At 50.1% G+C, this 72,089-nt stretch overlaps 1 protein-coding gene across 1 annotated transcript; it reads right to left on the bottom strand.

Moving 5' to 3' along the window:
- Positions 1-22,474: 22,474 nt before the first annotated feature.
- METAP2 (methionyl aminopeptidase 2) lies at positions 22,475-71,100 on the bottom strand. Its single transcript, XM_075344815.1, has 11 exons — positions 70,908-71,100; positions 66,260-66,364; positions 63,059-63,127; positions 48,717-48,819; positions 45,641-45,802; positions 45,361-45,542; positions 45,194-45,288; positions 28,053-28,149; positions 26,773-26,876; positions 23,292-23,407; positions 22,475-23,098 (listed from the first exon to the last, which is right to left on the bottom strand). The coding sequence occupies exons 1-11, from the start codon at positions 71,062-71,064 to the stop codon at positions 22,846-22,848; spliced, it is 1,443 nt and encodes a 480-aa protein (XP_075200930.1). The 5' UTR covers positions 71,065-71,100; the 3' UTR covers positions 22,475-22,845.
- Between the last annotated feature and the right edge of the window lie 989 nt (positions 71,101-72,089).

Below are 72,089 nucleotides of genomic sequence, written 5' to 3'. Positions count from 1 at the left end.
TCTCCTTGAGACATTGAGGCAATGACGGAGCGGAGGGATTCCATCCGGAACCGCCTGGCGTTCACATGCTTGTTGAGCAGCTTTAGGTCCAGAACAGGACGGAACGAGCCGTCCTTTTTTGGAACCACGAAGAGATTGGAGTAAAAACCTTGCCCTTGTTCCTGCAGAGGAACAGGGATCACCACTCCTTCTGCTTTTAGTGAGCACACCGCCTGCAGAAGGGCATCTGCTCGGTCGGGATGTGGGGAGGTTCTGAAGAACCGAGGCGGAGGACGAGAACTGAATTCTATCCTGTACCCGTGAGACAAAATGTCTGCTACCCACCGGTCTTTGACCTGTGGCAGCCAAATGTCGCAAAAGCGGGAGAGCCTGCCACCGACCGAGGATGCGGAGGGATGAGGCCGAAAGTCATGAGGCAGCCACCTTGGAAGCGGTTCCTCCGGTTGCTTTCTTGGGGCGTGAATGAGCCCGCCAGGAATCTGAGCTCCTTTGCTCCTTCTGAGTCCCTTTGGACGAGGAGAATTGGGTCTTGCTGGAGCCTCGAAAGGACCGAAACCTCGACTGCCACTTCCTCTGTTGAGGTTTGCTTGATCTGGGCTGGGGTAAGGAGGAGTCCTTACCCTTGGATTGCTTAATGATTTCAGCCAATTGTTCACCAAACAGTCTATCTACAGATAGTGGCAAGCTGGTTAAACATTTTTTGGAAGCAGAATCCGCTTTCCATTCCTTTAACCACAAGGCTCTGCGCAAGACAACAGAGTTGGCAGACGCAATTGAGGTACGGCTTGTAGAGTCCAGGACAGCGTTGATAGCGTAAGTCGCAAACGCAGACATTTGCGAGGTTAGGGACGCTACTCGCGGCACTGCAGGACATATGATAGAGTCCACCTGTGCCAGGCCAGCTGAAATAGCTTGGAGTGCCCACACGGCCGCGAATGCTGGAGCAAACGACGCGCCGATAGCTTCATAGACAGACTTTAACCAAAGGTCCATCTGTCTGTCATTGGCATCTTTAAGAGAAGCCCCATCTTCCACTGCAACTATGGATCTAGCTGCAAGCCTGGAGATTGGGGGGTCCACCTTTGGACACTGGGTCCAGCGTTTGACCACGTCAGGGGGAAAGGGATAACGTGTATCCTTAAGACGTTTGGAGAAACGCTTATCTGGGTAGGCATGGTGTTTCTGGACTGATTCCCTGAAGTCAGCGTGGTCCAGAAAAGTACTCAGTTTTGGCTTAGGATACCTGAAATGGAACTTCTCCTGCTGTGCAGCTGCCTCCTCTGCAGAAGGGGCAGGGGGAGAAATTTCCAATAGACTATTGATGGCCCCTATAAGGTCATTTACCATGGCGTCACCATCAGGAGTATCCAGATTAAGAGCGGTTTCAGGATTAGACTCCTGATCCCCCTCCTCTGTCTCATCATGTAGAGACTCTTCTCGCTGAGACCCTGAACCGCGTGATAACGTGGAGGGTCTCTCCCAGCGAGCACGCTTAGGCTGCCTGGGACTGTCATCTGAATCAGAGCCGTCAGGCTGAGATGCCTGGGACCCCCTTGAAGCACGGATTAACTCCAACTGAGGGGGACCGGGGAACATTGCCGCAGCAGTGTCCATGGACTGAGTAACTGGCCTGGCCTGCAAGGTCTCTAGGATTTTTGTCATAGTGACAGACATCCTGTCAGCAAAAACTGCAAACTCTGTCCCCGTCACCGGGACAGGGTTCACCGGCGACTCTGCCTGGGCTACTACCACCATAGACTCCGGCTGACGAAGTGGCACAGGGACCGAACATTGCACACAATGGGGGTCATTGGAACCTGCCGGTAGATCAGCCCCACAAGCGGCACAAGCAGCGCTCACAGCCTGTGTCTTGGCACCCTTGCGTTTTGCAGATGACATGTTGTCGTCTCCTCAGAGCAATTGGGGTATACAGCCAAGAAGCGACCTTACAGTGCAAAATATATATATATATGGTACAGAGAAAAAAGTACACAAATATCACACTGTGGCACTAGTGGGGCCAGCACTTAAGTGCTGCTTACCGCCCGCTTAACGCGGGTGTGTGGTCGCCAGAAATCCCTTGTCTGGGTCTCCCAGAGCCTGTGTCCGTTCTCCAGCCAGACTGCCTGTAGGAATGGCTGCCGGCGTCCTGTGGAGAGGGGCGGGCCCTGGGCGTGTGCAGACAAAGAGCGGGAAACCTGCGTCCCACTGTGCTCAGTGAGAGGGCTGGAGCATGTAAATAAGGCTCCAGCCCTCGGCGCTGATGAATCGAACAGCGTCTCTCCCTTGCCCTGATTGACAGGGCGGGGGCGGGAACGAAGCGGAGCTAGGCCGCAGAAGCCGGGGACTAAATTTATAAGCGACGCCGTCGTAAAAGCACGGTCGTCGCTAAGTCCCCGGCGCACTACAAGTCACAGCCGCGCCGCCGCTCTAGGGGCGGCCGGCGCGGCAGTCCCCAACACATAAAGTCACTCAGAAAAACTGTAGTGACTGTAACCCCAGCGCTCAGCGCTACTGTCCCCGGCGCACTAGCACACCCAGCAAGTCTGGAGTGTGCGCGGCCTGTACATACGGGGACACAGAGTACCTTAATGTCGCAGGGCCTTGTCCCTGAACGGTACCCAGCTCCGTATCCAGCAGGTTCCATGGGTCTGTGGATGGAGCCCGGCCTCAGGGCTTGGGGGCCGGTAAGATCCCACTTCCTCAGAGCCCCTCAGGGGGATGGGGAAGGAAAACAGCATGTGGGCTCCAGCCTCCGTACCCGCAATGGGTACCTCAACCTTACAAACACCGCCGACATAAAGTGGGGTGAGAAGGGAGCATGCTGGGGGCCCTAGTATGGGCCCTCTTTTCTTCCATCCGACATAGTCAGCAGCTGCTGCTGACTAAACAGTGAAGCTATGCGTGGATGTCTGACCTCCTTCGCACAAAGCAGAAAACTGGTGAGCCAGTGATCCCACTGGGGGTGTATAGCCAGAAGGGGAGGGGCCTTACACTTTTTAGTGTAATTGCTTTGTGTGGCCTCCGGAGGCAGTGCTATACACCCAATCGTCTGGGTCTCCCAATGGAGCGCCGAAGAAATCAAGTTAACTGTGGAAAGAGAAAGACATTGATACCTTGTAAAGTTTACAGTTTTGGGGATACCCACTCTAGATATAGTGGGGTGATGTGGGAAACCAGAGCGCTCCTGTTGTGAACTAAATCCAGCCCCCCCACTCTTCTCCATCGAGTTCACAAATTAAGGATCAGGACGTACTGTGGTTAAATAGATTAATGTTTCTGCCAGGTCCGACGTAGCCCACTGGTTCCCACGACGTTACTCGATTACCTAGATCAAACGCTATGGGGCCTCAGAATGATGCTCCATAGACTTTGAGCAGCAGCCACCACCGGCTGACGCTGCGCTCTGAGAGAACCAGGACACAGGTGAATGGTGACATTAGGACCATCATTTGGTAACCATTCTGACAACTCTTGACTAGCAGAAACTGCCATTTCATTTTATGATAGGACGGGCTTATTGTAATCTGTATTCTTACTGGTAGTAGCTAGTCAAAACCAAATACTGCATATAAATCATATGGTAATGTTATTCAGCCATTGTACCTTGAGCAACAGCTCCTCTCCCACATGGTAGGATAGTCCTCACAGGCCCCCTTTATAAAGTGTTTTCCCCCACATGGCTTCCTATATACAGTATGCGCCCACACACACACCAAAGAAGGGAATTTTGTTTACTTACCGTAAATTCCTTTTCTTCTAGCTCCTATTGGGAGACCCAGACAATTGGGTGTATAGCTTCTGCCTCTGGAGGCCACACAAAGCAATTACACTTTAAAAAGTGTAACCCCTCCCCTCTGCTATACACCCTCCCGTGCATCACGGGCCCCTCAGTTTTGGTGCCAAAGCAGGAAGGAGGAAACTTATAAATTGGTCTAAGGTAAATTCAATCCGAAGGATGTTCGGAGAACTGAACCATTAACCAAAAGAACAATTGAACATGAACAACATGTGTACACAAAAGAACAACAGCCCGAAGGGAACAGGGGCGGGTGCTGGGTCTCCCAATAGGAGCTAGAAGAAGAAGGGAATTTTGTTTACTTACCGTAAATTCCTTTTCTTCTAGCTCCAATGGGAGACCCAGACAATTGGGGTGTATAGCTTCTGCCTCCGGAGGCCACACAAAGTATTACACTTAAAAGTGTAAAGCCCCTCCTCTTCTGCCTATACACCCCCCGTGCATCACGGGCTCCTCAGTTTTGGTGCAAAAGCAAGAAGGAGTAAAAGTTATAAATTGGTTTAAAGTAAATTCAATCCGAAGGAATTTCGGAGAACTGAAACCATTCAACATGAACAACATGTGTACACAAAGAACAACAGCCCGAAGGGAACAGGGGTGGGTGCTGGGTCTCCCAATTGGAGCTAGAAGAAAAGGAATTTACGGTAAGTAAACAAAATTCCCTTCTTCTTTGTCGCTCCATTGGGAGACCCAGACAATTGGGACGTCCAAAAGCAGTCCCTGGGTGGGTAAATAATACCTCGTAATAGAGCCGTACCACGGCCTTTTCCTACAGGTGGGCAACCGCCGCCTGAAGGACTTGCCTACCTAGGCTGGCATCCGCCGAAGCATAGGTATGCCCCTGATAGTGTTTCGTGAAAGTGTGCAGGCTCGACCAGGTAGCCGCCTGACACACCTGCTGAGCCGTAGCCTGGTGCCGCAAAGCCCAGGACGCACCCACGGCTCTGGTAGAATGGGCTTTCAGCCCAGAGGGAACCGGAAGCCCAGAAGATCGATAAGCTTCGAGAATTGGTTCCTTGATCCACCGAGCCAGGGTTGATTTCGAAGCCTGTGACCCTTTACGCTGGCCAGCGACAAGGACAAAGAGTGCATCCGAATGGCGCAGGGGCGCCGTACGAGAAATGTAGAGTCTGAGTGCTCTCACCAGATCTAACAAGTGCAGATCCTTTTCACACTGGTGAACTGGATGAGGACAAAAAGAGGGTAAGGAGATATCCTGATTGAGATGAAAGGGGGATACCACCTTAGGTAGAAATTCCGGAACCGGACGCAGAACCACCTTGTCCTGGTGAAACACCAGGAAAGGGGCTTTGCATGACAGCGCTGCTAGCTCAGACACTCTCCGAAGTGATGTGACTGCTACTAGGAAAACCACTTTCTGTGAAAGGCGTGAAAGAGAAATATCCTTCATTGGCTCGAAAGGTGGTTTCTGAAGAGCCATCAGTACCCTGTTCAGATCCCAGGGTTCTAACGGCCGCTTGTAAGGAGGGACTATGTGACAAACCCCCTGCAGGAACGTGCGTACCTGTGGAAGTCTGGCCAGGCGCTTCTGAAAAAACACAGAGAGCGCTGAGACTTGTCCCTTAAGAGAGCCGAGCGACAACCCTTTTTCCAATCCTGATTGAAGGAAGGAAAGAAAAGTGGGCAAGGCAAATGGCCAGGGAGAAAAACCCTGATCAGAGCACCAAGATAGGAATATCCTCCACGTCCTGTGGTAGATCTTGGCGGACGTTGGTTTCCTAGCCTGTCTCATAGTGGCAATGACCTCTTGAGATAACCCTGAAGACGCTAAGATCCAGGACTCAATGGCCACACAGTCAGGTTGAAGGCCGCAGAATTCAGATGGAAAAACGGCCCTTGAGACAGCAAGTCTGGTCGGTCTGGTAGTGGCCACGGTTGACCCACCGTGAGATGCCACAGATCTGGGTACCACGACCTCCTTGGCCAGTCTGGAGCGACGAGGATGGCGCGGCGACAGTCGGACCTGATCTTGCGTAACACTCTGGGCAACAGTGCCAGAGGAGGAAACACATAAGGGAGCTGAAACTGCGACCAATCCTGAACTAAGGCGTCTGCCGCCAGAGCTCTGTGATCTTGAGACCGTGCCATGAATGTTGGGACCTTGTTGTTGTGCCGTGACGCCATTAGGTCGACGTCCGGCATCCCCCAGCGGCAACAGATCTCCTGAAACACGTCCGGGTGAAGGGACCATTCCCCTGCGTCCATGCCCTGGCGACTGAGAAAGTCTGCTTCCCAGTTTTCTACGCCCGGGATGTGAACTGCGGATATGGTGGAGGCCGTGGCTTCCACCCACATAAGAATCCGCCGGACTTCCTGGAAGGCTTGCCGACTGCGTGTTCCCCCTTGGTGGTTGATGTATGCCACCGCTGTGGAGTTGTCCGACTGAATTCGGATTTGCTGGCCTTCCAGCCACGGCTGGAACGCCTTTAGGGCAAGATACACTGCTCTTATCTCCAGAACATTGATCTGAAGGGAGGACTCTGTCGGAGTCTAGGTTCCCTGAGCCCTGTGGTGGAGAAAAACCGCTCCCCACCCTGACAGGCTCGCGTCCGTCGTGACCACAGCCCATGATGGGGGAAGAAAGGATTTCCCCCCCGACAGAGAAGTGGGGAGAAGCCACCACTGAAGGGAAGCCTTGGCTGCCCGTGAAAGGGAGACTTTCCTGTCGAGGGACGTCGACTTCCTGTCCCATTTTCGGAGAATGTCCCATTGAAGAGGACGCAGATGAAACTGCGCAAAAGGAACTGCCTCCATTGCTGCTACCATCTTCCCTAGGAAGTGCATGAGGCGCCTCAGAGGGTGCGACTGGCCTTGAAGGAGAGATCGCACCCCTGTCTGTAGTGAACGCTGTTTGTCCAGCGGAAGCTTCACTATCGCTGGCAGAGTATGAAACTCCATGCCAAGATATGTCAGAGATTGGGCCGGTGTCAGATTTGACTTTGGAAAATTGATGATCCACCCGAAACTCTGGAGAGTCTCCAGAGCAATGTTCAGGCTGTGTTGGCATGCCACTTGAGTGGGTGCCTTGACAAGCAGATCGTCTAAGTAAGGGATCACCGAGTGTCCCTGAGAGTGTAGGACTGCTACCACTGCTGCCATGACCTTGGTGAAGACCCGTGGGGCTGTCGCCAGGCCGAAAGGTAGTGCCACGAACTGAAGATGTTCGTCTCCTATGGCGAAACGCAGGAAGCGCTGATGCTCTGGTGCAATTGGTACGTGGAGATAAGCATCTTTGATGTCGATTGATGCTAGGAAATCTCCTTGGGACATTGAGGCGATGACGGAGCGGAGCGATTCCATCCAGAACCGCCTGGTTTTTACGTGTTTGTTGAGCAGTTTTAGGTCCAGAACAGGACGGAAGGATCCGTCCTTTTTCGGTACCACGAACAAGTTGGAGTAAAAACCGTGACCCTGTTGCTGAAGAGGCACAGGGATCACCACCCCTTCCGCCTTCAGAGTGCACACCGCCTGAAGAAGAGCATCGGCTCTCTCGGGGGGCGGGGATGTTCTGAAAAAACGAGTCGGAGGACGAGAGCTGAGCTCTATCCTGTAACCGTGGGATAGAATGTCTCTCACCCATCGGTCTTTTACCTGTGGCAGCCAGGCGTCGCAAAAGCGGGAAAGCCTGCCACCGACCGAGGATGCGGTGTGAGGAGGCCGACAGTCATGAGGAGGCCGCCTTGGGAGCGGTTCCTCCTGCAGTCTTTTTAGGACGTGACTTAGACCGCCATGCATCGGAGTTCCTCTGATCTTTTTGAGGCCTTTTGGACGAGGAGAACTGAGACCTTCCCGCGGGCCGAAAGGACCGAAACCTCGATTGTACCTTCCGTGGTTGAGGTCTGTTTGGTTTGGACTGGGGTAAGGAAGAGTCCTTTCCCTTGGATTGTTTAATGATTTCATCCAATCGTTCACCAAACAGGCGGTCGCCAGAAAATGGCAAACCGGTTAAGAACTTTTTGGAAGCGGAGTCTGCCTTCCATTCACGTAACCACATGGCCCTGCGGACTGCCACCGAATTGGCGGATGCTACCGCTGTACGGCTCGTAGAGTCCAGGACCGCATTAATGGCGTAGGACGCAAACGCCGACGCCTGAGAGGTTAAGGACACCACTTGCGGAGCAGATGTACATGTGACTGCATTAATCTGCGCATGACAAGCTGAGATAGCTTGGAGTGCCCATACGGCTGAGAATGCTGGAGCAAAAGACGCGCCGATAGCTTCATAGATGGATTTCAACCAGAGCTCCATCTGTCTGTCAGTGGCATCTTTGAGTGAAGCCCCATCTTCCACTGCAACTATGGATCTAGCCGCCAGTCTGGAGACAGGAGGATCCACCTTAGGACACTGAGCCCAGCCCTTGACAACGTCAGGGGGGAAGGGATAACGTGTATCCTTAAGGCGCTTGGAAAAACGCTTATCTGGACAAGCTCGGTGTTTCTGGACTGCCTCTCTGAAGTCAGAGTGATCCAGAAACATACTCAATGGACGCTTGGGAGACCTGAAACGGAATATCTCCTGCAGAGAAGCTGACTCCTCAATTGTAGGAGCTGGTGGAGAAATATCCAACACCTGATTGATGGTTGCTATAAGGTCATTCACTATGGCGTCACCATCAGGTGTATCCAGGTTAAGCGCGGTCTCAGGATCAGAATCCTGATCTGCTACCTCCTCTTCATCATCCAGAGAGTCTTCCTGCTGAGACCCTGAACAGTGTGATGAAGTCGAGGGAATTTCCCAGCGACCCCGCTTAGGCGGCCTGGGACTGCGGTCCATGTCAGAGACCTCACCCTGGGACCCATGGGTCACCCCAGGAGCACTCTGCAGCTCCAATTGAGGGGGGCCTGGGGTCAATGATTGAACAGTGCCCGGGGCCTGAGTCACCGGTCTGGACTGTAAGGCTTCTAGTATCCTAGCAGACCATTTATCCATAGTCTCAGACAGTTTGTCAGCAAACACTGCAAACTCCGTCCCTGTCACCTGGACAGTGGTAGCAGGTGGTTCCACCTGGGCCACCAGTAGCAGAGGCTCCGGCTGAGTAAGTGCCACAGGGGCCGAGCATTGCACACAATGAGGGTCCGTGGAACCTGCCGGTAGTATAGCCGCACATGAGGTACAGGTTGCAAAGTAAGCCTGTGCTTTGGCACCCTTGCTATTTGCAGACGACATGCTGTTGTCTCCTCTGAGTACAATCCAGGAGGGTATATAGCCAAAAATCAACAGTGCGACAGTACAGTGTAAATGTATAGCATATAAGCATATATATATATATGTACACTTCTGCACTCAGTGGGGCCAGCACCTCAGGTGCTGCTTACCGACCGCTCAAAGCGGTTGTGTGATCACCAGAATCCCTGCATGGGCCTCCCAGAGCCTGTTGTCTCTCCTCTCCAGCGTTAGAAGTGCTGACAGGAATGGCTGCAGGCGTTCTGTGGAGAGGAGGGGGCCGTGGGCGTGCCCTAGAAAGTGCGGGAATCTGGAGCCCCAGTGTGCTGTATGAGTGGGGAGGAGGATACAAAGTATGCTCCAACCCTCAGCGCTGACGTCCTGTGCAGCGTCCCGCCCTTCCCCTGACTGGCAGGCCTGGGGGCGGGAATATGCGATACTAGGCCGCAAAAGCCGGGGACTAAAGTAATAAGCGCGGTCGGCGCGGTAGTCCCCGGCGCACAAACACACCCAGCGGTGCTGAAGTGTATATGGCCACCAGCGCTCCATGCGCGGTTCCCACGGGGACACAGAGTACCTCACAGCGCGGCCGGCGCAGAAGTCCCCGGCGCACTAACACACCCAGCAGTGCTGCAGTGTGTGTGGCATCAGCGCTCTATGCGCGGTCCCCACGGGGACACAGAGTACCTCACAGTAGCAGGGCCTTGTCCCTGTCAATACTCGGCTCCTGTCAGCAGATTCCCCAGGGGCTGCGGAGGGAGCACGGTCTCATGTGCCTGGAGACCGATTAGGATCCCACTTCACCCAGAGCCCTTAAGGGATGGGGAAGGAAAACAGCATGTGGGCTCCAGCCTCTGTACCCGCAATGGGTACCTCAACCTTAACAACACCGCCGACAAGAGTGGGGTGAGAAGGGAGCATGCTGGGGGCCCTGTTATGGGCCCTCTTTTCTTCCATCCGACATAGTCAGCAGCTGCTGCTGACTAAGATGTGGAGCTATGCGTGGATGTCAGCCTCCTTCGCACAAAGCATAAAAACTGAGGAGCCCGTGATGCACGGGGGGTGTATAGGCAGAAGGGGAGGGGCTTTACACTTTTAAGTGTAATACTTTGTGTGGCCTCCGGAGGCAGAAGCTATACACCCCAATTGTCTGGGTCTCCCAATGGAGCGACAAAGAAAAGGAATTTACGGTAAGTAAACAAAATTCCCTTCTTCTTTGTCGCTCCATTGGGAGACCCAGACAATTGGGATGTCCAAAAGCAATCCCTGGGTGGGTAACAGAATACCTCGATAAAAAGAGCCGGAAACCGGCCCCCTCTTACAGGTGGGCAATTGCCGCCTGAAGGACTCGCCTACCTAGGCTAGCCTCTGCCGAAGCATAGGCATGCACCTGATAGTGTTTTGTGAAGGTGTGCAGACTCGACCAGGTAGCCGCCTGACACACCTGCTGAGCCGTAGCCTGGTGCCGCAAAGCCCAGGACGCGCCTACGGCCCTGGTAGAATGGGCTTTTAGCCCTGAAGGAATCTGAAGCCCCGATGAACGGTAGGCTTCAAGAATCGGTTCCTTGATCCACCTAGCCAAGGTTGACTTGGAAGCCTGAGACCCCTTACGCTGGCCAGCGACAAGGACAAAGAGCGCATCCGAACGGCGCAGGGGCGCCGTGCGAGAAATGTAGATTCTGAGTGCTCTCACGAGGTCTAACAAGTGCAAATCCTTTTCACATTGGTGAACTGGATGAGGGCAAAAAGAAGGCAAGGAGATATCCTGATTGAGATGAAAAGGGGATACCACCTTGGGGAGAAATTCCGGGACCGGACGCAGGACCACCTTATCCTGGTGAAAGACCAGGAAGGGGACTTTGCATGACAGCGCTGCTAGCTCAGACACTCTCCTAAGTGAAGTGACTGCCACTAGGAAGGCCACTTTCTGTGAAAGGCGAGATAGAGAGATCTCCCGCATCGGCTCGAAAGGTGGCTTCTGGAGAGCCGTCAGCACCTTGTTAAGATCCCAGGGTTCTAGCGGACGCTTGTAAGGTGGGACTATGTGGCAAACTCCCTGCAGGAACGTGCGGACCTGCGAGAGTCTGGCTAGACGCTTTTGAAAAAACACTGAAAGCGCCGACACTTGTCCCTTGAGAGAGGCGAGAGACAAACCCTTGTCCAATCCTGATTGAAGAAAGGAAAGAAAAGTGGGCAATGCAAACGGCCAGGGAGCAAAACCCCTATCCGAGCACCAGGCTAAGAAGATCTTCCAAGTCCTGTGGTAGATCTTGGCGGACGTTGATTTCCTGGCCTGTCTCATGGTGGCAATGACATCTTGAGATAACCCTGATGACGCTAGGAGCCAAGACTCAATGGCCACACAGTCAGGTTGAGGGCCGCAGAATTCAGATGGAAAAATGGCCCTTGAGACAGCAAGTCTGGTCGGTCTGGGAGTGCCCACGGTTGCCCCACCGTGAGGTGCCACAGATCCGGGTACCACGACCTCCTCGGCCAGTCTGGAGCGACGAGGATGGCGCGGCTGCAGTCGGACCTGATCTTGCGTAACACTCTGGGCAGTAGTGCCAGAGGGGGAAATACATAGGGTAGTCGAAACTGCGACCAGTCCTGAACTAACGCATCTGCCGCCAGCGCCCTGTGATCCTGAGACCGTGCCATGAATGCCGGGACTTTGTTGTTGTGCAGAGACGCCATTAGATCGACGTCCGGCGTTCCCCAGCGGCAACAGATCTCTTGAAACACGTCCGGGTGAAGAGACCATTCCCCTGCGTCCATGCCCTGGCGACTGAGAGTCTGCTTCCCAGTTTTCTACGCCCGGGATGTGAACTGCGGAGATGGTGGAGGCTGTGGCTTCCGCCCACAGCAGAATCCGCCGAACTTCTTGGAATGCTTGACGACTGCGTGTGCCGCCCTGGTGGTTGATGTATGCGACCGCCGTGGCGTTGTCTGATTGTATTCGGATCTGTCTGCCCTCCAGCCACCGCTGGAACGCCTGTAGGGCTAGATACACTGCCCTTATCTCCAGAACATTGATCTGCAGGGAGGACTCCGTCGGAGTCCAGGTTCCCTGAGCCCTGTGGTGGAGGAAGACCGCTCCCCACCCTGACAGGCTCGCGTCTGTCGTGACCACAGCCCAGGATGGGGGCAGGAAGGATTTTCCCTTCGACAAAGAAGTGGGAAGAAGCCACCACTGAAGGGAGGTTTTGGCTGCTCTTGACAGGGAAACGTTCCTGTCGAGGGACGTCGACCTCTTGTCCCATTTGCGGAGAATGTCCCATTGAAGTGGACGCAGATGAAACTGCGCAAAGGGAACTGCTTCCATTGCTGCCACCATCTTCCCTAGGAAGTGCATAAGGCGTCTCAAAGAGTGTGACTGACCCCGAAGAAGAGATTGGACCCCTGTCTGTAGTGAACGCTGTTTGTCCAGCGGAAGCTTCACTATCGCTGACAGAGTATGAAACTCCATCCCGAGGTAAGTCAGGGATTGGGTCGGTGTCAATTTTGACTTTGGGAAATTGATGATCCACCCGAACCTCTGGAGAGTCTCCAGGGCAATGGTCAGGCTGTGCTGGCAAGCCACCCAGGAGGGTGCCTTGACTAGGAGATCCTCTAAATAAGGGATCACCGAGTGGCCCTGAGAGTGTAGGACCGCCACCACTGTTGCCATGATCTTGGTGAAGACCCGTGGGGCTGTCGCCAAGCCGAAAGGCAGTGCCACGAACTGAAGGTGTTCGTCCCCAATGGCGAAACGCAAGAAGCGTTGATGTTCGGGTGCGATCAGCACATGGAGAGAAGCATCCTTGATGTCTATTGATGCTAGGAAGTCTCCTTGTGACATTGAGGCGATGACCGAGCGGAGAGATTCCATCCGAAACCTTCTGGTGCTGACATGCTTGTTGAGCAGTTTGAGGTCTAGAACGGGACGGAAAGATCCGTCCTTTTTTGACACCACGAACAAGTTGGAGTAGAAGCCGTGACCATGTTCCTGAGGGGGAACGGGAATCACCACTCCTTCTGCCTTCAGAGCATTCACCGCCTGAAAAAGTGCAGCGGCTCGCTCTGGGGGCGGAGATGTTGTGAAGAAACGAGTTGGAGGACGAGAGCTGAACTCTATCCTGTAACCGTGAGACAGAATGTCTCTCACCCATCGGTCTTGGACATGTGGCCACCAGGCGTCGCAAAAGCGGGAGAGCCTGCCACCGACCGAGGATGCGGTTTGGGGAGGCCGAGAGTCATGAAGAGGCCGCCTTGGTGGCGGTGCCTCCGGCGGTCTTTTTAGGCCGTGACTTAGACCGCCATGCAGAAGGGTTCCTCTGGCCCTTCTCCGACCTGTTTGACGTGGAGGAATGTGACTTGGCCGAGGGCCGAAAGGACTGAAACCTCGATTGAAACTTTCGCTGTTGAGGTTTGTTTTGTTTAGACTGGGGTAAGGACGAGTCCTTTCCCTTGGATTGTTTAATAATTTCGTCCAATTGTTCGCCAAACAAACGGTCGCCAGAAAATGGCAAACCGGTTAAGAATTTCTTGGAGGCAGAGTCTGCCTTCCATTCACGTAGCCACATGGCTCTGCGGACTGCCACCGAATTGGCGGATTCTACCGCTGAACGGCTCACCGAGTCCAGGACGGCGTTCATGGCGTAGGACGAAAAAGCCGACGCCTGAGAAGTCAGAGACACAACCTGCGGAGTAGCGGTGCGTGTGACCGCAGTAATCTCAGACAGACGAGCTGAGATAGCTTGGAGCGCCCACACTGCCGCGAATGCCGGAGCAAAAGATGCTCCTATGGCTTCATAGATGGATTTCATCATGAGCTCTATCTGCCTGTCAGTGGCATCCTTGAGCGATGAGCCATCTGCCACTGAAACCACAGATCTGGCCGCCAGCCTAGAGACTGGAGGATCCACTTTTGGACACTGAGCCCAACCCTTCACTACTTCCGGAGGGAAGGGATAACGTGTGTCATTAAGGCGCTTAGTAAAACGCTTGTCCGGGTATGCTCTGTGCTTCTGGACAGCATCCCTGAAATTAGAGTGATCGAAAAAGGCACTCCGTGTACGTTTGGGAAACCGAAACTGGTGTTTCTCCTGCTGTGAAGCCTCCTCCTCTACAGTTGGAGTTGGAGGAGAAATTTCTAGCACCTGGTTGATGGACGCTATAAGGTCATTTACTATGGCGTCCCCTTCAGGTGTATCTAGATTGAGAGCACCGTCAGGGTCTGAGCCCTGAGCTGCGCCTTCCTCTTCATCCTCTAGAGAGTCCTCATGCTGAGACCCTGAGCAGCGTGATGAAGTGGAGGAAGGTCCCCAGCGAGCCCGCTTCACCGGTCTGGGACTGCGGTCCGAGTCGGAGTCCTCACCGTGGGACCTATGTGTCACCTCAGGAGCAGATTGCTGCGCCAACTGAGGGGGACCTGGGGACGAAGAACGCACAGTGCCCTGCATCTGTGTTGTTGGTCTGGACTGCAAGGCTTCTAGTATCTTAGCAGACCATTTGTCCATAGACTGAGCCATGGACTGTGAAAGCGACTCAGACAGTTTGTCAGCCAAAACTGCAAACTCTGTCCCTGTCACCTGGACAGTGGGAACCGGTGTCTCTACCTGAGCCGGGGGTCCCACCAGTGCCTGAGGCTCCGGCTGAGTGAGTGTCACAGGGGCCGAGCATTGCAGACAATGAGGGTAGGTGGAACCTGCAGGTAGCATAGCCGCACATGAGGTACAGGTTGCAAAATAAGCCTGTGCCTTGGTACCCTTGCTCTTTGCGGACGACATGTTGTTGTCCTCCAAGAGATAAATAAGGGATCACCGTGATCACTGAGGGATATATATAGCCCCAAGTTAACAGTACAGCCGAACCAGCAAATGTATACACAAAAGAGATTATATATATATATATATATATATATATATATATACAGTTCGGCACTCTGGGGGGTCCAGCACCGGCAGACCGGTGTGGCTTACCAACCGCTCTGTGTGGCCACCAGATTCCCTGCCCCGGGTCTCCCTCAGCTGCAGCCAGAAGTTCTCCACCGCAGAATGTGCTGAAAAAATGGCTGACGGCGTTCTCAGAGGAGGAGGGAGGCGTGGGCGTAGTCACAAAAGTGCGGGAATCTGGTGCCCCAGCGTGAGTAGTGAGGGGGGCGGAGGACAGCTCAGTGTACTCCAGCCCTCACTGTCGGCGTCATACCGACCGTCCTGCCCTTTTCCCTCACTGGCAGGCCTGAGGGCGGGAGAATACTATACTAGGCCGCAAAAGCCAGGGACTAAAGTTAAAACCGCGGCCGGCCGGCAGTGCACGGTCGGCGCGGTAGTCCCGGACCCATACCCATGCCGCAGTCGCTGCAGCGTCTGGGCCCAAGGTGCTTTATGCGCCGTCCCAACGGGGACACAGAGTACCTGTGGATGCAGGGCCATGTCCCTGACGATACTCCGTCTCCTGTCCGGCAGATTCCCCCAGGGGCTGCGGAGGGAGACCGGTCCCAGTGTCTGGATGACCGGATAGGATCCCACTTCCCCAGAGCCCCTAAGGGATGGGGAAGGAAAGCGGCATGTGGCTCCAGCCTGTGTACCCGCAATGGGTACCTCAACCTTAACAACACCGCCGACCTGAGTGGGGTGAGAAGGGAGCATGCCGGGGGCCCCATAGGGGCCCTCTTGTCTTCCATCCGATAAAGTCAGCAGCTGCTGCTGACTAAAACGTGGAGCTTGCGTGAATGTGTGCCTCCTTCAACACAAAGCAAAAAACTGAGGGGCCCGTGATGCACGGGAGGGTGTATAGCAGAGGGGAGGGGTTACACTTTTTAAAGTGTAATTGCTTTGTGTGGCCTCCAGAGGCAGAAGCTATACACCCAATTGTCTGGGTCTCCCAATGGAGCGACAAAGAAGAAGGGAATTTTGTTACTTACCGTAAATTCCTTTTCTTCTAGCTCCTATTGGGAGACCCAGACGATTGGGTGTATAGCACTGCCTCCGGAGGCCACACAAAGCATTACACTAAAAAGTGTAAGGCCCCTCCCCTTCTGGCTATACACCCCCAGTGGGATCACTGGCTCACCAGTTTTAGTGCAAAAGCAAGAAGGAGGAAAGCCAATAACTGGTTTAAACAAATTCACTCCGAAGTAACGTCGGAGAACTGAAAACCGTTCAACATGAACAACATGTGTACCCGAAAAACAACCAGAAATCCCGAAGGACAACAGGGCGGGTGCTGGGTCTCCCAATAGGAGCTAGAAGAAAAGGAATTTACGGTAAGTAACAAAATTCCCTTCTTCTTCGGCGCTCCATTGGGAGACCCAGACGATTGGGACGTCCAAAAGCTGTCCCTGGGTGGGTAAAGAAATACCTCATGTTAGAGCTGCAAAGACAGCCCTCCCCTACGGGGAGGCAACTGCCGCCTGCAGGACTCTTCTACCTAGGCTGGCGTCCGCCGAAGCATAGGTATGCACCTGATAATGTTTGGTGAAAGTGTGCAGACTCGACCAGGTAGCTGCCTGGCACACCTGTTGAGCCGTAGCCTGGTGTCGTAATGCCCAGGACGCACCCACGGCTCTGGCAGAATGGGCCTTCAGCCCTGATGGAACCGGAAGCCCAGCAGAACGGTAGGCTTCAAGAATTGGTTCTTTGATCCATCGAGCCAGGGTGGCTTTTGAAGCCTGCGACCCTTTGCGCTTACCAGCGACAAGGACAAAGAGTGCATCCGAGCGGCGCAGGGGCGCCGTGCGGGAAATGTAGATTCTGAGTGCTCTCACCAGATCCAACAAATGTAGATCCTTTTCATACCGATGAACTGCATGCGGATAAAAGGAAGGCAAGGAGATATCCTCTTTTCACCTTAATCAGGATACCACCTTAGGGAGAAACTCCTGAATGGGGCGCAGCACTACCTTGTCCTGGTGGAACACCAGGAAAGGAGCTTTGGATGACAGCGCTGCTAGTTCAGACACTCTCCGAAGAGACGTGACCGCTACCAGAAATGCCACTTTCTGTGAGAGTCGAGAAAGTGACACATCCCTCAGGGGCTCGAAAGGCGGCTTCTGGAGAGCAACAAGGACCTTGTTTAGATCCCACGGATCTAACGGCCTCCTGTACGGGGTACGATATGACACACCCCCTGCAGGAACGTGCGCACCTTAGAAAGTCGCGCTAGACGCTTTTGAAAAAACACGGATAGTGCCGAGACGTGCCCTTTAAGAGAGCCGAGCGACAAGCCCTTTTCCAACCCAGATTGCAGGAAGGAAAGAAAGACAGGTAACGCGAATGGCCAGGGGGATACTCCTTGTGCAGAGCACCAGGATAAGAATATCTTCCACGTTCTGTGGTAGATCTTAGCAGACGTGGGCTTCCTAGCCTGTCTCATGGTGGCAACGACCCCTTGGGATAATCCTGAAGACGCTAGGATCCAGGACTCAATGGCCACACAGTCAGGTTCAGGGCCGCAGAATTCCGATGGAAAAACGGCCCTTGGGACAGTAAGTCTGGTCGGTCTGGTAGTGCCCACGGTTGGCCGACCGTGAGATGCCACAGATCCGGGTACCACGACCTCCTCGGCCAGCCTGGGGCGACGAGTATGACGCGGCCGCAATCGGATCTGATCTTGCGTAACACTCTGGGCAAGAGTGCCAGAGGTGGAAACACATAAGGGAGCCGGAACTGCGACCAATCTTGCACTAAGGCGTCTGCCGCTAGAGCTCTTTGATCGCGAGACCGCGCTATGAAGGTCGGGACCTTGTTGTTGTGCCGAGACGCCATTAGGTCGACGTCCGGCACCCCCCAGCGGCGGCAGATTTCCTGAAACACGTCCGGGTGAAGGGACCATTCCCCTGCGTCCATGCCCTGGCGACTGAGGAAGTCTGCTTCCCAGTTTTCTACGCCCGGGATGTGAACTGCGGATATGGTGGATGCTCTTTCCTCCACCCACATCAGAATCCGCCTGACTTCCTGGAAGGCTTGCCGACTGCGTGTCCCTCCTTGGTGGTTGATGTATGCCACCGCTGTGGAGTTGTCCGACTGAATTCGGATCTGCTTTCCTTCCAGCCACTGCTGGAAGGCTAATAGGGCAAGATACACTGCCCTGATTTCCAGAACATTGATCTGAAGGGTGGACTCCTGCTGAGTCCACGTCCCTTGAGCCCTGTGGTGGAGAAAAACTGCTCCCCACCCTGACAGACTCGCGTCTGTCGTGACCACTGCCCAGGATGGGGGCAGGAATGATCTTCCCTGTGATAATGAGGTGGGAAGAAGCCACCATTGCAGAGAGTCCTTGGTCATCTGAGAAAGGGAGACTGTCCTGTCTAGGGAAGTTGTCTTCCCGTCCCATTGGCGGAGAATGTCCCATTGAAGTGGGCGCAGATGAAACTGCGCGAACGGGACTGCCTCCATTGCTGCCACCATCTTCCCTAGGAAGTGCATGAGGCGCCTTAAGGGGTGCGACTGACCCTGAAGGAGAGACTGCACCCCTGTCTGTAGTGACCGCTGCTTGTCCAGCGGAAGCTTCACTATCGCTGAGAGAGTATGAAACTCCATGCCAAGATACGTTAGTGATTGAGTCGGTGCCAGGTTTGACTTTGAAAAGTTGATGATCCACCCGAAAGTCTGGAGAGTCTCCAGCGCAACATTCAGGCTGTGTTGGCATGCCTCTTGAGAGGGTGCTTTGACAAGTAGATCGTCTAAGTAAGGAATCACCGAATGTCCCTGAGAATGCAAGACTGCTACCACTGCCGCCATGACCTTGGTGAAAACCCGTGGGGCTGTCGCCAGACCAAATGGCAGAGCTACGAACTGGAGATGGTCGTCTCCTATCACGAAACGTAAAAAACGTTGGTGCTCTGTAGCAATCGGCACGTGGAGATAAGCATCTTTGATGTCTATTGATGCAAGGAAATCTCCTTGAGACATTGAGGCAATGACGGAGCGGAGGGATTCCATCCGGAACCGCCTGACGTTCACATGCTTGTTGAGCAGCTTTAGGTCCAGAACAGGACGGAACGAGCCGTCCTTTTTTGGAACCACGAAGAGATTGGAGTAAAAACCTTGTCCTTGTTCCTGCAGAGGAACAGGGATCACCACTCCTTCTGCTCTTAGTGAGCACACCGCCTGCAGAAGGGCATTTGCTCGGTCGGGATGTGGGGAGGTTCTGAAGAACCGAGGCGGAGGATGAGAACTGAATTCTATCCTGTACCCGTGAGACAAAATGTCTGCTACCCACCGGTCTTTGACCTGTGGCAGCCAAATGTCGCAAAAGCGGGAGAGCCTGCCACCGACCGAGGATGCGGAGGGGAGAGGCCGAAAGTCATGAGGCAGCCGCCTTGGAAGCGGTTCCTCCGGTTGCTTTCTTGGGGCGTGAATGAGCCCGCCAGGAATCTGAGCTCCTTTGCTCCTTCTGAGTCCCTTTGGACGAGGAGAAGTGGGTCTTGCTGGAGCCTCGAAAGGACCGAAACCTCGACTGCCACTTCCTCTGTTGAGGTTTGCTCGATCTGGGCTGGGGTAAGGAGGAGTCCTTACCCTTGGACTGTTTAATGATCTCAGCCAATTGCTCACCAAACAGTCTGTCTCCAGATAGTGGCAAGCTGGTTAAACATTTCTTGGAAGCAGAATCTGCTTTCCATTCCTTTAACCACAAGGCTCTGCGCAAAACCACAGAGTTGGCAGACGCCATTGAGGTACGGCTCGTAGAGTCCAGGACAGCGTTGATAGCGTAAGTCGCAAACGCAGACATTTGCGAGGTTAGGGACGCTACTCGCGGCACTGCTGGACGTATGATAGAGTCCACCTGTGCCAGGCCAGCTGAAATAGCTTGGAGTGCCCACACGGCCGCGAATGCTGGAGCAAACGACGCGCCGATAGCTTCATAGACAGACTTTAACCAAAGGTCCATCTGTCTGTCATTGGCATCTTTAAGTGAAGCCCCATCTTCCACTGCAACTATGGATCTAGCCGCAAGCCTGGAGATTGGGGGGTCCACCTTTGGACACTGGGTCCAGCGTTTGACCACGTCAGGGGGAAAGGGATAACGTGTAACCTTAAGACGTTTGGAGAAACGCTTATCTGGATAAGCATGATGTTTCTGGACTGATTCTCTGAAGTCAGAGTGGTCCAGAAAAGTACTCAATTTACGCTTAGGATACCGGAAATGGAACTTCTCCTGCTGTGCAGCTGCCTCCTCTGCTGAAGGGGCTGGGGGAGAAATATCCAACAGTCTATTGATGGCCGCTATAAGGTCATTTACCATAGCGTCACCATCAGGGGTATCTAGATTGAGAGCGGTGTCAGGATTAGATTCCTGATCACCCACCTCTGTCTCCTCATACAGAGCCTCGTCTCGCTGAGACCCTGACCAGTGTGATGACGGCGAGGGTCTTTCCCAGCGAGCTCGCTTAGGCTGCCTGGGACTGTCATCCGAGTCAGAGTCTTCAGCCTGTGATGCCTGGGACCCCCTTGAAGTACGGATTAGTTCCAACTGAGGGGGACCGGGGAGCATAGACACAGCAGTGTCCATGGTCTGAGAAACTGGCCTGGACTGCAAGGTTTCCAGGATTTTTGTCATAGTCACAGACATCTTATCAGCAAAAACTGCAAATTCTGTCCCCGTCACCGGGGCAGGGTTCACAGGCGTCTCTGCCTGGGCCACTACTACCATAGACTCTGGCTGCCGAAGTGGCACAGGGATTGAACATTGCACACAATGGGGGTCATTGGAACCTGCCGGTAGATTAGCCCCACATGCGGCACAAGCAGTGCATACCGCCTGTGCCTTGGCACCCTTGCGTTTTGCGGATGACATGTTGTTGTCTCCTCAGAGCAATGTAGGGTATAAGCCAAGAAGCGACTGTACAGTGCAATATAAATATATATGGTACAGGGAAAAAATGCACCAAATAACACTGTGGCACTAGTGGGGCCAGCACTTATGTGCAGCTTACCGCCCGCATAAACGCGGGTGTGTGGTCGCCAGAGTCCCTTGTCTGAGTCCCCCAGAGCCTGTGTCCGTTCTCCAGCCAGACTGCATGCAGGAATGGCTGCCGGCGTCCTGTGGAGAGGGGCGGGCCCTGGGCGTGTTGAGACCAAGAGCGGGAAACTTGCGTCCCACTGTGCCCAGTGAGAGGGCTGGAGTATGTAAATAAGACTCCAGCCCTCGGCGCTGGCTATAGAACAGCGTCTCTCCCTTTCCCTGATTGACAGGGTGGGGGCGGGAACGAAGCAGAGCTAGGCCGCAAAAGCCGGGGACTAGATTTATGAGCGCTGCCGCCGTAAAAGCGCGGGCAGCGCGAGTCCCCGGCGCACTACAAGTCCCAGCGGCGCCGCCGCTCCCGGAGCGGCCGGCGCGGTAGTTCCCAAGACATAAAATCACTCAGCTAAGCTGCAGTGACTCTAACCCGAGTGCGCAGCGCTAGTGCCCCCGGCGCACTAGCACACCCAGCAAGCCTGGAGTGTGCGTGGCCTGTCTGTGCGGGGACACAGAGTACCTGAACGTTGCAGGGCCTTGTCCCTGACTGTACTCAGCTCCTCCAGCAGGGTCTCTGGGTCTGTGGATGGAGCTCGGCCTCAGGGTTTGGGGGCCGGTAAGATCCCACTTCCACAGAGCCCCTCAGGGGGATGGGGAAGGAAAGCAGCATGTGGGCTCCAGCCTCCGTACCCGCAATGGGTACCTCAACCTTAACAAACACCCGACAGAAGTGGGGTGAGAAGGGAGCATGCTGGGGGCCCTATATGGGCTCTCTTTTCTTCCATCCGATATAGTCAGCAGCTGCTGCTGACTAAACAGTGGAGCTATGCGTGGATGTCTGACCTCCTTCGCACAAAGCAGAAAACTGGTGAGCCAGTGATCCCACTGGGGGTGTATAGCCAGAAGGGGAGGGGCCTTACACTTTTTAGTGTAATGCTTTGTGTGGCCTCCGGAGGCAGTGCTATACACCCAATCGTCTGGGTCTCCCAATGGAGCGCCGAAGAAAAAACCTTGCTTCCGCTTCCCGCAGTGCTCTACTTCCATCTTTGCTTGTGAACAGATTCGATGTAGTGACGTCAGGGTCTCCTGTCTCAGTTGCACATGGTGAATGGTGAAAGAAAGCTGGCAGCCCCCTCCTCCACCATTATACTCACTGCTATCTGCATCTTCAGAATAAATTAGGGCACCAGGCGAGGGAAAGTGGCTGCATGGTGAGGTCCATAGGACACCATTTCAGCCCATTATCTGTCTCAGTCTGCAGGCCAGCCAGGACCAGAGGTGGCCCAAAGGCCATAACTTGCCCAAGTCTCAATTCGTGTATAATCATACAAACACATTTACCTTTCCAATAATTTTGGTTTTTTTTTTTTTTTTAGAAATGGCAAACAATGCATATTTTAAAACAAATGAGAGGTTTGTGTTCCGCAAATGAAGAAAAAAAATAAAAATTTAGGACAGTGATTCGTCCCATAAACATACAACTTGATGACATTGAACCCAATACCAAGAACTCAAATCTATAAAAGAAATCATTTTCTTAAAAGAAGAGATAGTGACCCAAAAATTAAACTTTATTTTTTACAAAACGGTTTCCAGGGAATTAGAATGCAATGCTAGTATTTGCAGAATCGAGAAACTTGTGGCAATTTAAGTAAATATAAATATTTCAAAAGCCTCTTAAATGCAAAATAGTTTTCAAAGTAAAATGTAACATCACACATTCCCCTAAACCAGCAAGCCGGACAATGAAGCAATTCATAATCTTGCCCGATTGTTAGTAAAGCTATACCTTTAACCACATCCATTCCATTTCCAGATATTGGAATGACATCTGTTAAAGCCTTTTTTATTCCGAATTAATATTACACAAGGGGCTTCAACAGAAGCAGTATTTAGAGACAGAACCAAGTTCTACATAGCTTTAATAATCATCTCCTCTGCTCACAACTTCCTTGCAGGTTGGGCGCAATAATATGGTGTGCTCAAATTGTGCTGTGTAGGAGCCTTTGATGTCACAGAGAGGTGGGTAGGGGTCTACTATACCCAAGTCACACAGGTTCTTTAGTGCCATTAGGTATTTACTCTCTCCCAGGCGATCTAGCCATCTGCGGCAAAAAGCAAGAGTGCCAAAATTCTCATTGACGACGTTCAGCAAGTGTTTTGCTCGCGGAAGCCTGGAAATTAGAAACAAAAAGCAACATGATAATGTATTCACACGAGGTAATAACCGTGACCCTGCACTTCAAGCTTTCACATTTTACGCTACACACAAGAAGCTTCACCCATCAGATCAAGCCACCAAGTAACATAAGTTGGTCAGGGGTTTTTTAATAACCAATGTAGTGGATTTCAGTAATCAGATTTTACCTAATTGGCACATGTCCAACATCAAAGTTCTTCATGTAGTGCGAACACTCCATGTCATCGTGAACGACTCCTTTTCCAGTACTACCGAATGTTTCTATTGCATAGACCTCACCTTCCTGAAAAACAAAACAACACTAGAAATACTGGCAGACAGCTCAGGCTCTTTTGCACAACATCCAGTAATATAAAAGATGATTAACCCCTTCACGACCATGGACGGATATATCCGTCATGGAGCGTGTCCCCTTAAGCCCCGCCCCCTGCCGCGGGCAGGCGGCGGCAGTCGGCACACATATCAGCTGTTTTCAACAGCTGACATGTGTGCCTGCATGTTGCGAGTGGAATCGCTTCCACTCGCAACATTTAACCCCTTAAATCTCACTGCCAAAGTCTGCCAGCATAATCTATATGCGCGCGGCCATGTTTTTTACTTCCCGTTGCCCCCACCGGAAGTCACGTGCGTGATCAGGTGACTTTCGGTGGTTGCCATCGTAGCACAGGGTCATGTGATGACGCCTGCAGCTATGAAGTTTCACTTTCGTTTTCCTTCAGCCGCGAGCAGAGAGAAACAGAAAGTGACTGAATCTGCTGTTTACAGCTGTATAGCTGTGATAAGCAGATAGATAAGAGCGATCGGATTGCTGATCACTATAGCCCCCCCTAGGGGGACTAAAAAAAATTAAAAAAAAAAGTAAAAAAAAAGTTTTAAAAAATAAAAAAAAAAAACCTAAAAAGTTCAAATCACCCCCCTTTCCCCCCATTGAAAATTAAAGGGTTAAAATAAATATATACACATATTTGGTATCACCGCGTTCAGAAATGCCCGATCAAAATATAAAATCAATTAATTTGATTGGTAAACGGCGTAGTGGCAAAAAAATTCCAAACGCCAAAATTACGTTTTTTTTTTGGTCGCCGCAAGTTTTACACAAAATGCAATAACAGGCGATCAAAATGTAGCATCTGCGCAAAAATGGTACCATTAGAAACAACAGCTCGAGACGCAAAAAATAAGCAGTCACTGAGCCATAGATCCCAAAAAACGAGAACGCTACTTGTTTGGAAAATGGCGCAAAACGTGCGCCACTTATTGGACAAGCTTGTGAATTTTTTAACCCCTTAGATACATGTAAACCTATACATGTTTGGTGTCTATAAACTCGCACCGACCTCAGGCATCATACCCACACATCAGTTTTACCATATAGTGAACACCGTGAATAAAACATCCCAAAAACTATTGTGCCATCACACTTTTTTTTGCAGTTTTTCCACACTTGGATTTTGTTTTGCTGTTTTCCAGTATACCATATGGTAAAACTTATGGTTTCATTTAAAAGTACAACTTGTCCCGCAAACAAGCCCTCATATGGCAAGATTGACGGAAAAATAAAAAAGTTACGGCTCTCGGAAGAAGGGGAGCAAAAAACAAAACCGCAAAAACGGAAAGTGCCCCGGGGCTGAAGGGGTTAAAGAGGACCAACCACCAGGATTTTGCAATGTGAACTAAAGGCAGTGTCATACAGGCACTAAGATGCTGAATCCAGGCATACCTGTTGTAGAAAGATCTGATGTTTGGTTGCAGAAATATCTTTAAATCAAAGTTGAAGAAATGCACTGTACTTTTGATTGATGGGTGCAAAAGGGGCGGGCCGATGTGGGGCAGGTCGTCGCTGTAAAAGTACTCCTCCTGTGTCCTACAGGACAGCATGGCACAAACGCTGCCGCCAAGAGCAATGTTGGCGCCGCGAGATATTGAAAGAAAAGGGGGCACCCCTTTTCTTTATTTCAATATCGCGCTCCGCTGCCATTGCTGTTGGCGGCAGCGCCTGTGCACTGATGCAGTAATTATGTCTTCATTAAAATTGTGCCAGAATCCACGCATGCACAAACTGCGATCTGTGGAGCCATTTTATTGAAGACCCTGCGGTGAATACTGTGAGGGGCATCGGTGCGTGTGCAGATTTATTTTTTTTTTAAATTTGTGCATGCACCCCTGCCGCTCATAGTGTCCGCCGCAGTGTCTTCAATAAAATGGCGCAGGAAATCAAGTTTTGCCATTTTAATAAAGATAGAATTACTATATCAACGTGCAGGCACCACCAACAGCAATGGCAGCGTGATACTCAAAGAAAAGGGGGCACGTCATAGATGACGCTGAAGGAGGGCTTTACTGCAAGGACCTGACACACAAACTCCCTCTCCTGTTGCACCCGGCAATTAAAGTACAATGCATTTCTGCAACTTTGATTAAAGATATTTCTGCAACCAAACATCCGATCTTTCTACAACAGGTATGCTTGGATTCAGCATCTTAGTGCCAGTATGGCACTGCCTTTAGTTCATATTGCAAAATCCTGGTGGTTGGTTCTCTTTAAAGAGGAAAAAAAAAAAAAAACTTTTTGCAAAGCAGAATTATGTTTAATTGATGTTCTAAAGGTTTCGCTTATCACAAGTGACTACTTGCATACAACTTCAATGCAAGTCAAATCCAACTGACTTGTGTTTAGATTATCTGCAAACTAGTCAATTTTTACAGCAGAATTAAAGATTGAAAATAGTTGCAGACAAGTTGCACAACGTTTCTGTTTGCCAAGCAGCCCAAGCCTAAGTGCTCATTCACATTTCAGGCTTTCACATATGATTGCTATCTGTGAAAAACATGGATGGCAATCTGTGTGTAATAATTCAGGGGGCTGTTCACGTGATTTTTTTTGTGCCTGTGCAAAGTTACGGGGGCTATGTCCAATATTGGTCTACGTGTCAAACCAAACTTGACAATGAGTCTATGGCAGACCTGGGCAAGGGGCGGCCCGCGGGCCACATCTGGCTTGCCTACTCTAACTGTTGACAAATATTTGGGGTGTAGTGGTGTGGTATATGGGAATGTAGTTTTACAGGTGTAGTATATGGAGGGGGTGTAGTATATAGTGGTGTAGTATAATAGGGGTGTAGTGGTGTAGTAGAATACAGGTGTAGTATATAGGGGTGTAGTATAATACAAGTGAGGTATATAGTGATGTAGTGGTGCAGTTTATTACAGGTGTAGTATATAGTGATGTATATTACAGGTGTATATAGGGGTGTAGTGATGTAGTATATAGTGGTATGGTATATAGAGGTGTAGTTTATTACAGGTGTAGTGTATAGGGATGTAGTGATGTATATTACAGGTGTAGTATGTGGCGGGTGTAGTGATGTAGTATATGGGGATTGTGTGTATATATATTATATACACACAGTATGAGATATATATACCTGGTCTATGGGTTGCTCACTGATAAGACAGTGGAGGAACTTTTTTTTTTTTTTTTTTTTTGTCCTTGGTGAAAAAGCTGATCAAACTGACACCACCAATGAAACTGTGTTTTTCCTTATTCGTCAAAAAAAATGATGTCTGATTCAGCCAATTTTAAGTCCTTGTAAGAGTCTGAAATGCAAAAGTCACTACGGAGTACAGGTCAAGCCCACCAGTATGTACCTCCATTCGCGTTGCTTCCCCACCTTTCACAATGGGCACAGTTTTTCCACCATGTATTCTATAGGGTCCAATAGAATGACCATTCAAATTCCGTATGGGTTTCACTGAAATTACATGGATAAAAATATATGGAAATAAAAGCCACATGAATTTTTATAGTGGACAGACATTAAACTAAGATGGTATTACACAATTTTTATATTTTTTGCACTAAAGGATACAGTAGATCATAAGCTAGTTCCATGCGTTCAGGCAGAAAGGAGGAAAAAAAAGTTTTCTACTACACAATTTCTAATGTAAAAGGGACAGTGCCCTCATTCTCTGCTCAATATTGCTGCAGAACGTAAACGTAACGATTCATTGGTCACTGAAAGTGAGATATTACAGAGGTCCTTATGTAAAATGTGACTGCAGTGCACAGGTTCTGTATAAGAGCACGAGAGAATCATACATTGGGAAATGCCTTCATCAGGACCCCTGACATAGATCTAAGCAAAAAAGATTAAAAATAAGTCTACCAGTCAGAGAAATGTGCTGCTATTAAAGCGCACCGATCACCAGGATTTTCCTTTATAACCTCAAGTCAGTGCTACACTGGCACTATCAGGATGATTCTCTACATACAGTACCTGTAGTGGTCAGCTCCGATGTATAGGTTTTGAAACATGTATAGCTTTTTCAATGACAGCAGCTGCCGGTCATCTAATAGCTGGGGTGGGTATTCATAGTGATTCCCGCCCCCCTGCCCGTTTCCACCCCGTTATTTATGCTAATTAGATTATAAAATCATTTTACTGTGGCAAGAATGACCTGTGCTGATGTCATACCCATGTGACCAGAAGGGGCAAGGCCTCAGCCAACATAGCTGATACCAGGTAGCAACATTATTTTTCTGTGGGCTGAGGTTCCGCCCCTTCTGGTCACATGGGTATGACATCAGCACAGGTCCTTCTAGTCAGATAGTAAAACGATTTTATAATAGAATTAGCATAAATAACAGGAGGACGACACACAGGCAGGGGGGCGGGAATCACTATGAATATCCACTCCAGATATCAGCTGATCGGCAGCTGCTGTCATTCAAAAGGCTGCTCATTTTACAAACCCTATACATCCTAGCTGACAACTAAAGGTATGTATAGAATAAGCATGATCGTGCCAGTATAGCACTGGCTTTAGTTTATATAGGAAAATCCTGGTGAATGGTGCGCTTTAAACTATTGTCTCCTGCCATTACGCACATTTACATAGCAGATACCCGCTGTATAACAACCACTCACCTTGATAAGTCTTGCCATCGATATCAACTTCATATGACTCCATAACTTCTTGGACTGCTTCACCAACATCACATAAACGCACATCAATACCAGAACACTAGAGACAAATACCAATAGGTTAGACTTAGCACTTTGGTAAGCTAGATTCAATTGTATCAAACAAGACATTGAAAAATGTGTGCCTCTGTCATTAAATGCCCGAGAAGCAATCTTCCAGCAATGCAGATACAATGCAGATGACTGGGCTCTACTTTCCTTTTCAGCTGCAAAATCTAATCACATTACAGATACTTGGGTACGTTATCATCCAGTAGTTTATTCCTTTATGGATGTAATAAAGGAATAAAAAAAGAGAATTTTGTTTACTTACCGTAAATTCTTTTTCTTATAGTTCCGACATGGGAGACCCAGACCATGGGTGTATAGCTTCTGCCTCCGGAGGACACACAAAGTACTACACTAAAAAGTGTAGCTCCTCCCTCAGAGCATATACACCCCCTGGATAACCAAATATAGCCAGTTTAGTGCAAAAGCTGAAGGAGGACATCCACCCACAAGTAGAGATAGAGTAAAACCCGGAATAACCGGAACCTCTGTCTACAACAACAGCCGGTGAAAACACACGGAACAAGAACTGCCAACAGGCAACAGGGAGGGTGCTGGGTCTCCCATGTCGGAACTATAAGAAAAAGAATTTACGGTAAGTAAACAAAATTCTCTTTTTCTTCATCGTTCCTTATGGGAGACCCAGACCATGGGACGTCTCAAAGCAGTCCATGGGTGGGAAATAAACAGAAAACTGAGAAGTAGGCAAAACCTAACTTCACAAATGGGCGACAGCCGCCTGAAGGATGCGTCTGCCCAAGCTCGCATCTGCCGAAGCATGAGCATGCACTTGGTAGTGCTTCGAAAAGGTGTGCAGACTAGACCAAGTGGCAGCCTGACAGACCTGCTGAGCCGTAGCCTGAAAGCCCAAGAGGCACCGACAGCTCTGGTCGAGTGCGCCTTAATCCCCGGCGGGGGAGGCACCTGAGTACATTGGTAGGCATCAGATATGGCCGACCTAATCCAACGAGCTAGGGTCGGTTTAGAAGCCGAGAGACCCTTGCGCTGACCTGTGGTCAGCACAAAAAGAGAGGTGCACCGCCTAAGAGCAGCGGTGCGTGACACATAGATCCGGAGCGCCCGCACCAGATCCAGAGTATGCAACGCTTTCTCAAAGCGATGCACAGGGGCCGGACAAAGGGAAGGCAATGAAATGTCCTGGTTAAGGTGGAAAGGAGACACCACCTTAGGGAGAAAGTCCGGAGTCGGACGGAGAACCACCTTGTCTTGGTGAAAAACCAAAAAGGGTGACTCCGAAGAGAGCGCAGCCAAATCAGAGACTCTCCTGAGAGAAGTTATGGCCACTAGAAAGACCACTTTCTGTGAAAGTCGAAACAAAGAAACCTCCCTAAGAGGCTCAAAGGGGGGTTTCTGTAAGGCCATGAGGACCAGATTAAGGTCCCAGGGATCCAACGGCCGCCGATAAGGAGGAATGATGTGAGATGCGCCCTGCATGAAGGTGCGCACCTGGGCCAGTCGGGCGATACGCCGCTGGAACAACACTGACAGAGCCGAGACCTGTCCCTTGAGGGAATTGAGGGATAGTCCTAGCTGCAGACCGGACTGTAGAAAGGACAGGATGGTCGGCAAGGAAAAAGGCCAAGGAGCATGGCCGGAAGAGCGACACCAGGACAGGAAAATTCTCCAAGTCCTGTGGTAAATCCTGGCCGAGGAAGACTTCCGAGCCTGAGTCATAGTGGAGATGACCTCGGAAGGAATGCCTGAAGCCGTCAAGATCCAGGACTCAAGAGCCACGCCGTCAATCTGAGAGCCGCAGAATTCTGGCGGAAAAACGGACCTTGTGAGAAGGTCTGGGCGATCCGGGAGATGCCACGGCACCTCTACGGACAGACAGAGTAGGTCTGGGTACCAAGCTCGCCTGGGCCAGTCTGGAGCAATGATTATGACCCGACGGCCCTCCATTCTGATCTTGCGCAGGACTCTGGGCAAGAGAGCTAGAGGGGGAAACACGTAGGCCAGATGGAACTGGGACCAATCCTGAACCAGCGCGTCCGCTGCCAAGGCCTGAGGATCGTGGGAGCGAGCCACGTAAACCGGGACCTTGTTGTTGTGCCGGGATGCCATGAGATCCACTTCCAGAGTGCCCCACTTGCGGCAGATTGACCGGAACACTGCTGGATGCAGGGCCCACTCGCCGCTGTCCACGGTTTGACGGCTGAGATAATCTGCCTCCCAGTTTTCTACGCCTGGGATGTGGACTGCGGATATGGTGGACTTGGAGTCCTCCGTCCACTGAAGGATACGTTGAACTTCCAACATTGCTAGGCGGCTGCGAGTCCCGCCCTGGTGATTGATGTAGGCAACTGCTATCGCGTTGTCTGACTGGACTCGAATGTGCTTGCCCGCCAACAGGTGGTGAAAGGCTACGAGAGCTAGGAGCACAGCTCTGATTTCCAGCACATTGATCGAGAGGGCTGATTCGGACGGAGTCCAAGTGCCCTGTGCTCGGTGGTGGAGAAACACTGCTCCCCAGCCGGATAGACTGGCATCCGTGGTGAGAATCACCCAGGACGGGATCAGACAGGAGCGTCCCTGGGATAGAGAGAGGGGCCGAAGCCACCACTGAAGAGAGCTCCTGGTCTGTGGCGACAGAGCCACTAGCCTGTGCAAGGAAGAGGTCCACTTGTCCCAACAGCGGAGAATGTCCAGCTGCAGGGGACGCAGATGGAACTGGGCAAAGGGAACCGCTTCCATTGATGCCACCATCTGACCCAGCACCTGCATGAGGAGCCTGATGGAATGACGGTGGGGCCTCAACAGAGAGCGCACCGCCAGATGAAGGGACTGCTGTTTGACTAAGGGCAGCTTCACAAGTGTCGGCAGAGTCTCGAATTGCATCCCTAGGTACGTAAGTTTCTGGGTCGGGGTCAGAGTGGACTTGGGCAGATTGACAAGCCACCCGAATTGAACAAGCGTGGCGAGAGTGAGCGAGACACTCCGCTGACAGTCTGCACTGGATGAAGCCTTGACTAGAAGGTCGTCCAGGTAAGGAATCACTGCCAACCCCTGGAGGTGCAGAACCGCAACCACTGCTGCCATGACCTTGGTGAATACTCGAGGGGCCGTGGCTAACCCGAAGGGGAGAGCCACGAATTGGAAATGTTCCTCTCAGATTGCAAAACGTAGCCAACGCTGGTGTGAAACTGCAATTGGCACATGCAAATAGGCATCTCTGATCTCGATGGATGCAAGAAAATCTCCTTGGGTCATTGAGGCAATGACTGATCGCAGAGATTCCATGCGAAAGTGCCGCACCTAAACATGCTTGTTGAGAAGCTTGAGATCCAGGATGGGCCGGAAGGAACCGTCCTTCTTGGGGACTAGGAAGAGATTTGAGTAGAAACCTCTGAACCGTTCCCGGGCGGGAACCGGTACAATTACTCCGTTGGCCTGTAAGGATGCCACGGCCTGAGAGAAGGCGGCGGCCTTGGAGCAGGGGGGAGTGGACAGAAAAAATCTGTTTGGCGGGCTGGAAGAGAATTCTATCCTGTAGCCGTGGGAGATGATATCCCGCACCCACTGATCGGAGACGTGTTGAAACCACACGTCGCCAAAGTGGGAGAGCCTGCCACCGACCAAGGACGTTGCTGGCGCGGCCAGATAGTCAAGAGGAGGCTGCCTTATTGGCAGCGGCTCCTCCGTTCTTCTGATGACGCGGCTTCGTGCGCCAGCTGGGTTTTCGATCCTTGGCTGAGTTAGTGGACGAGGCTGAGGGCTTAGAGGATGACCAGTTAGAGGAACGAAAGGAACGAAACCTCGACTGGTTCCTGCCCTGGACAGGTTTCCTGGTTTTAGTTTGTGGCAAGGAAGTACTCTTCCCGCCAGTAGCCTCCTTAATAATTTCATCCAGTTGTTCACCGAACAGCCGGGACCCAGCAAAAGGGAGCCCAGCAAGGTACTTCTTGGAAGAAGCGTCTGCTTTCCACTCCCGAAGCCACAAGATCCTGCGGATCGCGAGGGAATTAGCGGAAGCCACCGCCGTGCGGTGAGAAGCCTCCAGAATGGCAGACATGGCATAGGATGAAAAAGCCGAAGCCTGGGAAGTTAAGGCAACCATTTCGGGCAAAGAGTCCCTGGTGAGGGAATGCATCTCCGCCAGAGAAGCAGAGACGGCCTTAAGAGCCCACACTGCTGCAAAAGACGGGGAGAACGAGGCCCCTGCCGCTTCATAAACAGATTTGGCCAGAAGGTCAACCTGGCGGTCAGTGGAATCCTTAAGTGAGGTGCCATCCGCCACAGATACAACTGTCCGGGCTGAGATTCTAGACACCGGAGGATCTACCTTTGGTGAATGAGCCCACTCCTTGACCACCTCTGGTGGAAAGGGAAAACGGTCATCAGAACTACGCTTTGGAAAGCGTTTGTCAGGACAGGCCCTGGGTTTGGTCACAGTGGCCTGAAAACTGGAGTGGTTAAAAAACATACTCCTTGCTCTCTTAGGTGAGGTAAACTGGTGTTTTTCTACCAGAGAGGCTTGTTCCTCTGACACTGGTGGATTGAGGTCCAGTACGGAATTAATGGACGCAATCAAATCACTAACATCTGCATCACCTTCGGTTAGATCAATGGGGTACATAGAGGTAGCGTCTGAGCCCACAGTAAAGGCATCCTCCTCGCCCTGCAATTCAGCTCGTGAATCAGAGCCGTGGGACGAGGAAGGAGAAGAGTCCCTGCGTCTCCGTTTAGGACGACGGGGTCCGGGAACAGATGAAAAATCCTCTGTGAGCTCTGCAGAGCGAGTCGGAGCAGCAGAGGCGCCCTGAGAAGGGGGCTGATGCATGGTCAGCAGAGTCCGGGACAGCTGTCCCATGGAGTCGGCAAAGGACTGGGAGATAGCATTAGAAAACGATGCTACCCAAGCCGGGGGTTCAGCCACCGGGGCTGGAGCAGCCGGAGGGACCCCTGGGGAGACTCCAGGCTGAGGCACCACCATGTTAGAGCAGGCATCACAATGTGGATATGTGCTCGGTTCAGGCAGTATGAGCTTACATGCAGTGCATATAGAGTAAAGCCTTGCAGCCTTGCTCCTAGTGAGAGACATGCTGCTGAGGTGGAGGCTCTGCAGTAAAGAACACACTCCTTCAGAATGACACCCAGAGAGTGTATAAGAAAGTCCACAACCAGAGGTTGTGGCTTACCAGACCGTTTTGTGTGCCCTCCGGATTCCACAGCTTGGACCCCCAGACAGATTGCAGAGCTGCAGCAGCCAGCGCCGATCAGTGTGTGAACGCTGAGAAAATGGCGCCGGAGTGAGGAGGGGGGGCGGGGTTTAGTCCAAGAGCGGGAACCGGAGGGCCAAGGAGAAATACAGGGGAGGGAAACATCTCCTCAGAGAGGAGTGTCCTCCCCTGTGCTGAACGGCCGGTGGGCGGCGCCGCACTGTCCCCCTGCATGACTGACATGCAGGGGCAGTGAAAACGAAAGTAGGTCACAGCCAAAGCTGGGACCTAAATTTTTCCATGCGGCCGACAAGCAGGCACCCTCGGCGCGGTTCTCAGGAAAAAAACAGAGAACCGGCCGGAAATTACAGCAAAGTTAAATAACACACTCTCCCCACAATAAATGTACAAGGGACCCCTCAATAACGTCTCAATACTTAGCTTATGAGACACACGGCCAGGTCCCTGAGGGATGAGCGCTCCGTCCGGCAGGGTCCTGAAAGGGCTGCGGATGGAGACCGGTCTCCTGCAAAGCAGTGAGAACCGTGCTGGCTCCCACTTCAAGCCAGAGCCCGAGGGATGGTGAAGGAGCGCGGCATGTAAGGCTCCAGCCTTGTAAAAATCAACCTTAACAGCACCGCCGACACAGTGGGGTGAGAAGGGACATGCCGGGAGTCCAGGCTTGGACCCGCTTTTCTTCAAATTCTTTAAAATCAAAAATGAAAAATCAAAAATCAAAAGAGAATGCATGTGTGTGTCACCTCCTGAACACAAAGCATTGAACTGGCTATATTTGGTTATCCAGGGGGTGTATATGCTCGGAGGGAGGAGCTACACTTTTTAGTGTAGTACTTTGTGTGTCCTCCGGAGGCAGAAGCTATACACCCATGGTCTGGGTCTCCCATAAGGAAAGATGTAGAAACAATCATTAATTGCATTATTTATAGCTCAGTCAATTGCATCATTGTTTGGATATTTTACCCTATGTGGGCACCTTACAAATGTATTTATTACAGAGGCGCTTTAAAGGGAATCTGTCACCAGGTTTTTGCTCCCCCATCCGAGAGCAGCATAATGTAAAGACAGAGACCCTGATTCCAGTTATGTGTCACTTACTGAGCTGTTTGCTGTCATTTTGCTAAAATCTATGTTTTCTCTGCTGTAACTATAGTGGTTATACAGCGAGCATGAATATGCTGCAGCACGTCAAGTAGTCCACTAATGATAATCTACTGCTGATTAATCAGTGATTTTATCAAAAGTACAGTAAGCAGCTCAGTAAGTGACACATCGCTGGAATCAGGGTCTCTGTCTCTACATTATGCTGCTCTCAGATTAGGTGGCAACAACCTGGTGACAGATTCCCTTTAAACCTAAAGGTGGAACATTAGTTATTAGCAATCCCTGAAATGTATCTTAAATCTGTCCTTATACAAAAAGGATTGATTTGGGTTACAAAAGCAGGGCTATTTGGTTGATAGATAACTGTTAAGGCTACCATACACATTATACCCAAAGAAAGAAAACACAACAAAAGAATATACACTAAAAATGAGCAAAACTTATATCCATTAATAAACATGTATGTAAGAAAACAAATACAATTAAGCAGCATTAAAAACAGAAGCGGTGGTCGCAACAACATTACAGAATTAAAGCACAAGTAAAAAAGAGAATTTTGTTACTTACCGTAAATTCTTTTTCTTATAGTTCCGTATTGGGAGACCCAGACCATGGGTGTTTAGCTTCTGCCTCCGGAGGACACACAAAGTACTACACTTAAAAGTGTAGCTCCTCCCTCTGAGCTTATACACCCCCTGGTGAGCAGACCCAGCCAGTTTAGTGCAAAAGCTGAAGGAGAATAGCCACCCACAAGTAAAACAGAGCAAGAGCCGGAACAACCGGAGACTCTGTCCACGACAACAGCCGGTGAAAACAACAAGAAATTGCCAACAGGCAACAGGGAGGGAGCTGGGTCTCCCAATACGGAACTATAAGAAAAATAATTTACGGTAAGTAAACAAAATTCTCTTTTTCTTTATCGTTCCTTTGGGAGACCCAGACCATGGGACGTCTCAAAGCAGTCCATGGGTGGGAAATAAACAGAAAAACTAAGAAGTAGGCAGAACCTAACTTCACAAATGGGCGACAGCCGCCTGAAGGATGAGTCTGCCCAAGCTCGCATCTGCCGAAGCATGAGCATGCACTTGGTAGTGCTTCGAAAAGGTATGCAGGCTAGTCCAAGTGGCAGCCTGACAGACTTGTTGAGCCGTAGCCTGGTGCCTGAAAGCCTAAGAGGCACCGACAGCTCTGGTCGAATGTGCCTTGATCCCCGGCGGGGGAGGCACCTGAGTACACTGGTAGGCGTCCGAAATGGTCGACCTAATCCAACGGGCTAAGGTCGGCTTAGAAGCAGAGAGGCCCTTGCGCCGGCCTTTGGTTAGCACAAAAAGAGAAGTGCACCGCCTAAGAGCAGCGGTGCGAGACACATAGATCCGGAGAGCACGCACCAGATCCAGAGTATGCAACGCTTTTTCAAAGCGACGAACAGGAGCCGGACAAAAGGAAGGTAGGGTAATGTCCTGGTTAAGGTGGAAAGGAGAGACCACCTTAGGAAGAAAGTCCGGAGTCGGATGGAGAACCACCTTGTCTTGATGAAAAACCAAAAAAGGTGACTCCGAAGAGAGCGCAGCCAAATCAGAGACTCTCCTGAGGGAAGTTATGGCCACCAGAAAGGCCACTTTCTGTGAAAGACGAAACAAAGAAACCTCCCTAAGAGGCTCAAAGGGGGGTTTCTGCAAAACCGTGAGAACCAAATTAAGGTCCCAGGGATCCAAGGGCCGCCGGTAAGGCAGAATGATGTGAGACGCGCCCTGCATGAAGGTGCGGACCTGAGCCAGCCGAGCGAGATGCCGCTGGAACAGCACTGACAGAGCTGAGACTTGTCCCTTGAGAGAGTTGAGGGACAGTCCTAGCTGCAGACCGGACTGTAGAAAGGACAGAAGGGTCGGCAAGGAAAATGGCCAAGGAGGATGGTCGGTAGAGCTACACCAGGACAGGAAAATTCTCCAAGTCCTGTGATAGATCTTAGCGGAGGAAGACTTACGGGCCCGAGTCATAGTGGAGATGACTTCAGGAGGAATACCAGAAGCCGTCAAGATCCAGGACTCGAGCCACGCCGTCAATTTGAGAGCCGCAGAATTCAGGCGGAAAAACGGACCTTGCGAGAGAAGGTCTGGACGGTCCGGGAGATGCCACGGCACCTCTACGGACAGATGGAGCAGGTCTGGGTACCAAGCTCGCCTGGGCCAGTCCGGTGCAATGAGGATGACTCGACGGCCCTCCATTCTGATCTTGCGCAGGACTCTGGGCAAGAAAGCTAGAGGGGGAAACACGTAGGACAGCCGAAACTGGGACCAGTCTTGAACCAGAGCGTCCGCGGCGAATGCCTGAGGATCGTGGGAGCGAGCCACGTAAACAGGAACTTTGTTGTTGTGACGGGATGCCATTAGGTCCACGTCCGGAGTGCCCCATTTGCGGCAGATTGACTGAAACACTGCCGGATGCAGGGACCACTCGCCACCGTCCACGGTTTGACGGCTGAGATAATCTGCCTCCCAGTTTTCCACGCCTGGGATGTGGACTGCGGATATGGTGGACTTGGAGTCCTCTGCCCATTGAAGGATGCGTTGTACCTCCAACATTGCCAGGCGGCTGCGTGTCCCGCCTTGGTGATTGATGTAGGCAACTTCTGTCGCGTTGTCTGACTGGACTCGGATGTGCCTGCCCGCCAACAGGTGGTGAAAAGCTAAGCTGCCGAGACGCAGGGCCAGGTCCCTGGGGATGAGTGCTCCGGGCCAGCTGGGTCCTGAAGGGCTGCGGATGGAGACCGGTCTCCTGCCAGGCATGGAGACCGTGCTGGCTCCCACTTCAAGCCAGAGCCCAGGAGGGATGGTGAAGGAGCGCGGCATGTAAGGCTCCAGCCCTGGAAATCAACCTTAACAACACCGCCGACACAGTGGGGTGAGAAGGGACATGCCGGGAGTCCAGACGTGGACCCGCTTTTCTTCAAACTCTTTCCAAAAATCAAACAAATCAGATGAGAATGCATGTGTGGATGTATGCCTCCTGAACACAAAGCGATAAACTGGCTGGGACTGCTCACCAGGGGGTGTATAAGCTCAGAGGGAGGAGCTACACTTTTAAGTGTAGTACTTTGTGTGTCCTCCGGAGGCAGAAGCTAAACACCCATGGTCTGGGTCTCCCAAAGGAACGATAAAGAAATAAACTATTGTTCAGCAAGATGATACACACAATATTAGAATATAACCAGAAGGTGGCAGAGGAGTATTAAACAGTAATACACATATGCAAATAGCCCCTTTAGAAGGAAGACGACCATCTCTGGTGCCACTTATTGGATGTAGCAATACTAAAAGTCAGAATCAACTTTTAAAGGGAATCTGTCACCAGGTTTTTGCCACCTAATCTGAGCGCAGCATAATGTAGGTGCAGAGATCCTGATTCCAGCGGTGGGTCACTTACTGGGCTGCTTCGTGTAGTTTTGATAAAAGAACAGATTAAATCAGCAGTAGATTATCATTAGAGGACTACTTGGCATGCTGCAAGGTTGTCCAGCATATTCATGAGTTCTGTATAACGGCTAGATCTGCAGCAGAGAAAACATTGATTTTATCAAAATGACAGCAAACAGCTCAGTAAGTGACACATCGCTGGAATCAGGGTCTGTCTCTACATTACGCTGCTCTCAGATGGGGGAGCATAAACCTGGTGACAGATTCCCTTTAACTCAACATTTTTTTTTTTTTTTTTTTTTTAAGTATTTACCACTACTGCTTTTCCTATGTCAATTATGCATTTCAGCAGCTGATGTGGCGTTCGTTCCCCAGATTAGTTGGCCCTTTTTCCAGGTTATCACGCCTAAATCAAATGCCTAATTAGCATAACTAAAGCAAGGTTATAAATACTTTAAAAAAAACAAACAGTGAGTTAAGTGAATAACATTATACTGGGCTGGCTAGGCATAATGTTTAGTCATGCAGATGTGAATGCTGCTGGGTTGTAGGACATAGGGGACCTGACAGATTACCGTATTTTTCGGACTATAAAACGCACTTTTTTTCCCCCAAATGTTGGGTGAAAGTGGGGTGTGTGTCTTATAGTCTGAATGTAGGGCTGCGGGGAATGAGGGTGCTGCGGTGGAGCGGGTCATCGGGGGCACGAGCAGGCTGTAGCAGCGCCTGCCGTGACCACGTGGGCCCGCTCATTTCATATGCATGCCCATTCTCCCCCCCCCATCTCTCAGTATATGGCTATATTGATGGAAACAGAAAAAAAAATTATTTTATTTGGATCCTTATCAAAAGGACTCAATTTAACACCTGGTTTTATGACTCACTACATGGACACACTTCACACCTCCAACAGAAGAACCTCAGAAGTGATCTGAACAGACCACTTCCAACTCATCTGCATTTCTAAGAAAAAAATGAATTTGATTTTCTTGGCTTATCTTTTAGGAGGCATCATCTTTCCCATGTCCTGTTGTAACCTTCATTTAAATGTTGTTTTTTGGTCTCAGTAATTCATTTGTAATTTGCCTGAAGAAGGAGCCTGTGTGCTCTGAAAGCTTGCTAATATGATTTTTCTGGTTAGCCTATAAAGGTATCACTCCTAATATACTTTTGTCATTCTTGGGACATAGTATTTCAATTGATTTTTCTGGCTAACACGGTACCACAATATTACCCTGTATTGTTTTTCAGGATATAAGAGTATTCCTCATAGTGAATATAGGCTTGGCTAAACCGAGTGATCCTGTGTTGCGGTAGATAGCTGGTCAATTGTTCAGCCAACAGTGAACAGTCATCTAATGTATGTGGGCCTTCACTAAACTATAGGTAATGCACCCTGCTATAAAGGTTAAAGGTAACAGCAGGACAGCATATGGATATAGTGGCTTGCCCACTGTAAAATAATAAAGGAGCTTAAGGCTATGTGCCCACGGGAGCTCGTACCTGCGGATATATCTGCAGGTACGGCCGCAGGTTTACCGCAGCTGCCCGCCGGCATCCGTAGCTATTTATAGCTGAGGTAGTACAGCGGTATATCTGCGGTAAACCTGCGGACTTTCATGCAGCTTACCTGTGGACGTCCCGGCCTCTATCTCCATATAGCGGAGGGCCGGGATTTCCGCAGGTAATTCTGCAAAAATAATTGACATGCAGTTATGTGCGGCTGCGGGAGATCCGCAGGATGTTCCGCAGCTGCACATTCCACAACGTGGACACAAACACTCCCCATGTCCCATAGGATAACATGGGGAGTGTCTGTACATGCTGAAACCTGCAGATTTATCTGGAAAATCCAGATAAATTCGCAGGTTTTCCGTGGCAAAATCCGCAGAAGCAAGCTACCGTGGGCACATAGCCTTACTTATCAATAGAGAGGAGTGGACCACACTACAACCAATCATACTGTTACTCCCATTGCGAACCATTAAAACACTGCCAGTGGCTTGCACTGCGCTGAGCACGGAGTGTACCTGAGCAGACGGACACTCACACGAGGGGTTTTCCATATATAAAGCACCCAAACTCTGTTTTTTTTTCGTAAAGTCTGTGTTTTGTATGGAACACTGAATCTCAGGTTCGCTCATGTCTACTCATCTTCCGTAGGTTGCCATTTCCCCCAGTGGTTATGAAAGGATTTAATGGTGACTACAGATGAGCGAACCTAAAACATAAAGTGGGGTGTTCATACCAAATACAGACTTCACCCAAAAAAAAAAAAAAACAGACTTCGGGTGCTTTAAGTGTGCAAACCACTTGTGCGAGCATAGCTGTACTCTGGTACGCCTGATGCAAGCTAAATGACATGCTTGAATGGCTCACACTGGGGGGGACATAAGCGTTATTGGATGTAGCGCGCACACTCACACACATACACATTCCGGGGGAAGGGTAAGCAGGGTTTTTCATTATATATGGAAGTGTTCAGTTTATGGCTGGCTATATGCGGGCAGAGACTGAACTGCCCAATCAGTGACTTCCATTGGTGGTCAGGTCAAGTCTGGGTTCAGAACAAATACAAAAGTATCCAAAGTCCTGCTGAACCGGCCAATCTGAACTTTAAGGGTTCCACTCATCTCTAATGGTGACATCACAACTACAGCACATGGCCGCTGCAGTCAATCACTAAGCTCAGTGGTCTCGTGTCGACTACACTGGCATCACTGTAGAGCCCAATGACACCATCCACTAAACTGGGACAGCAGCACACAGGCTGTTCTGAACCTGCAGACAGTGAGTAAACTTGATTTTATTATTTTCACCGTGAGCAAGCCAGAAGAATAATAAGTAGGAATCATAGGAAACCTCTTTAAAGAGGATCTGTCACTGTATTTTACATTCTAAACTACATACATTATTGAAGATGCAGCTTAGATCTGATAAAGTGGTTGTATTAACTTTGAAAATCCTTATCAGGATGCCTGTATAATCCAGATGTGAAGAGCCGTATATTCCATCTCTGCCCACCCAGCTGATTGACAGCGTGAACAGAGCAGTGACATCTCAGCAGCAGCACAGTATGGAGTAGTCAAAGTAAACGGTCCTAGACTAAGTTTTCAAAAATAACATTCTGACCTGGATCACAGTAAGTACACCAACCTCATCAGGTCGAAATCTATTTAACCTATAAAGATTACATGGTGAAATCCGGTGAAGGATCAGACGTAATAACACCCAGTAATAGGAGAAAAAAGAATATGTGCAATCTGGTGTGACACATGTTAGTAATTTGGTAAGAGTTATTTAAACCCGTTATTAAGCATCCACATGCCTTAAAGCAGGGATATCAAATTCAAATACAGAGGGCCAATAATAAAAACTTAAAAGTCGTAGGCATCCTGGTCGCAGGCCACACATAGCCCTCCATACAGAAAATCCAGGCTCCACATAGCCCTCCAAAACAGAAATAAGCCCCACATCACACTTCATACAGAATAATGGGCCCCACATCACACTTCATACAGAATAATGGGCCCCACATAGCCCTCCATACAGAATAATGGGCCCCACATAGCCCTCCATACAGAATAATGTGCCCCACACAGCCCTCCATACAGAATAATGTGCCCCACACAGCCCTCCATACAGAATAATGTGCCCCACACAGCCCTCCATACAGAATAATGTGCCCCACACAGCCCTCCATACAGAATAATGTGCCCCACACAGCCCTCCATACAGAATAATGTGCCCCACACAGCCCTCCATACAGAATAATGTGCCCCACACAGCCCTCCATACAGAATAATGTGCCCCACATAGCCCTCCATACAGAATAATGTGCCCCACATAGCCCTCCATACAGAATAATGTGCCCCACATAGCCCTCCATACAGAATAATGTGCCCCACATAGCCCTCCATACAGAATGTGCCCCACATAGCCCTCCATACAGAATGTGCCCCACATAGCCCTCCATACAGAATGTGCCCCACATAGCCCTCCATACAGAATGTGCCCCACATAGTCCTCCATACAGAATAATGGGCCCCACATAGTCCTCCATACAGAATAATGGGCCCCATATAGTCCTCCATACAGAATAATGGGCCCCACATAGCCCTCTATACAGAATAATAGGCCCCACATAGTCCTCCATACAGAATAATAGGCCCCACATAGTCCTCCATACAGAATAATGGGCCCCACATAGCCCTCCATACAGAATAATGGGCCCCACATACCCCTCCATACAGAATAATGGGCCCCACATACCCCTCCATACAGAATAATGGGCCCCACATACCCCTCCATACAGAATAATAGGCCCCACATACCCCTCCATACAGAATAATAGGCCCCACATAGTCCTCCATACAGAATAATGGGCCCCACATAGCCCTCCATACAGAATAATAGGCCCCACATAGTCCTCCATACAGAATAATAGGCCCCACATAGCCCTCCATACAGAATAATAGGCCCCACATAGTCCTCCATACAGAATAATAGGCCCCACATAGTCCTCCATACAGAATAATGGGCCCCACATAGCCCTCCATACAGAATAATAAGCCCCACATAGCCCTCCATACAGAATAATAGGCCCCACATAGCCCTCCATACAGAATAATAGGCCCCACATAGCCCTCCATACAGAATAATAGGCCCCACATAGCCCTCCATACAGAATAATAGGCCCCACATAGCCCTCCATACAGAATAATAGGCCCCACATAGCCCTCCATACAGAATAATAGGCCCCACATAGCCCTCCATACAGAATAATAGGCCCCACATAGTCCTCCATACAGAATAATAGGCCCCACATACCCCTCCATACAGAACAATGGGCCCCACATAGCCCTCCATACAGAATAATAGGCCCCACATAGTCCTCCATACAGAATAATGGGCCCCACATAGCCCTCCATACAGAATAATGGGCCCCACATAGCCCTCCATACAGAATAATAGGCCCCACATAGTCCTCCATACAGAACAATGGGCCCCACATAGCCCTCCATACAGAATAATAGGCCCCACATAGTCCTCCATACAGAATAATGGGCCCCACATAGCCCCCCATACAGAATAATGGGCCCCACATAGCCCTCCATACAGAATAATGGGCCCCACATACCCCTCCATACAGAATAATGGGCCCCACATACCCCTCCATACAGAATAATGGGCCCCACATACCCCTCCATACAGAATAATAGGCCCCACATACCCCTCCATACAGAATAATAGGCCCCACATAGTCCTCCATACAGAATAATGGGCCCCACATAGCCCTCCATACAGAATAATAGGCCCCACATAGTCCTCCATACAGAATAATAGGCCCCACATAGCCCTCCATACAGAATAATAGGCCCCACATAGTCCTCCATACAGAATAATAGGCCCCACATAGTCCTCCATACAGAATAATGGGCCCCACATAGCCCTCCATACAGAATAATAAGCCCCACATAGCCCTCCATACAGAATAATAGGCCCCACATAGCCCTCCATACAGAATAATAGGCCCCACATAGTCCTCCATACAGAATAATGGGCCCCACATAGCCCTCCATACAGAATAATAGGCCCCACATAGCCCTCCATACAGAATAATAGGCCCCACATAGCCCTCCATACAGAATAATAGGCCCCACATAGCCCTCCATACAGAATAATAGGCCCCACATAGTCCTCCATACAGAATAATAGGCCCCACATAGCCCTCCATACAGAATAATAGGCCCCACATAGTCCTCCATACAGAATAATAGGCCCCACATACCCCTCCATACAGAACAATGGGCCCCACATAGCCCTCCATACAGAATAATAGGCCCCACATAGTCCTCCATACAGAATAATGGGCCCCACATAGCCCTCCATACAGAATAATGGGCCCCACATAGCCCTCCATACAGAATAATAGGCCCCACATAGTCCTCCATACAGAACAATGGGCCCCACATAGCCCTCCATACAGAATAATAGGCCCCACATAGTCCTCCATACAGAATAATGGGCCCCACATAGCCCCCCATACAGAATAATGGGCCCCACATAGCCCTCCATACAGAATAATAGGCCCCACATAGTCCTCCATACAGAATAATGGGCCCCACATAGCCCTCCATACAGAATAATGGGCCCCACATAGCCCTCCATACAGAATAATGAGCCCCACATAGTCCTCCATACAGAATAATGGGCCCCACATAGCCCTCCATACAGAATAATAGGCCCCACATAGTCCTCCATACAGAATAATAGGCCCCACATAGTCCTCCATACAGAATAATAGGCCCCACATAGTCCTCCATACAGAATAATGGGCCCCACATAGCCCTCCATACAGAATAATAAGCCCCGCATAGCCCTCCATACAGAATAATAGGCCCCACATAGCCCTCCATACAGAATAATAGGCCCCACATAGTCCTCCATACAGAATAATGGGCCCCACATAGCCCTCCATACAGAATAATAGGCCCCACATAGCCCTCCATACAGAATAATAGGCCCCACATAGCCCTCCATACAGAATAATAGGCCCCACATAGCCCTCCATACAGAATAATAGGCCCCACATAGTCCTCCATACAGAATAATAGGCCCCACATACCCCTCCATACAGAACAATGGGCCCCACATAGCCCTCCATACAGAATAATAGGCCCCACATAGTCCTCCATACAGAATAATGGGCCCCACATAGCCCTCCATACAGAATAATGGGCCCCACATAGCCCTCCATACAGAATAATAGGCCCCACATAGTCCTCCATACAGAACAATGGGCCCCACATAGCCCTCCATACAGAATAATAGGCCCCACATAGTCCTCCATACAGAATAATGGGCCCCACATAGCCCCCCATACAGAATAATGGGCCCCACATAGCCCTCCATACAGAATAATAGGCCCCACATAGTCCTCCATACAGAATAATGGGCCCCACATAGCCCTCCATACAGAATAATGGGCCCCACATAGCCCTCCATACAGAATAATGAGCCCCACATAGTCCTCCATACAGAATAATGGGCCCCACATAGCCCTCCATACAGAATAATGGGCCCCACATAGCCCTCCATACAGAATAATGGGCCCCACATACCCCTCCATACAGAATAATGGGCCCCACATAGGGAGTGAAGACAACCCCTGTCTATTTGTCCTGTTAGTATTAGTGGACATCATTATGTGTGTACAATGATAGATATAGCAGGTATGTGTAGGCTGTGTAAATATCTGCCGCATTACTAGACATCCATGTGTAACACATACACAGTACCACTGCCTTCAATTCTGTACCTTTATCCCGGTGTTTGTGGCATCTTTGACCGCTTCCAGCAATTTGTCATACTTTGGATTGAATGTTACAGTGAAAGCACAGTCAATTATACGACCTGCAAAGATGGCAGATTTAGTACCCTGGAGTGTTCAGTATACATGTGGGCAGATAGTCTCGCAATATTTACCATTTATATGGGTCCCAAAATCAATTTTGCACACATCATCATACTGCAGGACTGTGGTATCCCCAGCATTGGGCGTGTAGTGGGCTGCGCAGTTGTTTAGGGAGCATCCGGTGGGGAAGGCGAGGCCGGCGTACAGAGCATTCTCCTTAATAAGCTTGCGAGAGCAGTCTTCCAGCTTTTCACTGCAACACACGAGGATATAAAGAGCATTGTTGTATCGGGGACATGTCGAGTTCTTCATGCACCGCTGATAAATGTAACAGGAACGTATAGAACGTACCAGATTTCGATCATGGTCAGGCCGGGCTTGATCCAACTCATGACGTATTTCCTCACTTGTCTGTGCGCTTCAGCAGCTTGCCTAAAATCTGCCCATATCTCCTCACTGGCCTGGTCCATAGCTTTCTTTTCATCACTGGTTGTCCTCCATGCGGCAGATCGGCTACAAGAAACAGAACAGGTGGAACACTTCACAGACAGCAAAAACTGCTGGTTAACCCCTACACTCCCAGACATTTTCTTTTTTTTTGTCGTTCATTTTTGCACTTTTGATTTTCACTTCCCTTTCGAGAGATGCATAACTATTATGCTTCCGTAGACATGGCCGTATCAGGGCTGGTTATGCGCTGGAGTGGTGACAAAATATGCAATGCTGTTTTTAGGGCATTCCTAGAAACACGATTCTCCAGGTCAGGTCAAATACCAAAGTTGCAGGTTTTCTTTTTTATATCAGTGGTGAAAAGAATTCAGAAATTTGTAGAATGAAAAGATTGTTTTGAGCGGAAAATTTTATTGATATTTTGGGATTTATAAGGTGGTTTGATAACTTTTAATTGTATTTTTTTAGGGTGGTTTGGTGACCGAAGCAATTCTAGCAGTTTTTTTGGTTTTTTTTTGTTTGTTTTTTTTTTTTTACAGTTTCAGTGTTTATTGATATGTTTAATTCATTGTATAAGTTGTTAGAGCAAACTTTTACGAGCATAAAAATATATTATTATTATTATTTTAATATTATTTATTGTTCAGTATAGTTGCTTGAAATACGGGAATGGGGGAGGTGATTCAAATTCAACATTAAAAAAAAAAAAAAAAAAAAAAAAACTAAATAAATATTTTTTTTTCTTTTACTTAACTTTTAACCTGAGATTGTCCAACTGCCTATACTATAATATCACAGCATTGCACTATGTGGTGTAAATCATGGTCTCCTTAGGCTGCTTTCACGCATCCGGTTTTTGCTGAGCGGCACAATACGCCGCTTTGCAGAAAAAACGCAACCGTTTTTTTTTGCCACCGGTTGCGTTTTTTCCCGCATAGACTTGCATTAGCGCCGTATTGTGCCGCATGGCCTTGCATTGCGTCCAGTTTTTGCCGGATGTGGCATATTTAGCCCATGCGGCGACCGGATGGAACGTTGCCTGGCACTTTTTTTGTGTGGCGAAAAAAATGCATCGCACCGAATCCGGCGCGATTTACAATGCAAGCCTATGGACGCCAGATGCGGCGTCCTGCGGCAAAAACCTGCGGTTTTTTTGCACTGCGCATGCTCAGTATCAAGCCGCATCCATCAAAAAACGGACGGGCTGCATGGAAAAACTTATGCAACGGATCAGTTTTCTTCGCCGCATCCGTTGCATAGGTTTTTGAGCCGCACTCCAAAAACCGGATGTGTGAAAGCAGCCTTAGTAGCTCAGCATAGAGTTGAGCTTCAGTGGAGGACCAAGATGGCAGTGACAGGAGGCTGCAGCAGAACTCCAGCTATTATAGCAACTCATCAGCTCCCCTGCAATTGCGTGATAAGGAGCTATGGTAGCCCCGGCAGTGATGTCATTTAAATACCTCTGACAGCGTCATCTAAATGGTTAACAGCCGTGGTTAGAGACACTTAATATAGCTCCATAGCTCTCTCCACACACCGTCATCTCTGTGGTTAATAGCACAGATACGAGAAACGGTTTCTTTCACCAGCACTCCTGTAACAACTATCATGCAGCTACCACTGGATTCCCCAACCCCCGCTACCCCCCCCCCCCCATTTCCCCTTGCTCTATGACTGCTTTTTTTTCTTCACAGGACAAGTTTTGGTATTATTTTACATCAAGACAGCAATAACTTATTTTTCTTAATGTAGCTTCATGAGAAAATGTTTTTTTTGTTGGGGTGGGTTATAGTTGAAAATTTAACATTTAGGGTACATAACTTATTCATCAGCTATTATTTATTTTATGGGGCGAGACTGGGGGGGGGGGTATTTTATGGAAAAACTAAAAAGTGTTTGGCCAGTTACACCAAAACAAATACACAATGAGGGCTCTTCTCCACTTGCGATTTCTATGTGCGAGTGCGATCTGATAGAAAATCGGACCCCACTCGCACCAGTGTTAATCAATGAGGCCGTGTCCTCTTGCTAAATGTTTTACGGCACGTCTCGTGCTCTCGGTGAAATCGCAGCATGCTGCGATTTCACAGTCTCAGCTCTCGCACCCCCATGTAATCCTATGGGATCGAGAAAAAAAAAAAATCAGAATCCGGGTGGCATATGCAAGTCATACAGATAGCATACGCATGTCACACGGATTCTTGACACTTGCATACCGCGTCAGACTGGCTACCGGAGGAATCTCCAGTAATACCAGGGCTGGCCGTGGTTACATGCGCTGAACTCCGGAGCGGTCACCTGAGCTCTAGACTGCAGCCTGAACAGCGAGCGCCGAGTGATTGATTCCCCGGCTATTGCTGTTCAGTTCAGCACAGCTGCAGACAGACCGGGCTGATCTCTGGAGCTCAGGTGACAGATCCGGGGTTCAGTGCAGGTAACCGCGGCTAGGCCTGGTATTACTGGAGATTCCTCCTGCAGCCAGTCTGACGCGGTATTCATAAACACTCACATAGCACTCGCATGACGCTCACATGTCATACGGATGCTATGTGAGGAAAAAAACACACACCGTACGCAGATCACACACAGATCACACGCTGGATACTCGACTCACATTTGTAGCAGAGTGTCGCTGTGAATTTGTAAACGCAAGTGGAGAATAGCCCTGATACAGAGCCTCCGCTGCCATGTCAATCTCTCAGTATTCTGATTATTCTAATTACTTAAATGCCACAATCATTATTGACTATAGCAACCAATGGGGTTAAACAAGTGGAATTGCAGTTATCAAATGATTCCAGAAGAGTGTGAGCTGTATGTTCCAGCTAACAGCCGCTGCTAATAGCACAAGCTCATCTTCTGAGCAGGGAGCAGTGCCATTCCACCAAACAGGACACTTCACTCAGTGCAAGCTGCCAGCACCATATATACAGGATACCAGGCAGGAGAGAGGTTAAAAGCCCCCTGACATACGTACCCATCCTGAGTTGCAGGATACTCGCATTCCTGTCCTTTTGGGAACACACCGCCCGAATAGAGGTCACAGATTGGAATAGATGGTGGGTCTGTCTGACATTTAGCTAAAAGCAAAAGAAAAGCAGGAAACTTAAGATCTGGAATATTCATCAGCATCTTCATTTAACATCTTCAATAACCAATACCTTCATCTTTGGAGAGAGACAAAAAAAAAAAAAATCAGCAGACTAGCAAAACATTACAGCAAAGAGAAAAAAATTAGGTATATTATATGAATATTTTTTTTCCTTACATTTTAGCACAAGAACTTAGGGAAGTGCAGATTCAGCAAGACTAGCAAAGCACACGCTCACACTATGGCGGTCTTGCTGGAGTCGGGGGCGCCCAAATAATCAAGAGGAGCATAGTACTTAGATGTGCTGTACTCAGTGAGTGGCATGCACCGCATAACAACTGGAGGAGCGTTTCTGGCACACAAAACGCTGGCACTTTTAATGAATTTGATGGGTGGCTGTGACCCAGTCCGCCACAGCAACTCCCCAGCTCTGCATATTTTGGTACACTTCAATCAAATGGGCATGAAAAGTAGCAATTTTGTTTTGCACAACTCCCCTCTGAAAAAAGAAAAAAAAATAATAATTATTGTAACTTTTTAAAGTTCTCTGGTGTAAAAAAAAAAAAAAAAAAAAAAAAGCTTTGATGAATCAGCCCTTAAAGGGACCCAAACATCAGGATTTTTTTGTATAAGCTGCAGCCAGTGCAGTACTGGCACTATCAGGCACATTGTGTACATACATACCATCAGGGGGCAGCTCGGGTGTTTATAAAGTTGGATTTCACAGCCTAAAGTATGAAAATTCATGCAGTTTTTGATTGACGTGTGCACCTCACTGCTAATGTCCGGGCGGGTTATGCACGTGTTCTTCCTCGCCCCCCCACCCCCGCTGCCTGTTCTTCCCTCTCACTGGCCGTATGTAAATTTCTAATCTTCAGTTACACGGCGTCTGAGTTAGCACCTGCGCATAGCGCTTATCTCCGGTGCAGTGTTTCTGAAGCCCACAGTATTATGGTGCATGAGAGGGCGTCGCATGCGCCCTCGCTTGTTCAGATCTGTTGTGACCACAGGAGCGCACGCAGTGACAACAGGACTGGAGAACAGCTGATCTTACCCTGATTAGCTGCAGCAGACGTCTGGTACAATATCGTCTGCTGCAGCTAATCGGTAAGATCAGCTGTTCTCCAGTCCTGTTGTGACCGCACGCGCTCCTGCGGTCACAACAGATCTGAAGAAGCGAGGGCGCATGCGACGCCCTCTCATGCACCATAATACTGTGGGCTTCAGAAACACGGTGCCGGAGATGAGCGCTATGCGCAGGCGCTAACTCCTGTAACTGAAGATTAGAAATTTACATACGGCCAGTGAGAGGGAGGAACAGGCGGCGGGGGGAAGGGGTTGGAGGGGGGGGGGGGGAGACACGTGCATAATGCGCCCGGACATTAGCAGCAAGGTGCACACGTCAATCAAAAAGTACAGGAATTTTCAAACTTTATAAAGTTAAATTTCACAGCCTAAACACCCGAGCTGCCCACTAATGGCATGTACACACTGTGCCTGATAGTGCCAGTACTGCACTGGCTGCACCTTATATAGGAATATGCTGATGTTTGGTTCCGTTTAAAGGGAATCTGTCACCAGGTTTTTGCCACCTAGTCTGAGAGCAGCATAATGAAGGAAAAAGGATTCTGATTCCAGTGATGTGTCACTTACTGTGCTGCTTAGTGTAGCTTTTATAAAATCATGGTTAGCAGTCGATTACCATCAGAGGACTACCTGGAGGGCTGCCAGGTAGTCCAGCATATGCATCAACTCACTATAGGTTCTACAGTGAAATAACAGCTAGATCTGCTCAGAAAAAACAGTGATTTTATCAAAATGACAGCAAACAGCTCAGTAAGTTGCATCGCTGGAATCATGGTCTCTGTCTCTACATTATGCCGCTCTCAGATGGGGGAGCAAAAACTTGGTGCCAGATTCCCTTTAACCCCCTAACGACTGCAGGCCATACTGGTACGTCCTAAGTCATGTCCAGGTAATCACCGCTGGCTGCTGCGATGAGCCTGTGGCGATCCAGGCACGTCTGCTGATTTGAACAGCAGATTTATGCCACGCCAGCGCAGGTTGATCCGCGACCCATCCGCGCCTATTATCCCCTTAAATCGCACTGTCAAAATGTGCCAGAGCAATTTAAATGCCCGCCACGGTAAACGAGCACTTACCCGACTCCATCGGCAGCGCTGTGACGTGATCACTGTGAGCCGATGGTTGCCATGGTAGCACAGGGTCATGTGATGACTCCTGTAGCTCACATGACTCACTTCCTGTAACAGCAAGCAGAGCAGCCTCTGTTACAAGACATGAGGATTTCTGGTGATCTCAGCAGTGTAGTAAAATAAAAAAAAATAAAAGTAGTTTTAAAAATTAAAAAAAAAAAATACAATGTTCAAATCACCGCCTTCATCCCATTAAAAATGAAAAGGGTTATAAAAAATAAAATATACACACAAATTAGATATCGCTGAAATGCCCAATCAAAGAAGGGAATTTTGTTTACTTACTGTAAATTCCTTTTCTTCTAGCTCCTATTGGGAGACCCAGACAATTGGGTGTATAGCTTCTGCCTCCGGAGGCCACACAAAGTATTACACTTAAAAAAGTGTAACCCCTCCCCTCTGCCTATACACCCTCCCGTGCATCACGGGCTCCTCAGTTTTGGTGCAAAAGCAGGAAGGAGAAAACTTATAAATTGGTCTAGGGTAAATTCAATCCGAAGGATGTTCGGAGAACTGAAGACCAAGAACCACAAGAACAATTCAACATGAACAACAGGTGTACACAAAAGAACAACAGCCCGAAGGGAACAGGGGCGGGTGCTGGGTCTCCCAATAGGAGCTAGAAGAAAAGGAATTTATGGTAAGTAAACAAAATTCCCTTCTTCTTTGTCGCTCCATTGGGAGACCCAGACAATTGGGACATCCAAAAGCAGTCCCTGGGTGGGTAAAAGAATACCTCGGTAAAAAGAGCCGCAACGGCCCCCTCTTACAGGTGGGCAACCGAGCCTTGCAGGACTCGCCTACCTAGACTGGCATCTGCCGAAGCATAGGTATGCACTTGATAGTGTTTCGTGAAAGTGTGCAGACTAGACCACGTAGCTGCCTGACACACCTGCTGAGCCGTAGCCCGGTGCCGCAATGCCCAAGACGCACCCACGGCTCTGGTAGAATGGGCTTTCAGACCTGAAGGAAGCGGAAGCCCAGAAGAACGGTAGGCTTCGAGAATCGGTTCCTTGATCCACCGAGCCAAGGTTGACTTGGAAGCCTGCGAACCCTTACGATGGCCAGCGACAAGGACAAAGAGCGCATCTGAACGACGCAGGGGCGCCGTGCGAGACACGTAGAACCGGAGTGCTCTCACTAGATCCAAAGAGTGCAAATCCTTTTCACATTGGTGAATTGGATTAGGGCAAAATGAAGGCAAGGAGATATCTTGATTGAGATGAAAAGGAGATACCACCTTAGGGAGAAAATCCGGGACCGGACGCAGAACCACCTTATCCTGGTGAAACACCAGGAAGGGGGCTTTGCATGACAGCGCTGCAAGCTCAGACACTCTCCGGAGTGATGTAACTGCCACTAGAAAGGCCACCTTCTGCGAAAGACGTGATAAAGAGACATCCCGCAGCGGCTCGAAAGGTGGTTTCTGAAGAGCCGTTAGCACCCTGTTAAGATCCCAGGGTTCCAGCGGACGTTTGTAAGGTGGGACTATGTGGCAAACTCCCTGCAGGAACGTGCGGACCTGTGGAAGCCTGGCTAGGCGCTTTTGAAAAAATACGGAGAGCGCCGATACTTGGCCCTTGAGAGAGCCGAGTGACAAACCCTTGTCCATTCCGGATTGAAGGAATGAAAGAAAAGTGGGTAAGGCAAACGGCCATGGAGGAAAACAGTTAGGATTGGGGTAAGGAGGAGTCCTTTCCCTTGGATTCCTTAATAATCTCATCCAATCGTTCGCCAAACAAGCGGTCGCCAGAAAACAGCAAACCGGTTAAGAACCTCTTGGAGGCCGAGTCTGCCTTCCATTCGCGCAGCCACATGGCCCTGCGGACTGCCACAGAGTTAGCGGATGCCACAGCTGTACGGCCAGCAGAGTCTAGGACTGCGTTCATGGCGTAGGAAGAAAAAGCTGACGCTTGAGAAGTCAAAGACGCAACTTGCGGAGCAGAATTACGTGTGACAGCATTAATCTCAGCCAGACAAGCCGAGATAGCTTGGAGTGCCCACACGGCTGCAAAAGCCGGGGCAAAAGACGTGCCCGTGGCCTCATAGATGGACTTCACCAGAAGCTCTATCTGCCTGTCAGTGGCATCCTTTAGCGATGAGCCATCTGCAACCGATACCACAGATCTAGCCGCCAATCTAGAGACTGGAGGATCCACCTTGGGACACTGAGCCCAACCCTTAACGACCTCGGAGGGGAAGGGGTAACGCGTGTCAGTGAGGCGCTTAGTAAAGCGCTTGTCCGGAACCGTTCTGGGCTTCTGGACAGCATCTCTGAAGTTAGAGTGATCGAAAAACGAACTATGTGTACGTTTGGGGAACCTAAACTGGTGTTTCTCCTGCTGAGACGCCGACTCCTCTACAGTAGGAGGTGGGGGAGAGAGATCCAACACCTGGTTGATGGACGAGATAAGATCAGATCATTCACTAAGGCGTCCCCTTCAGGTGTATCAAGGTTAAGGGCGACGTCAGGGTCAGAGCCCTGAGCTGCGACGTCCGCCTCGTCCTCCAGAGAGTCCTCAAGCTGGGAACCCGAGCAGCGTGAAGAAGGCGGGGAAGATTCCCAGCGAGCCCGCTTAGCCTGTCTAGGACTGTGGTCCGGGCAGGAGTTCTCCACGTGAGACCTAGGGCCCAACCTGGGAGCGCGCTGCAGCGCGGACCGAGAGGGGCCTGGAGGCGACGATCCAACAGGGGCCGGGGCCTGTGTAAGGACCAGTCTGGACTGCAAAGCTTCTATCAGCTTGGCAGACCACTTGTCCATAGACTGAGCCATGGATTGTGAAAGTGACTCAGAGAGTTTCTCAGCAAGAGAGGCAAACTCTGTCCCTGCCGCCTGGACAGGCGGAGCAGGGGGGGTCTACATGAGCCGAGGGGCCCACTAGTGACCGAGGCTCCGGCTGAGCAAGCGAAGCAGGGGTCGAGCATTGCTCACAGTGAGGGTAGGTGGAACCCGCAGGTAACATAGCCCCACAAGAGGTACAGGCCGCAAAAAAACCCTGTGCCTTAACAGCTTTGCTCCTTGTGGACAACATGCTGTTGTCTCCTAGGAGAATGATCACTGAGGGTATATGGGCAAAAAAAGGGTATACAGCCCGACCGAACAGAAGTATATTATATATATATATATATATATATATATATATATATATATATATATATATATATATATATATATATATATATATATATAAATAATATACGTATCTATTCCGGCACCCTAGGGGGACCAGCACCGGGTGACCGGTGTGGCTTACCGACCGCTAAAAAGCGGAGTGTGTGTCCTCCAGATTCCCTGCCTTAGGTCCCCCGGAGCTGCAGAGCTCTTCACTGAGAATCCTCCACCGGCAGAATGCCAAAAAATGGCTGCCGGAGCTCTCAGGGGAGGAGTGGAGCCGTGGGCAGCGCCAGGAAAGTGCGGGAATCTGGGGTCCCCACAGTGATCAGTGAGGGGGGAGGAAACATGCAGGATGGTCCGGCCCTCACATCCGACGTCAGGTCGGCCGTCCCGCCCTTACCCCTGACAGGCAGGCCCGGGGGCGGGATTTTTGCGACTAGGCCGCGATGAAGCCGGGGACTAAATTTGAGACCGCGCCCGACAAGCAGGCACGGTCGGCGCGGAAGTCCGCCGGCCTTCTTAATTCAGCAGCTGCCGCAGCGTCCGGGAAGAAGGTGCGCTCCCTGCACAGTCCCCTATGGGGACACAGAGTACCTTAGAGTTGCAGGGCCCGGTCCCTGAGGTTGAATAGACTCCGGTCTGGCAGATTCCCACAGGGGCTGCGGAGGGAGCACGGTCCCAGTAAATGGATGACCGCTCAGGACCCCACTTCTCCCAGAGCCGCTAAGGGATGGTGAAGGAGACGGCATGAGGCTCCGGCCTTTGTACCCACAATGGGTACCTCAACCTTAACAACACCGCCGACGTAGTGGGGTGAGAAGGGAACATGCCGGGGGCCCCGTGGGGGCCCTCTTTTCTTCCAACCGACATAACTAATATGAGAATTCATGAGTGGATGTGTGCCTCCTTCCACACAAAGCATAAAACTGAGGAGCCCGTGATCCACGGGAGGGTGTATAGGCAGAGGGGAGGGGTTACACTTTTTTAAGTGTAATACTTTGTGTGGCCTCCGGAGGCAGAAGCTATACACCCAATTGTCTGGGTCTCCCAATGGAGCGACAAAGAAATATAAAATCAATTAATCTGATTGGTAAACGGCGTAGCGGCAAAAAAAATCCAAACTCCAAAATTACATTCTTTAGGTTGCCGCGCAAGTTTTGCGCAAAATGCAATAACTGGTGATCAAAACGTACCATCTGCGCCAAAATGGTACCAATAAAAACATCAGCTCAAGATAAGCTGTCACTGAGCCCCATATCCCAAAAATGAGAAATGATATGGGTCACAGAAAATGGCGCAAAAAGTACGTCACTTTTTTTGGACAAACGTCTGAATTTTATTTAACCCCTTACATAAAAAGTAAACCTATGCATGTTTGGTGTCTACGATCTCGTACCAACCTGAGGAATCACACTGACACATCATTTATACCATAGGGTGAACACTGTGAATAAAATACCCCAAAAACAATAGTGCAATCACACTTTTTTGCAATTTTTCCACATTTGGAATTTTTTTTGCTGTTTTCAAGTACACTATATGGTAAAACCTATGGTTTCATTTAAAAGTACAGCTCGTTCCGCAATAAACAAGCCCTGATATGGCAAACTGATGGAAAAATAAAAAAGTTAGGCCCCTTTCACATTGCGTTTCTGCAGTCCGTTACACGTATACGTTTGAATCCACCCCAAACGTATACGTTAACGCTTCCATAGACTTCCATTAAGAAACGTATGCGATCGCATGTGAAAAGAAGGGAATTTTGTTACTTACCGTAAATTCCTTTTCTTCTAGCTCCTATTGGGAGACCCAGACGATTGGGTGTACAGCACTGCCTCCGGAGGCCACACAAAGCAATTACACTAAAAAGTGTAAGGCCCCTCCCCTTCTGGCTATACACCCCCAGTGGGATCACTGGCTCACCAGTTTTAGTGCAAAAGCAAGAAGGAGGAAAGCCAATAACTGGTTTAAACAAATTCACTCCGAAGTAACGTCGGAGAACTGAAAAACCATTCAACATGAACAACATGTGTACCCGAAAAACCACCAAAAATCCCGAAGGACAACAGGGCGGGTGCTGGGTCTCCCAATAGGAGCTAGAAGAAAAGGAATTTACGGTAAGTAACAAAATTCCCTTCTTCTTCGGCGCTCCATTGGGAGACCCAGACGATTGGGACGTCCAAAAGCTGTCCCTGGGTGGGTAAAGAAATACCTCATGTTAGAGCTGCAAAGACAGCCCTCCCCTAAGGGGAGGCAACTGCCGCCTGCAGGACTCTTCTACCTAGGCTGGCGTCCGCCGAAGCATAGGTATGCACCTGATAATGTTTGGTGAAAGTGTGCAGACTCGACCAGGTAGCTGCCTGGCACACCTGTTGAGCCGTAGCCTGGTGTCGTAATGCCCAGGACGCACCCACGGCTCTGGTAGAATGGGCCTTCAGCCCTGATGGAACCGGAAGCCCAGCAGAACGGTAGGCTTCAAGAATTGGTTCTTTGATCCATCGAGCCAGGGTGGCTTTGGAAGCCTGCGACACCTTGCGCTGGCCAGCGACAAGGACAAAGAGTGCATCAGAGCGGCGCAGGGGCGCCGTGCGGGAAATGTAGATTCTGAGTGCTCTCACCAGATCTAACAAATGTAAATCCTTTTCATACCGGTGAACCGGATGAGGACAAAAAGAAGGTAAGGAGATATCCTGATTAATATGAAACGAGGATACTACCTTAGGGAGAAACTCCTGAATGGGGCGCAGCACTACCTTGTCCTGGTGGACCACCAGGAAGGGAGCCTTGGATGACAGCGCTGCTAGCTCAGACACTCTCCGAAGAGACGTGATCGCTACCAGAAAGGCCACTTTCCGTGATAGTCGAGAGAGTGAAACATCCGTCAGAGACTCGAAAGGCGGCTTCTGGAGAGCAACTAGTACCCTGTTCAGATCCCATGGATCTAACGGCCGCTCGTACGGGGGGACGATATGACCAAACCCCCTGCAGGAACGTGCGTACCTGCGGACGTCGTGCTAGACGCTTCTGAAAAAAACACCAATAGCGCCGAGACTTGCCCTTTAAGGGAGCCGAGCGACAAGCCCTTTTCCAACCCAGATTGCAGGAAGGAAAGAAAAGTAGGCAATGCCAATGGCCAGGGGGACACTCCTTGTACAGAGCACCAGTAAAAGAAAATCTTCCACTTCCGTGGTAGATCTTAGCAGACGTGGGCTTCATAGCCTGTCTCATGGTGGCAACGACCCCGTGGGATAATCCTGAGGACACTAGGATCTAGGACGCAATGGCCACACAGTAGGTTCAGGGCCGTAGAATTCAGATGGAAAAACGGCCCTTGGGACAGTAAGTCTGGCCGGTCTGGTAGTGCCCACGGTTGACCGACCGTGAGATGCCTGTCGCCAGAGCTCTTTGATCGTCATGAAAACCGGGACCTTGCTGTTGTGCCGATTCGTGAAACCCGTCCGGATGCAGAGACCATTCTCCTGCGTCCACTCCCTGGTGACTGAGGAAGTCTGCTTCCCAGTTTTCTACGCCCGGGATGTGAACTGCGGATATGGTGTATGCTCTGTCTTCCACCCCTAGCCGAATCCGGCGGACTTCCTGGGAGGCTCGCCGACTGCGTAGTCCGCCTTGGTGGTTGATGTATGCCACCGCTGTGGATTGTCCGACTGAATTCGGATCTGTTTGCCTTCCAGCCACTGCAGGAAGTCTTGCAGGGCCATATGCACTGCCCAGAGCTCCAGACAATTGATCTGAAGAGTGGACTCCTCTGAAGAGAGTCCTTGATCGTCTGAGAAAGGGGGACGTTCCTGTGTAGGGACATCGACTTCCCCTCCCATTAGCGAAGAATGTTCTATTGAAGTGGACGCAGATGAAACTGCGTGAAAGGGACTGCCTCTGGATGAGGTGTCTCCTTGAAGGAGAGACTGCACCCCCGTCTGTAGTGACCGCTGTTTGTCCAGTGGAAGCTTCACCATCGCTGAGAGAGTGTGAAACCCCAAGCTAAGATATGCCAGCGATTGGGTTTAACTTTGAAAAGTTGAGGACCCACCCGAAACTCTGGGAAGTCTCCAGCGCCATGTTCAGGCTGTGTTGGCATGCCTCTTAAAAGAGTGCCTTGACAAGTAGATGGTCTAAGTAAGGGATCACAGGGTGACCCTGAGAGTGCGGGAGTGGTCCCACTGCTGCCATGAACTTGGTGAAAACCCGTGGGGCTGTCGCTAGACCGAAGGGTAGGGCTACGAACCGAAGATGCTCGTCTTCAATAACGAATCGTAGCAAACGCCGGTGCTCTGGAGCAATCGGCACGTGGAGATAAGCATCCTGATGTCTATTGATGCTAGGAAATCTCCTTGAGACATTGAGGCAATGACGGAGCGGAGGGATTCCATCCGGAACCGCCTGGTTTTCACGTGCTTGTTGAGCAGTTTAAGGTCCAGAACGGAACGGAAGGAGTCGTCCTATTTTGTCACCCCGACCAGATCGGAGTAAAAAGTGTCTCTTGTTCCTGAGGAGGAACCGGGATTACGACTCCTACTGCCTGCAGCAGAGCCTCGGCTCGGCCGGTGAGGAAGTTTTTGCGACAAACTGTCTCTCACCCACCGGCCATTGACCTGTGGCAGTTAAATGTCGCTAAAGCGGGGGAGTCTGCCACCGACCGCGGACGCGGAGAGAGAGGGCTGAAAGTCATGAGGAAACCGCCTTGGTAGCGGTTCCTCCGGCTGCCTTCTCCGGGCGTGATTGAGCCCGCCAGGAACCTGCGCCCCTCTGAGCCTTTTGAGTCCTGTTGGACGAGGGCAATTGGGACGTGCCCGAGCCTGGGAAGGACCGAAACCTCGACTGTCCTTTCTCCTGATGGGTCTTGTTTGATAGCTGGGGTAAGGAAGAATCCGTACCCTTGGACAGTTGAATGATTTAATCCAACCGCTCACGAAACAGTCTGTCACCAGATAAAGGCAATCTGGTTAAGCACTTTTGTGGAAGCAGCATCTGCTCCAATCCCTTAACACTAGGAGCGTAACAACACGGAGTTGGCGGACGCCACTGACGTACGGCTCGTAGAGTCCAGGACAGCATAAACAGCTTGAGTCGCAATGCCGACATTGCGAGGTGAAGGACGCTACTGCGGCCAAGATGTACATGTGACCGCGTCCCTCTGCGCAATACTAGCTGAAATAGCTTGGAGTGCCTCTATGGCTGCGAATGCCGGGGCAACCGACCCGCCGATAGGGCTATCTGTCTGTCAATGGCATCTTTAAGTGAAGTCCCATCTTCCACTGCAACTATAGATCTAGCCGCAAGCCTGGAGATTGGGGGATCCACCCTTGGAGCGCTTGAGCACGTCAGGGGGGAAGAGACAACGCGTATCTTCAATACGGTTGGAGAAACGCTTATCGGGATAAGCGTGGTATTCCTGGACTGCTTCTCTGGAGTCAGAGTGACCAGAAAAGTACTCAATATATGCTTGAGATACCGAAATAGGGATTTCTTCTGCTGTGAAGCTGACCCCTCCACTGGAGGAGTTGAGGGAGAAATACCCAACCTTCCATTGATGGACGCTATAAGATTATTCACTATAGCGTCACCATCCGGTGTATCCGGATTGAGAGCGGTCTCAGGATCAGAGTCCTGAACAGCTACGTCTGCCTCGTCATACAGAGAGTACTGTGATGAAGTCGAGGGCCGTTCTTAGGGAGCTCGCTTAGGCCGTCTGGGACTGTCGTCCGTGTCAGAGCCTGCACCCTGGGATGCATGGGACCCTCCTGGAGCCATGATTTGTTTCGAAATCAGGGTGGCCAGGGGCATTGAATAAACATTGCCCAAGGTCTGTCTGGACTGCAAAGTCTGTAAGATGTTAGTCATAGCCACAGACAATATATCAGCGGAAACTGCAACTCCGTCCCTGTCCCTGGACAGGGATCACAGGTGGTTCTTTTGGCCACCTGTAGCAGAGACCCCGTTGAGTAATTGCACACACTGGGGGTCCTGGAACAGTCGCATGCAGTACAAGCAGCATAGAAAGCTTGTGCCTTGGCACCCATGCTTTTTTTTTTTTTTTTTGCTGTTGCTGTCTAGCCATCTAGGAGCATTAGCCAAGAATAGCGACCGTACAGTGCAATGTATAGCATACAAGCATGAAGTACAATAAACACTTCAGCACATGCAGTACAAGGAGCATAGAAAGCCTGTGCCTTGGCACCTTTGCTTTTCTGCTGCCGTTGTCTAGTTATTCAGGAGCATTAGCCAGGAAAAGCGACATACAGTGAATGTATAGCATACAAGCATGAAAATAACCACTGCAGCACATGCAATCCAAGCAGCATTGAAAGCTTGTGCCTTAGCACCCTTGCTTTTCTGCTGCTGTTGTCTAGTCATCAAGGAGCATTAGCCAAGAATAGCGACATGCAGTGAATGTACAAGCATGAAAATAAACTCTGCAGTACGTGCAATCCAAGCAGCATTGAAAACTTGTGCCTTAGCACCATTGCTGTTTGCTGCCGCTGTCTAGCCATCTAGGCGGGTAGACAGCCAAGAATAGCCCTTACAGTGCAATGTAAAGCATACAAGCATAAAGGACACATGACACTGCAGCACATGCAAGACAAGCAGCATCCTGATCTTTTGTTGCTGTTTCTAGGTCTGCATCCTGAATAGCGACCGTACAAAAGTACAACAGGACACTTCGGCATTAGTGGGTCAGCACTTTAGTTGCCGCTTACCGCCCGCACAAAAGCGGGTGTGTGGCGCCGGAATCCTGTGCTGGTAGCTCAGTGTCTCCGTTTTCCCGCTCTGCGTGCCGGAATGGCTGCCGGCGTCCAGAGGAGAGGGGCGGGCCGAGGGCGTGCCCGAGACAAGAGCGGGAACCCGGCGCCCACTGTGTCTAGTAAAGGGGGCTGGAGAATGCAAATAAGGCTCCAGCCCTCGGCGCTATAGAACAGCGTCTCTCCCTGTCCGAGTGACAGGGTGGGGGCGGGAACGAAGCGGCGCTAGGCCGCAAAAGCCGGGGACTAAAGTTAGAAGCGCCGCCGCCGTAAAAGCGCGGTCGGCGCGTCCCCGGCGCACTACAAGTCGCAGCTGCGCCGCCGCTCCAGGGGCGGTCGGCGCGGCGGTCCCCACACGTAAAGTCCCCCAATAATCTGCAGGGACTATAAGCCCAGCGCACAGCGCTACAGTCCCCGGCGCACTAGCACACCCAGCAAGCCTGGAGTGTGCGTGGCCTGCCATACGGGGACACAGAGTACCTGAAAGTTGCAGGGCCTTGTCCCTGAACGGCACTCCCGCTCCACATCCAGCAGGTTCTATGGGTCTGTGGATGGAGCCCGGCCTCAGGGCTTGGTGGCCGGAAAGATCCCACTTCCTCAGAGCCCCTCAGGGGGATGGGGAAGGAAAACAGCATGTGGGCTCCAGCCTCCGTACCAGCAATAGGTACCTCAACCTTACAAACCGCAAGTGGGGTGAGAAGGGAGCATGCTGGGGGCCCTAGTATGGGCCCTCTTTTCTTCCATCCGATAGAGTCAGCAGCTACTGCTGACTGAACAGTGGAGCTTATGCATGGATGTCTGACCTCCTTCGCACAAAGCAGAAAACTGGTGAGCCAGTGATCCCACTGGGGGTGTATAGCCAGAAGGGGAGGGGCCTTACACTTTTTAGTGTAATTGCTTTGTGTGGCCTCCGGAGGCAGTGCTATACACCCAATCGTCTGGGTCTCCCAATGGAGCGCCGAAGAAATAGCATACGTTTCGTACAAGTACGTTTTTTGAAACGTACCGGAAAACGTATACTACTACGTTTTTCTGTTCGTTGTTGAAAACGTACACTAAACGTTTACATTTATTTTAACATTAGAGTCTATGGAAAAAGCATTGTACCGTATGATCCATGATTGTACATATTTGCGGTCTACGTTATTATTGCGTTTCAGAAACCTTGTCAATATAAGGAAAGACATGTGACCCATCATGTGATGTTGTAACGTGACCGGAAGTGTCGCACATAGTTTCTCACTTTCTCGCACATAGTTAACTTCATGCACCCAAAATCTCCTGCGTCTTCTCTGCCTCCTACGCAATTGCATTAAACGATATTTCACAAGCAAAGACACAATCATCTTGCTGCTACTCCTTTGACAATGTACTGGAAAGAAGAACACACATACACTGGATACACCCACAAAAAAAAAAATTGTCAGCAGAAAACTTTATTGTACTTTAACAATGAACAAACGGATATGTTTTTACTCCACACAAAGAATTTGTCAAACGTATTGGGCTACGTTTAACGTATACGTTTTGACAGTACTAAAATAGGACAAATTTGACCAAATAGCACAGTCCGTTAAACGTATACGTTTACAGTATACGTCTAACGGACTGCACAAACGCAATGTGAAAGGAGCCTTACAGCTCTCGGAGGAAGGGGAGCAAAAGAAAAAAAAAAAAAAAAAAAAACGAAACATGGAAAATTGGCCCGGGGTAAAGGGGTTAAGACTTTCAGTTAGTGAGACAGGCGGCACAAATTGCGGCTCACGCAGCCTGTGTGTGCGCTCAGGTTTTACTCCACAGCTGACATTACCCGTCTGGGAATGTGAATAACTCGCATTATGCCCTTGTATCGTTTAGCAGCGACTCCTTACATATGCTCCAGGTGAATTTCAGCTTTAAAGAGACTATAAAATTGATCGCCTTTCTATAGGTAGGAATAATGGGCAGAAGCTGTAGTACCAGGCATGGCCACAACCAAATCTACAGTGCTGCACTTAGTAACAACAAACAAAAACGTAGCATGCCCTTCATTCAGATGATCAGGGATAGTAAGGAGCCATCAATGTTTTAACTCTGGAAACCCATGTGACAATGGAAGCCCAATAACCCTTGCAGTGCCATATCTCCGATAATACATACATCCTTTCTTCTTCTTCTTCTTGTTCTTTTTCTTCTTCCCACCTGCACCATCTCCTTCAACGTCACCATCTTGAATACAATAGAGGAGAATTACTATAATCCCCAAACAAGTAACACCATTACATTTTGAGTGGTGGTATTTGGTATAATCCAATAGTGGTAAACAGGCCCTATACATGCCACCACAGGCCAGGGCCCATTCTGATCTGCATGCCCCTGTGTAGATGTACACTGGACAACAATATAAAAAAATATAAAAAAAAAACAAAAAAAAAAAAAACACTTGTGTTTGCTTCCATTATTCATGAGCTGATCTCAAGGACCTAAGACATTTCTTTGTATATAAAAGACCTTTTGTTTTTGCTCAAATTCACTGAATGTTCATTTCTCTACCATAAGCATTCTGTGAAGGTGTTTCAGAGCATTTGGCAGTACAGCCAACCGGCCTCACGACCATAGACCACATGTAAGCACAGCAGCCCAGGATCAGCATCCTGTGTGTGCCTGACACCAGCCACCCGGCAGCTGCTGGAACAATCCGATTGCATAACCAAACAATTTTTGCTCAAACTGTCAGAAATCGTCTAAGGCCTGCGACACACATCCGTGCCGCCGGTACGAGTTTGGGACTTTTTGACACGTACCGGCACCACGCACACACATGCACCAATGTTACCCTATGGTAACAGGCACACACGCGTAAATCCACACGGAACGTGTCCCCGTGTGGTTTGTACGTGTGTGCGTTTTTAAACACAGCTGACCGGCATCACGCAGGCACGGACCTGCTAAAGTCAATGGGTCCGTGTCTGCACGTATGTGACACGGAGCATGTACATGTGCTGTCCGTTCGGTCAGTGTGCGTTTTTTTGGGGTTTTTTTTTTAATGGTGAAACGGCTCAAGACACATGGACTGCACACAGACATGACACGTACGCATCTCACGCATACACGGACATTCAACACGCACGGCAAGCATACACCATCACACTGAGGTCACATGTACTGGAGAAACGGACATGAAAAACAGACCGCGAGACACGCACGTGTTTTCTGCGGACGTGTGTTTCAGGCCTAAGAGAAGCTCATCTGCTGCTCGTCATCCTCATCGGGGTCTCCACCTGACTGCAGTACATTGACAGAACCAACCTGAGTGGGATAATGCTCATTCTATAGTGTCTGACACTTTGGCGAGGTTCTCTTCCTGGATGAATCCTGGTTTTCACAGTACAGGGCAGATGGCAGACTGTATGGCATTGTGTGGGTGAGCAGTTTGCTGATGTCCCTGTTGTGAATACAGTGGTCCATGGTGGAGGTGGGGTTACAGTATGGGTAGGTGTATGTTATGGACAGTGAACACAGGTGCATTTTATTGATGTCATTTTGAATGCACAGATACCATGATGAGATCCTGAGGCCATTGTTGTGCCAGTCATCCACAGCCATCACCCCATGTTGCAGCATAATAATGCATGGGCCAACAATGCAAGGATCTGTACACAATTCCTGGAAACTGACCGTATCCCAGCTCTTGCATGGACAGCATACTCACCGGACATGTCACCCATTGAGCATGTTTGGGATTTAAGTCCCTGTCAATATAGAGTAACTTGGCACAGCCAGTGAAGAGGAGAGGACCAGCATTCCACAGGCCATAATGAACCTGATCAGCTCTATGCGAAGGAGATGTGTTGCACTGTGTGAGGCAAATGGTGGTCACACCAGATACTGACTGGTTTTCTGACCCTCCTGAACCCTCCAATACTGTAAAAATGCACATTTTAGAGTGGCCTTTTAGGCTGCTTTCACACTACGTTTTTTTTAACATGCGTCATGAACGTTTTTTTAACGCAAAAACAGATCCAGTGCAAATACGTTTGCATTTCAATGCATTTGCAATGGACTCAACATGCGTTCACTTGTGTTCGCGTGCGTTATAGTGAGGATCCAGAGAGTTGCAGTTTTTTAACTTTTTTCAAAAACGCTACTTGTAGCGTTTTTGAGCTGCGTCCAAATACTGCAAATTGCTGGATTCTGACCAAACAGCACGCAAACGCATGTGAACGCTGGCATGCTGATAGGCAGGATCCTGCTTGCTCTACTGAGCATGCCCAGAAACCAGCCTGGCGTGATCAGTCCCTCTCTCCCCTCCCTCTCCTCTCTCTCCCCCGCCTGAGAGCTGCGGAGGCTCGTAACCAAGGTAAAGATCGGGTAACTTGCTTGGATACCCGTTTACCTTGGTTACGTGTGCAGGGAGCCCGGCTCCTAGCAGCTGCAGACACTCGTAACCAAGGTAAATATCGGGTATCCAAGCAAGTTACCCGATGTTTACCTTGGATATGATCCTCTGCAGCTGTCAGATGCCGGCACCCAGTCTGTCACGTTCAGTTCCCCTCAGTCCCGATCACATGACTCCAATGCCCGCCCATAAACTTCAAGTGACAGGATACTGCAATATAACACATGCGTTTGCATGCGTTTTTCTTTGTAAAAACAGGATCCGCTTTTACAGCAAAAAAACGTTCATGACGCATGTTAAAAAAACGTAGTGTGAAAGCAGCCTTATTGTGGCCATCCGAAGGCACACCTGTGCAATAATCATGCTGTCTAATCAGCATCTTGATATGCCACACCTGTGAGGTGGATGGATTATCTCAGCAAAGAAGAAGAGCTCACTAAAGCCAAGTTCACATGTCCAGTAATCAACGGTTAGAAGAATCCAGCAGCAGCATTGTTAAAAAATTGATTGTAGGTGGATCTGTTTTTGTTAACCTGATAGTCTGTGGAAAACTTATCTGATAACAGATTGCTATTTAGCCATTTGTTTTTTTTACTTTTTGGATCAGTTTCCAATAGAAAATTAATAGCAATCCGTTAAAAGATCCATTTTCCATAGACTCCAATGTTAATAAACCGGATCCAGCTAAAATCAATTATTTAAAAACAGTCAAAAATGTTTTGTCTGCACAACTTTTTTGCTAACGGATTGCTGCTGGATCTGTCCTAACAGATGATTACTGGACATGTGAGCTTAACATAACACAGATTTACACAAATTTGTCAACGTCATTGCAGAGAAAAAGGCCCTTTGTACATAGAAAAGTCGTAGATCTTTGACTTCAGCTCATGAAAAATGGGAGCAAAAACAAAAGTGTTGTGTTTAGAATTTTGTTCAGTGTATACAGCACCAGAAGAACTTACCATCCTCCTCCTCGTCTTTGTTTTCCAGCGTTTGCTTGTCCAGCCGTTTAGTCACCTCATCAATGACAGGACCTGCAGCTCCAGCTTCTTTCTCAGGTTCTTGTCCTACAGAATATGGAGAATATAAGACCCTAAAGAGTAAATGTGATAATGATTGTCTTAACAGAACGATCAGCACAGAATGACTGTTCAAACCAACTGCACGAACTTGTGCATCATGGAGGAGCCAAACAGTTAAAGGGAACCAATCACCAGGATTTCCGTATATAAGCTAAAGCCAGTGCTATACTGGCACTATCAGGCTGATTCTATACATACCTGCAATGGTCAGCTCCGATGTTTGGGTTTGAAAATCCAAGAAAGTAAAGTTTGTAAAATCAGCAGCTTCTTGAGTGACAGTTGCACTGGAGCAGATCATATATTCATAGTTATCCCCTCCCCCTGTTAGAATTAGCATAAGTATTATACAAACAATTCACTTTTTCACTTGCAGGACCTGTGTGATATCATACCCATGTGACCAGAAGGGGCAGGGCCTCAGCCAACATAGCTGATACCAGGAAGAAACTTTTCTGTTGGCTGAGGCCCTGCCGCTTCCGGTCACATGGGTATGACCTCACCACAGGTCCGGCTAGTGAAAAATTTAATTGATTGTATAATACCTATGCTACTTCTAACAGGGGGAGGGGATAAGTACGAGCCCTGCTATTATCTGATCCTCAGCTGCTGTCATTCAAGAAGCTGGTGATTTTATAAAAACTTTACTTTTTTGGCTTTCAAAACCTACACATCCGAGCTGCCCACTACAGGTATGTATAGAATCAGCCTGATAGTGCCAGTATTGCACTGGCTTTAGCTTATACAGGAAAATCCTGGTGACTGGTTCCCTTTAAGTGCATCCACCACCTGCTTGTTTCCCTTCCATCTGCATCCCCCTTCTGTGATTGACAATTCTGGTTTCATAGAGCCAAAGAAGTGTGGAGATAAAAAACAAGCAGGTGGGTAGGTGCGCTTAAATCTTTGGCCCCTTCATGATGTACTTGGTTTGGACAGTCATTCTGTGCTGACCATTTAATGGAGTTCTCCTATCCTTAGGCCACCGTTGAGTATTACAGATTAGCTCCCAATCAAAATACAAAATAATGGGGCTGATGTGCAGTACCTGGCAGTGGCTGTTAGTGCTACTACATTCAGCATTTACATCTGGCTGCCGGAGTAACAAACAGCTGATCACTGGGGGGTGTAGAATGTTGGACCCTCAACAATCCGAAATAAGGGTCATCAATACCGGAAGGACAGAAAATCCCAATGAGGGCTCATACTATCTTACTGACAGCATGGACAAAGCATTACACCACATATTCAATGGTAAACCATTAAAAAGTACAAAAAACAAAAAAAAAAAGGGGGGGGGGCGCACCAGTTTAGCAGTTCCAATTTCCATGTAAATTCTTAATTTCAACAGTTATTCATGTACGAATGAATGAAAAGTTCACGTCCAGTATTAACTGCATCGAGCTAATAGGTCTTATACCTGCAATAACGCATGATGGTACATCACAAAGCTGGTGTGGACTCCTATGCCCATGCCATACCCCACAGGAGCCCACAGTAATATACAGATGGGCTCACTGCAACACCGGCATGACAACCCAGAATCAAAATCAGATTGGATAGTTATTAACATAAGAAGCTGCATTTGATCTGGTACATGTTATAACAGCTCGTGTATAAAAACAACTGCCACTCGGATGTCACACATACAGACCCACGGAACACCAAGCATTTTTCCAGTCACCTGACCCAGGTAATAGGGTATATGCCCACCATCAGGACCCACTACATCCTGGACGCTGCATGTCCTGACCTGTGGGACTGCGAGTCTCCTCCACAGGAGAATGCAGTGACCCGTGCCCACGATACGGCCTCGGGCAGTTGTGGTCTCTCTTCTGTTCTCCCTGTGGAGAACACTTGTGACTCTGCAGCAAAGAATTGGCATGCTGTGGCTCAGATAGCCGCACCACAGGTCAGTTAACGCTGCGGGCAGTACAAACACAGTGGGCAGATTTCTAGAAATTCCATCCACTGTGCTTGTACTGTACAACGCAGCGTTTTAGACACAGCAGAAGCAGGCTACATCCAAAACACTAAACCCTGATCGTGGGCACACAGCCTTGCAAATACATGCTGTGTGAAAAAGAATGCAATATATTTATTTTTACCTTTAATCCCCTAAAAAAAAAAAAAAGTAATAAAACATAAAACTTCCCAATATGGCTTCCTGACCAAATCCAGCCCTCATACGGCAACACAGGGAACAGAAGGGCTCTGGGAGTGCTACCCCTGAAAGTGAGGAACCTGCCAGTAAGACCCCAAGAAGAAGCTGCACTGTGCAGTCAAAAGAACCGGATCAGTCAGCGGCCGCTTGCTGACAGTTTCCAAGTTTGGCTAAGTTCACATGTCCAGTAATCATCTGTTAGAATAGATCCAGCAGCAAAACAACTTTTTTGTTGGCTTTCAAATAATCTGATTTTTACAGGATCCGTTTTTTTACTTCAGTCTATGGAAAACGGATCCGATAACTGTTGCTATTTCTTTTCAGGTTTTATTTCATTTTCAAAGCAACTCTTTTTTTTTACTGGCTCAGTTCCAAATGGAATATAAATAGCAATCCGTTACCGGATCCGCTTTCCACAGACTCCAGTGTTAAAGAAAAAAATGGACCCAGCTGAAATAACTTACGGAAATGAACTACTGCTGGATGCAGTGTAACGGATGATTAGTGGTTGTGCACGCTGTCTCTGTGCCGTCTCCCCCCATCTCTGGCTCTGTGCACTGTCTCTACCCCAGCCTGCCTCAGCGCTGTCTCTCCAGCTATGCAGTCTCCACACCACCTCACCCACCGTCTGTGTGCTATCCCCCCCTCTCTGTGCCATCTCCCCATCTATGCAGTCTCCACGTCACCTCACAGTGTCCGTACCATCCCCTCGTCATCTCTCCGTCTCCGCGCAGTCTCCCCGCCGCCTTTCCATCTCCATGCCATCTCCCCACCGTCTCCCCCATCTAACCAGCTCTGTGCCGTCTCCTCATTGTCCCCCCAATCTCCACAATGTCTCCCCCACTGCATCCCCATCTACGCTGGATCCCCATCTACGTTTCGCCTCCCCCACTCCCCATCTACATTTTGCCTCCCCCATCTCCGTCCCCCTCTACGCTTCGCCTCCCCCATCTCCGTCCCCCTCTACGCTTCGCCTCCCCCATCTCCGTCCCCCTCTACGCTTCGCCTCCCCCATCTCCGTCCCCCTCTACGCTTCGCCTCCCCCATCTCCGTCCCCCGCTCCGTCCCCCTCTACGCTTCGCCTCCCCCCGCTCCGTCCCCCTCTACGCTTCGCCTCCCCCCGCTCCGTCCCCCTCTACGCTTCGCCTCCCCCCGCTCCGTCCCCCTCTACGCTTCGCCTCCCCCCGCTCCGTCCCCCTCTACGCTTCGCCTCCCCCCGCTCCGTCCCCCTCTACGCTTCGCCTCCCCCCGCTCCGTCCCCCTCTACGCTTCGCCTCCCCCCGCTCCGTCCCCCTCTACGCTTCGCCTCCCCCCGCTCCGTCCCCCTCTACGCTTCGCCTCCCCCCCCGCTCCGTCCCCCTCTACGCTTCGCCTCCCCCCCCGCTCCGTCCCCCTCTACGCTTCGCCTCCCCCCCGCTCCGTCCCCCTCTACGCTTCGCGCCCCCCCGCTCCGTCCCCCTCTACGCTTCGCCTCCCCCCGCTCCGTCCCCCTCTACGCTTCGCCTCCCCCCGCTCCGTCCCCCTCTACGCTTCGCCTCCCCCCGCTCCGTCCCCCTCTACGCTTCGCCTCCCCCCGCTCCGTCCCCCTCTACGCTTCGCCTCCCCCCGCTCCGTCCCCCTCTACGCTTCGCCTCCCCCCGCTCCGTCCCCCTCTACGCTTCGCCTCCCCCCGCTCCGTCCCCCTCTACGCTTCGCCTCCCCCCGCTCCGTCCCCCTCTACGCTTCGCCTCTCCCCGCTCCGTCCCCCTCTACGCTTCGCCTCCCCCCGCTCCGTCCCCCTCTACGCTTCGCCTCCCCATCTCCCTCGCTCCGTCCCCCCCTACGCCTCGTCTCCCCCCGCTCCGTCCCCCTCTACGCTTCGTCTCCCCATCTCCCTCGCTCCGTCCCCCTCTACGCTTCGTCTCCCCCCGCTCCGTCCCCCCCTACGCCTCGTCTCCCCCCGCTCCATCCCCCTCTACGCTTCGTCTCCCCATCTCCCTCGCTCCGTCCCCCCCTACGCCTCGTCTCCCCCCGCTCCATCCCCCTCTACGCTTCGTCTCCCCCCGCTCCACCCCCCTCTACGCTTCGTCTCACCCCGCTCCATCCCCCTCTACGCTTCGTCTCCCCATCTCCCTCGCTCCGTCCCCCCCTACGCCTCGTCTCCCCCCGCTCCATCCCCCTCTACGCTTCGTCTCCCCATCTGTATACAGGCACAGCCTTCGCCCTGATAAGCTCCGCTCAATAATGGCGGTATATACGGTGTGTCCCGGTATACATCGTGACACAGCAGATCTGTGAGCGGCCTCTCTCCTGACAGCCCGGTGCAGGCAGAACTCGCTGAGGCCAGCACATCCCGGCACCATGTTCCCCGGCGCTCAGCTCCTCTCCTACCGGCTTTGCTCTTCTTCTTCTTCTTGCGCTTCTTCTTGGCAGCGCTGCTGTCCCCTGCAGCCACCACTTCATCCTCCTCCAGCTCCCCGTTTAGGTGCCGGTCCCCGTTCTCTTCCACCACCCCGGGCCTCTCTCGTTGAGCTGCGACGCTCGCCATCTTACCAGCGAGGAAAAGGCAGCCAAGGGCGCATGCGTAGCTCTAGTCCATGATGCCGCAGGCTCGGCGCAAAGCATGCTGGGATGTGACTGGAGGACTGAATGTTCCAGCGCAGAGAGAACTGGTGGAGGTCGTCAGCAGGGGGCGCTGTGCTGCAGATTACAATTCTTATTACTTGTTGCATTTATGTCATATTTACAAAAGAAATATTAAAAAAAGACTTCAATTTTCTAAATAACTAAACAAACCCAGTAGATGTAACCTGTTCAAGATCTTAAAGGGGTTGTCCAGAGACAACATGTCATGTCAGGATAAGTGATAACTTATTGATATGTGGGGGTTTGACCCTTTTATATGAGACGTGCGCCACACTTTGTCGACAGCCCCTAGGCAATGAATGGGCTTTCGATTAGCGGCTCCATTAGGTAACGGGGTAAAATTCCCCTGTTCTTCTGATCGATGCGGATCCCTTTGGCCAGAATCACACTTGCTAGTGCCTCGCGTGTAACTCGCGCGAGTCTCTCATGGTAGAACCCGGCATGACCGCACACTTTCCTGACAGGAGCGGGTCGGTTGCATGCAGGGCCGGCCTTAGCCTGAATGGCGCCCTGTGCAAAACTGCCCTTTGGTGCCCCCCCCCTTCTGATTTTTTACCCAGTTTCCCAGGAAACAAATGACGATAGGAGCCAATTTTTCTTATATCCTAATAAAATTCAGCTCTTCAAATGTACAAAATACTCCAAATTTTTGCTGGAGAATCTGCACCTCAAATCCACCACGTTTGATCTCGTTCTTTTAGAGGTCTTCCGATTTCAACCATTTATGCCGTATCCCTGGATATTACATCATGGATGGTACATGCGGATCCCCCAATGGGGTGCACTTGTATCTGGAGAATGAGGCGCTGCCGCTCTTCATAGACAGATGATATATATTTCTATACACTAAGGGTATGTGCGCACGTTGCTTTTTACCTGCTTTTTTGCTGCTTTTTCTTCTGCGCTGTTTAATGCCAAAATGGATGT

Source organism: Anomaloglossus baeobatrachus, chromosome 4, assembly GCF_048569485.1.
Source record: "Anomaloglossus baeobatrachus isolate aAnoBae1 chromosome 4, aAnoBae1.hap1, whole genome shotgun sequence".
NCBI classification, from domain to species: domain Eukaryota; kingdom Metazoa; phylum Chordata; class Amphibia; order Anura; family Aromobatidae; genus Anomaloglossus; species Anomaloglossus baeobatrachus.
Note: the sequence above shows the minus strand (reverse complement) of the source record. Positions and strands in the feature narration are given on the sequence as shown.

Coding starts and splice junctions, on each gene's coding strand:
- METAP2 (XM_075344815.1), bottom strand. CDS start 71,064: ATGGCGAGCGTCGCAGCTCAACGAGAGAGGCCCGGGGTGGTGGAAGAG. Junction 48,820..63,058: donor GAAGAAGAAGAAGAAAGGAT/GTATGTATTATC, acceptor TTTTGCTTTTAG/CTAAATGTCAGACAGACCCA. Junction 26,877..28,052: donor CGATGGCAAGACTTATCAAG/GTGAGTGGTTGT, acceptor ATGTAATTTCAG/TGAAACCCATACGGAATTTG.